This window comes from Tyto alba, unplaced genomic scaffold (genome assembly GCF_018691265.1).
Source record: "Tyto alba isolate M040663 unplaced genomic scaffold, T.alba_DEE_v4.0 Super-Scaffold_16, whole genome shotgun sequence".
In the NCBI taxonomy this organism is placed as follows: Eukaryota; Metazoa; Chordata; class Aves; order Strigiformes; family Tytonidae; genus Tyto; species Tyto alba.
This window is the reverse complement of record NW_024881278.1, coordinates 30983336-31055424: the sequence shown is the minus strand read 5'-3', so window position 1 is coordinate 31055424 and position 72089 is coordinate 30983336. Positions and strand designations below refer to the sequence as shown.

Genomic DNA, 72089 nt, shown 5'->3' with positions numbered 1-72089 from the left:
AATAAAATGAAACAAGGATGAATTCCCATAGAGGCGGGGAGAGGAAAAAAATCCAGTTTAGATAAATATTTAAATTAAGAAGGTTCCCCAGAGAATTACAAAGCAGGTCTTCTAGTGACATTATACTTGAACTGAAACCTTGTACAATAAAAATCCTATTCTTGCTAGCATTAAGACTAAGATACTTAGCATCTGTGCAGAGATGATGGCACACCGACAATACTGTCCTCTGTATCTCAAGGATAAGGTATTAATTTCCATGAAGTTATCAGAAGAGCCACAATTCAAAGCATTTGGCTGATAATGTATTCACTATACAGCACTGTTTCAAATATCTTCATGTCTTACCAAAAGCCAGGAAGATTTCTTTCTTATCTTCACAAGCTATCTCTTACCCCAATATAATACTTTTCTTCTGAGTAAATAGCTCTAGCCTGTTTCCAGAGTTAAGCGTGTTCGGTAGTTTTCATTTGGTATAAAACCACAAAACTCTACAGCAGTCCAAAAAGGTCAGCAGCCAACCACCCCACAGCCGCTCACCCACCCTCCCGCCTCAACCTGGGAATGGGGGAGGGAATCGGAGGGGTAAAGGGAGACTCACAGGTTGAGATAGAAACAGTTTAATAATGGTAATAAAATAAAGACAATGACAACAATAGAAAATAGAAACTGGCAATGCACAGTGCAATTGCTCACCACCCGCTGACCAATCCCCAGCCCGTTCCCAGCCAGCGATCCTGAAATACCAAGATCCCGCAATCACAATCCCAGAAGTGAGAGAGAGAGAGAGAGAGCTCCTTCCCCACCACCCCTCCTCTATACAGTGAGCATGACGTTCCATGATATGGAATATTTCACTGGCCAGTTTGGGTCTGGTGCTCTGGCCGTGCTCCCCCCCTGCTCCCTGTGCCCTTGCGCACGGGCAGGACACGGGGAGTCGGAGAGTCCTTGAAATCCCAGCAGCAGCTGAAAGCATCAGTGTGCTATCAGCATGCTTCCCATACCAAACCCCATGCTGAATCCAAAACACAGCACTATTCTAGTTACCAGAAAGAAACATTAACTCTATTGCAGCCCAAACCAGGACAAGCAGAACATAAACCTTTAGGGAAGTTCTTGGAGTAAATAGATGCTCCATCAATTGTCCGAACGGCTGAAATTGTGAAAGCAGAACAGATCCATAAGGATTGGATACTGAAGATAACTTTTGCTCTCAAGGGAGCAGATGCATTCTTCCAGGATTTATGAAAAGTCAGTTAATGAAGTGACAGGACCTCCTTAGCTCTCTTTATAGCCCCCAAACTGTATCCCAATTAGCCTGTAGCATTTTCCCAAGCAAAGATCCAGTTAGAAGGGCTTCCTGCATCTTTACATTCATGTACAGTCACAGTCTTAATGTAATTATGAACAAACTCCTCCCTGGTGATTTGCCATCTCTCTCTTTTCTTCAAATATTTCTATGAAATACACATAACTAACTGGCAAAAGAATTCTAGTCAGTTATTTCACTGAACTGAAGTCATATGTATTTATTTTTCTAAATAGGCACCTTCCTGCCTTTTGGGGAAATCTAGCAAGGTTTGATCATATGCTAACAGAAGCAGTAGCTCTTCAGGCTCAATAGCAAAGAAGATTCTGTATGTATGGAGGAATAAGTATAGGGAAAAGTGGGGCAGTTGAGAAGCGAGAAGGAGAAACATTAAATTAACAGGCCAGAGAAAACAGGAAGAAATATTTCGTGACATGGAGGAGAACGAAAATGAGGAAAAAGAATGTGAGCAGCTGCTAGTGCTAATTTGCCCGGTCCCCAGGGACCACAGGGTGTAACTGAGGAAGACACACACAGATCCCCACAGAGGTGCTCGCCTGCGGGAGCGGGGTAGGCTCGGGATGCTCCACGAGCTCTAACAAAGAGCCACGGGGACCAGTGTACACAGATATGACCTGTTGGTGAAAGTCCCCCACATCTTTCAAAGGTTTTAATCCTTTTAAAATTCTAAATGGCACCACAGTGTCTTTGAAGTAACAATTGAGCGTTACACATAGCAACCTTACCTACAGCAGAAACCGAAGTAGCCATGACATGGGTAGCGAACGGCGCCCTGTTTGCTCACTGAGGTTTAACACAGAAGTTGGTGTTTATTGTAATGGCCATCAGTCAGAGAGTCTAAGCTTTCCCCTCAGTATTTTAAAAATAAGCTCCTAGCAAAGTACTGTCATCTATTCTCACACGTTTCCAAGTATCAAGACAACAATGTTAAATGCACAGCATGTCCTCAGTCAGACTGTAGTCAGGATTTAAGAGTGGAAAAGTTTTAGAGCACTATGTTTGCAAACACCCAAAACCCTAATCTGGCCGTTACATTTCACTCCATATTTTTTTCATTTACTGCATACTGAAAATTAAATTTTAAAGACAGGAAACAAATTACAATTTATGTCAATCCAAATCCAGACAGGGGAATTCAGCCCACTGAACAGCACTTTAAGAACAACTAGAAATTAGAACTCTACCTTTTTCTTTCATGTTTGGCTGTGGGTTTGTTGTTTTGTGTTTGTTTGTTTGTTTGTTTTTTGTTGTTGTTTGTTGTCGTTGTTGGATTTTTTGGTTTGGTTTGGTTTCTTTCTCCATTTGCTCTCTCATCCTGACCAGTCAGATATTGGTCAAAATCATTTGCAGAAGGTTTGCCTTCCCAGTCTCCAGAAACATACTACTGAGTTAACAAAAAGAGGTATCAGCACTGTACTTCAGATTTTTTTAAAGGCTTTTTTCTATCCAATGCACAAACATATTAGTTTACAGATGTTCACCACTTTAATACAATAAAACAAGTTTAATTAAACTGGGTCACAGAAATTGCCTTCAAATTTATTAGGAGGTACAATATGTTTGCAGCTTAAATGCATGTGGCTTACTGCCTTTTTTAGTTTTGACTGCTAAATAGCAGTACTATTAGAAAAAGCAGACTTCAGTGAAATATGACTCTTGGGGAAATAGAGTTCAGAAGTAGCATCGGTTTACATAGCAGATATTAATAAGAAAAAAAGCCTAATGTTCTAGAACATTTCTTTTATTTTGTCTAGCTCTGGCCAGGCTAGATTTTTTCTATAATGCTTCTTTCAAGGGACTGGCCCTCAACCTGTGCTCAGTAACTAGCTCGCACTCCTGCAGAGGTCCTATGAAATTCTCCATCGAAACTTTAACTCTCAAGTCAGTTTGAGTCCATTCTTCACAAACGCACACAGACATGATTAAATAAAAAATTAGAGAGAATCACCACATCCCTATGCTGGTCTAAAAAATTAGACCACCCTCATTGTAATTCTGCACTTGCAGTTGTCAACTTTTGTCATAAAACTCCAGGTTCCTTTTATAGGCACTACCAGAAAACTTCTCTGCCAGTAGCCTGCAAGGCATGACAAAGCCACTTATTCTTCCCAGGAACAAACTAAAACATGGGGTTAAAGTTCATAATTAACTAAAGCTCCATTCAATGTCCAGTGGTCTTGATGAATATCAGTAAATTTCAGAGACTGTCAGGTCACATTCCTCTCCCAGACAAGCCAAAGGGCTTCCAGGAGACAAAAAGAGTTTGATCTCTGGCTCCATGCCCTCGAGAATTATTATTGTTTTTAATGAAACACATTGAGGGTCCATATTGCTGTCAGCTGTCTACAACTTGGTTTATTTTTAGCTTGTAATATAGTTACTAAAAGCCAGGTACAACCCTCATCCTGCTTTAGAAGCACATATTGGAAGCTGGACAGCTCTGCTAATGTCATCATAGAACGAGATTTTAAGATGCATCTAAAGAGCCATAAACCAAACTGTTCTTAATATGCCATAAAAGCATTGTTTATCCATGCACATGCATTGAAACAAATGATGTTGCACTTTCCCATTTACAGGGAAAGCCAGGCCTGTTCAGGGAGACCACACACTATGGCACATTTAGCACCTGTTAGGAAACTTTCAGCATGATTTTAATTATTTCCAAGCTCAGTAAATCCCCTCCTGCCTCTTGCTGGAAGGGTTTACATCAATTAAAATGGTGTACCATGTAAACTCTTTAAGCCTCTAGAAAGCTTCACTTTGCATCCTAGTTAGCAAATTCCTTCCCTTTCCACTCTCCAGCTACAGGCTTGACCATGACAAAATATAAAATGTAGTTTCATAGGCAGCATAGAAGCTAGAATTTAATCCAAAAGTCCCTGTATTGCTGTCAATACCTAGGATGAATTGCTTGCACGATCTATAGAGCCATCCTGTACTGATAGAGCAACCAAGCGAGAGAGGACAGGCCACTGCAGTGACACCAGACTCTAGGCTCTTTCAGCATTTGCATCTGAAGAATAAACACCTAGAAAAGCTGGGAACTCAAACCTGGTGTCTACGCCTGTGGCTGCAAATCTGCCGAGAACCTTGCACATCCAAAACCAAACAGCTTCATTCATCTCAGGGTACCATCTTCAGGAGCCAACAGTATCTGGGATCCTGCCCGCCTGAACCCTGAGGGAAGAGCACAGAGACAGGCGCAGAGACTACACGAGAGGGAGCACCAGCTTCTCTGGGAGCGATACGGGCATATCAGCCGCAAGAAAGGTCTCACACTTCAGCTTTGTCCACCTTGAGACACTGATATATCATACCCTTGTTAATCAAGGACCAAGGCACAGCTGAAATATTTCCCTTATGTCGGACTACCCATGACATTAGAGCCTACAGGCTCTTTTTTTTTTTTTTTTTTCTCAGAGCAGAAATATACAGCCAGATGAAAAGCAGTAAGCCTGTAGTCATGCTTGGGCTTTCAGGTTTAAGCAGCCCAGCATTAGAGGTTTCCACACGCAGTCACTCCTGCAGAGGGGAAAAAATCAAGTCACAAACAGCAGAAATAATTCCGCTGTTAAAAGCAAAGGTGGGGTTGGAGTCCAACAACGTGCACCTCACATCTTGATCAGGTAGGCACAGGGGAGAGCAAAAGGTAGGTACAGGAACATGTAAGAATTAGAGCCGCTTGGACTCCTTCAAAAGAGACCTCGGCATCTCCTAGCAAAGGGCATTCTTCACCTGCAGCCAGACATCTCCCCACTGGTCAATCTGGCCAGCAAGATGAAATCTGAGAGCTTAATCCAAGCACCAGTATGTGTTTGAGTAGTTAATACGAGCATTCCAAGGAGTAGCAAATTTTGTCTATATAAGATGACTAGGAGAAAAACCTTAAAGAACATTCTTGCATGTCATACCTCACAGCTGGGATGCCCACCTTTTCTGACAGAGCTTGTTATGGTGGCACAAGCTTTGTTCTTATCCATCCGTGAAAAAACAACAGGAATAATAAGATCACCACTATTCTTTTTTATATATATATTTTTTTTTGGGTCAGTAGTAAAAAAAAATAAGACCAGATTTATGGTTTATACTTCACTCCCATTTGGACCTTATTAAGATCTTATTAAGCAGCCTGCTGCTGCAGTGGAACTGAACAGTGCTCTCCCAGAACAAGCCACAAAGAGACTTTGATTCTACAGAAGAGAGTCATCTGAAGTTTCCTCAGTAGTGAATGTTTGCAGATAAGCCTAAGCTTTCTAGTAGAGGAAGGGTATTTGTTAGTAAGGAAGTCCAAGTGGTCCTTATGTTAACTGAAGATGGATTACATTAGCAGGACAAAACTTCAGGATTATGCCCAAGCACAACAAATATCAGATGCTTCCAGTATATTTCTGCTCCAACTCAGGGTGGAGTTCTCAACTTTTCCAGACCATATCCCCTAGAAGTCATTTAGGCACCTAACTCCCATGTACTCAAAAATCTGGATGTAAGTAACTTTGGACTTCCTCAGCACTTAAGGAAATAAAAAGAGAGAACAACCTGCCCATAATCCTTCTGTGAAAGTTTACATTTGAAAAGATACAAGTACCGTAGTTGTGTTTTGTATTTTTTCAGGAGGAAGGGGAAAGAATTTGGACATAGCCCTGGTAATGGCCATTCAACAATGAGGAATTATCCCAGAAAAACATTATATTGCCAAACATCTTTCACACAGATGCATGTTTACACTGTTCCTCCCTTACATTTCAGGAAACAGTAAATAATGCTGCGGCCAATACCCAAAAACAAGGTGATTTTCAGTGGACCACCTTGTTGGGGACCAACCCACAGTCACCAACAGTTAAATACAATCCCTTAAATTATACACTAATGGTAATGTCCAACAAAATGCAAACACGTAAACCAAGTCAGGATAGCACTCATACACCTAAGCCAAGGGCAACGGCAGGATTTAGGGTCAGGCAAGTCTCTTCATTCCCTAATGGTGGTTATAGCAGCTTCTCCAGTAAGTGGGCTCACTGCCAGGGTTAGAGCATGGACTGAGAAAAAGTAACATCACAGGATGAAGACACACACGCTATGTCGGGCGTTCTAACAGGGCAAGCTGCAGCCCCCTAGGAAAACCACACCTCGCTGCTACGCTGTGAGATGCCTTAATTCTCCCTGTCCATTGCAGGGGCTGAGATCCCAAGCAAACTCACAAATTTCACTCCCCAACCTAGAAACAGAATGGTTAATTGTGACAGCAGCACATCAATGCGGTCAAGACCCACCCCCAAAGCTCTTGCTGGGGACTCCTGTAACCATGAAACCTATGAGCACACTTCCAGGCACAGCTCTCGCAGTGAGCACCCCCCCTCCCTAGGGAAAGGCAGAGGTGTTAAGGAGCTGATCCTAGGAAAGTGCTTTGCTAATCCGACCGTCAGCTCCAGGAAAGCGTTCATGTCGCAGGGCAATCTTTTCATCAGAATTGGGTCTGAATCCCCAAAACGAAGGAAATGAAAAATGAGTAAATAGCAAATTAAAGTCCCATAGCATTTCGTGGTGGAATCAACAAAACGTGGTGTTCCTGGAGCAAATGCTGTGCCCCAGGCACCTCAGCAACTGCTGCCCAGCACCACTGAGACTTCTCAGCATCCCCCTGTCCCAGTCAAACGGCAGCTGGGAACCCCTGAGGGTCAAAGCAGGAATCCTGGCATACATCAGGGTTTCTCATTTCTTTTTTAGTGTTTGCATTTCTGTCTCCAACATGACTAACGAGAACTCCAGCAACAGAAACAACAGATGGGGCTTCCACAAAGCAGCATGTTGTCAGAGAGGGAACCGCATGGCTGGCAACTCAGCGGCAGCCCAGCGTCACTGTTTCCCCCACATGTGTCCTCACAGGGTTATCTGCTCATTAGGATAGAATTACAGGCTGCTGTGTGGTCTCTGTTTATGGGAAGAATAGTCAAGAACAGTGATGATGCATTTATATATATATATTTTTTTTTTAATTTAATTGATGGACATGCTTCCTTGCAAATTAATAACAGGGAACGTTAAAGCTATTTCAATGAAAAAAAAAAAGATGGATTAATAATAAAAATATAATTCAAAGTTAACATACAAAATTCATATTAAAAACAGATTAAGTTCTTTACAGAATTGTCACTCTGGTAACACTGCGGTTGAAACATACTGTTTTCTTTCCTATACCACAAAACCTGTTGGCTCCTCCTATTCCTTATGTTTACAGTCAGCTTTGAAATTGTGGCTTTTGTGACGCGCAGTGTTCTCTGAACACTTTCACTGTCTGGCTTTATTTCAGGTCATTAATCGGTTGTCACTTGGCATCCTTCCAGGCAGTGACCGAAACCCAGAAGATAATTACAGTTAACTTCACGGCACCCTACTCACTATCACACCTGAGAACACTCCACTTCAAACCAGCAGGAAAATCCCTGCTGGGGATCTCCAGGGCACCTGGATCCCTCTCCAGATCAGAGTTAGAGGCTGGGTTGAGGGCTCTGTTGTTTGTTTTTTGGTTTTAAACCTAGAAGAACATGGAAGATAAGGAATAGAGAGCAATTTGCAAGTGTCAACTGTAGGAGAAATGTCTTAAAAGACTTATGCAGTAGTTCTCAAAATAAGAGAGATCAGGTAAATACCGTGTCTAAAGATTGCTTCAAAGGCTCACGGCGTACACAGATTGGCATAAAGTGCTTTACATGAAGCAATCCTCAGAACAGAATCCTTTCATACCAGAAGTTTTCTGAACTAGTCTGCTCTCTATTCTGAACAGAGAATTCCACCTGTGCTGAAAAACCATGCACCTAAGGTGGCTCCAATGCCTGCAATATCAAGAATTACTCAACCTGTCTCTGAATACGAGATATCCTTTTGAAATCCATCAATAACAACTGGAAAATCTATTATGTCACAGTAAAAAAGAAAATGTGGACTCAGGCAAATGGGCTGCTTTGTATTCAAGTTTCCATGTCAGCTGTATTTTATCATCATTATATTGAGCAAAATACTACCTGACTGCAAAGTTTCACAGGTCTCCAGTGCAAGAAATACTTCTCAGTAGCCTTTAGAAGACTCAGAAAAAAGAGATGGTCCACTTAGTTGCAAAAGCTTATGTTAGAGATGAGAAGGGTCCCTGCCTGATAAAATAGGTGAGTAATTATAAGTAGTTTGACAAGATGATGATCGAGTAACTCAGTAAGTATGGCATTACCTCCCCTGAGCTGTACATACTGTATGCATTAAGCATTAAATATATTGGAGGTTGTACGTAGTAATGAGCAAAACAATGTGGAAAGCAAACACTGAACTAAGGCTCTGAACTTGTCCATTTCTGAATGTCATATGTCAGAAAAATTGGACTAAAAACATCAAAGCCAACTCCAGAGAGGAGGAGTCACAAAAAATCAACACTGAAAAGCAGAGTTTGCCAAAACCCTTGGAAACTGAAGTCCTGGAGATGTACACAGCTCTGTTGAGAATTTTTATAGGCACCTTCCCTTCTGGCCACAGGGCCCCAGTTGTCTCGGGTCAAACTTAGTGACAGGCCTGTGGTCCCTGCTGAATGCCCTGCCTGTCTCCTTGGCAGAAAAAGCACTCCACGGCCCCTGCAACACAGGCTCTAAAACTCACCGGTTTAAGGTTACATTTTGACTTCTCCTTACATGGAGTACAACTGAAAGCACCACTTGTTTTGGCAAGAAAACTGGAAGAGATTCAGTGTAATACGGGTGAGCAGATCAGCTATTAGCGTCTCAGTAGGAGCTGTTCAGGGATACGCTTCATTCTCCTCATATGTAATATCCAAGATTGCTTCAACCTTGCCTGAAATTTCTCTCTCCTTCCCACTCCCACAGGAGTTACTTTATATTTTGATGAATGATTATTGAGTTCAGGAAACCAAAGTCAGTCAAACATACCACGGATGTGTTTTAAGCAAGCCTCCTTGAGCATTTCTCTGCAAACCATAATCCTTACTTACAAAGAAGCACCTCAAAAGACAAAAGGCCACCTCCAGACACATAAGGCTTTCATCACTCCCCTTCAGCCACAGGCTCCCTAGAAGCAAATATGATGGTTTGGGGATACTAATTACAACCACCTCTGGTAAGAGACAGAGTTGATGGACTAGGACTTGTCTCCTATTGACTCAGTAAACCCTTTAGAGTTCACAAGCTCTCATTTCAAGAAGCCAAGGCACAGAAAGTTAGTATGTTTATTCACAGCACCTTCTACCTTTTTCTTCATCACCTACCTGCCCTGAGTTGAACATAAAAGGGGCTTCCAATAGGAACAGACAACTTTATACCAAGATGAATCTGCAGTCTGGAGTATGGTTATCACCAGCATTTCCTCTCCAGCATACAAGGGACCTAGCAATACTTTGTAGTCAACAGATATTTTTCCTGTCTTGCCTCTCAGAGGGAAGCCCAATTAAGTGCTGAACCACAGCAATTCCTTTCATGAAGCATTTTAAACTCTACTCCTAGAAATTAGGATATAAGATGATGTACAGGCAGAATCTTTCTCCCTCACTTACTAAGTTTTTACTTCATGTGTTGTCAACCTTTTGAAACGTCTGTCCATAAAGTAATCAAGTTGCCTTTCTTAGCTACAAAATGCAGCAAATCATATCTATTTTAACTCCTCTATTAAACTTACAGATATATATATTCACACATATTTTTATATGTATATACACACAAACACAGAAACTTTGGTCCCCATTCAATTTCTGCATGTGTAATTACAGTTTGATGTTCAAAATAAGACAGGATGAAATCCCAGATCCATAGCATTCCTATAAACAAATCAATCCAGTGCAACACACAAAAGTCAGCGTGTTGCAGTGCAGATTAACCTAATCAGCCTGTTTGCCTCTACTTGATACCACTGTAGATATACTGAACATTTGCTTCTGTTCTGCTGCTGTTTGACATAAGAAAAGCTCCTTCATTCAAGTTCCTTCTTTAGCCAAAATTTAAGGATTACGTTTTAACAAACCCCCAGCAATTTAAATAAAACACAACACCCTTTGGCTGCCAATTGATGAAACAGGTCTCAGCTGCAGGGAATCAGCATTAACTCTCCTTGCAGAGCGCTGCTGATGGAGCCAAGTGCATTTGCAGCAGCTGCTGACTGCCTCACACCCACCACGCGACTGTCACGCAGGTCCAACAGTGAGGATTTTAACTAAGTGCTGTAAACAATTGTGGAGGAAACAGAATAAAATATTGGCAATTAAAATATATCCCACAAAACTAAGCTACAGCAATGTTTTCATGCTAGTGCCCTAGCTTGCTTTTAGTACTTGTTTGCCTAACAGTAACAAGCTCTTCCCATAGTAAAACAGCAGTTGGTAGGTAATGCATTTGAAACGTCTTTTCTACCTCATACTTTTCCGTATCAATGTAAGTTGGAGAGCATGAACAAAAACCATTTTTTGAAGTAAAGAAAGAAGAAAAAAGCTTTTTCATTTCACTGTCACCTTCCACACACAGCAGTGCCCCAGAGGAGGACATGGTGGTGACAGAGGAAGGTTCTGGAGTGTCCCTCGAGGTCTTACTGCCAGGGAGTCAAAGCCCTGCACAGATAACTCTTGCATGTAGGTAGTGGCATGCTCAAAACTTCACACACCTCCTCGTCAGGAATTACCAAATCCTGTCTACCTTTGGTTAGCTGTCCTAGGGACAGCTTCCAGGTTCTCTTTTTTAATTAAAGGCTGGCAGGTGCCACGAGCAGACACGCAGGCTTGCGGAACACCCACCCTTACAGTACCCACCGCCTGTCGCACACGCTCTCTTTCTGATACAGATGCAGCCGTGTGAAGCTGGATACCCGGCAGAGCGCGTACTCACCCCTCCTTCACCCCCAGGCCAGCAGCAGCCGGAGGCCCGGCCTGTCTTCAGCAAAATCCTGCAGCAGCACAGCTCCCGAGCGACCAGCACAGACCCCCGGGAAGGCGGGAAGCAGCCAGAAGCACGGACCCAATGCCGTTCGCAAGCTCTCTGGGAAGATCGAGTCAGAGCACGTGCACCGAATTGCCAATTCTCCGCTGCCGGGGCCCACCTGAGCCCCAGCTCCAGGCTCCCTGGGCCGCTCTCCCCACAGCTCGGCCGGGTGTGCCCGCCCTCCCCACGGCCTCGCCAGGCTGCTGGCCCACAGCTGTGGGGAGGCCCGTTCCAGCCCCCCCCAGCCGCTCACCAGCTGGGGTGGCTGCTCGCAGCCCCACTTGCAAATACGTGTCTGCGGCTGGAGGTACGGCTGTGCCGCCTGTGGCTGTACCCACACGGGCCTTCTGTACGTTCCAGGAAACCGCCCTGGAAGCGCGGCGTAACTGCTTCCCAAGGCCTCGCCTTCCCTGTCGGCTCTGCAGGTGCTGATGGAAAAAGAGGCCTAAAAAGCGAAGCCAATTTTACTGCTTCCTGCTGCGTGTGTTCTCCAACCAGTTAACGCTTGGCTGAACCTTGGCTTGGCTCTACCAGCCGCTGAAAAACCGCAGGACAGCAGCCTTCCCGGTTTGCAGCGCCGGCCTGGCAAGGGGGGGGAGTTTCTGGCACCTTCGGTGGCGAGCGGGTGGTCCGTTCAAACGCTGCGATGGCCCCCACTGCGGAGAACCGGGCCTCGCTGCCTGACATGTTTTTCTTCAAACCATTCGCATGGGTGAAAGAAGGACTATCAGCCCCATTTTTTCAGATGGGAAAATAAGTCGGGGCGGAGGGGGGGAATAAATATTATAATGTAAAGGCTGGAGAAAAATTCTGTGGTGTGCAATAGGCTAGACTGATTATCAAACTGCCCCTCTGGAGAATAAACTAATGTCATTTACAAAAACTATGTCTGGTGGACAACTAATTAAAAGTATTGCTCAAATGGCCATACAAGTCCAGGTCCAATTGTTCTTTCCTTACCTCAATCTACTGTTCTGAATTTCTCCCACGACAGCTGAAAAGACGTGACTTCTCATCTCCTGAATCAACATGTTTGGTCACGTAGGAATGGCAGTAAAAGGGGCTGAAAGCAGCATGCCTCTGGAATGAGCCGAGCCAAGTATCAGGATGTACAGAAGAAAACGTCACACAAGGTCAAGCAGGTACTTTTAAAAATCTTACCCTGGCACAAAGCCTGGGTCTCAATGATGTATCACAGCTGTTTCGCCATGTTCTCAATGGCATCAAAATGTCACAGGTAGGTTTTTGTCGTTGTTTGAGTTTTGTAGGGACAAATCAAGTGAAACTACTCTTTAGTAAGACAAACACCCTAAAACAAAGAAGACGTCAAATGACCGTGGGGTCACACTCTCAATAATGGTCTTTTGTGCCAGCGTGCCTGGGTCATTCTTGCTCAGGGTTTCGTGATAAGTGCACCAGGAACACTGTTTTGATTAAAACTGCCAATACCCAGACACTGGTGGTATCAAAACCAGCACACAGCCTAGCAGTGCTTTTGTATGAACCCCTTGCTGCACCTAAAAGTGTTTCTGTAGAAGGTCTCTTATTTCTGCTTATTTCAAAAACCATAATTTTTATTACTGCTTTAAGACTTCATATATGATTTTATAGGGCACTCTATAAGCTGGCCTATCATTCTAAAAACCAGCAATCCTTAACCCAGAGCTGTGGCCAGGAGCTTTACAAATGACTTTTAATTTCTTCATAAATTATCCTCTTCCAAGAGTAGGAAAACATAAGTAAATCGCTGAATCAACTTTGCTGATTTGCCACATTTTTCTGAAAAACAAACAAGAACATTTCTCTCACCTGGGGGCTGAAATTTCATCAGCCATGCTGATTACCCTTGTCCATGAGTTAGAAACCTGAACTTAGATTGGTAGGTTAAAAAGTACATCCACATTCATGCTCATATCCTTAAGAAATGTTTAGGTTACAGTATTCTCAGTCGATATTGTGTGGTTGTTTTTTTGGCTCATATAGGTAGGCAATTCAAATCAGCTCATAATTAATTTTAATAAACAAAACATATGAAGAGTAGACAGACAGTGTTTGCGTGCATGTAAGTTGGGTACATAGCTAAGCAGCTTGCCCCGCAGTCACATCATGGGTCAGTAGAACTACCAAGCACAGAGCTCACATTGTTCATATTCAAGTTTACACTGGACATTGCTCCCACAGATACTTCTAGAATTACTGGTTGTTTATTTTAATAAAATGAGTAAAATATTTCCTCCAAAAAAAATTATGTTTCACATTCTTAGCTCTAGTGCTTCATTTACCAGTGTCACACATTCATGGGTTACACAAACATAGATGGGGCCAAAAAAGCTTACTTCTCTTCGTATTGTCAAGACAGTTTGATTTGTTTCTTCTCCAAGGAACTTGGGAGTCTGTAAGAAGAAAAAGTGCTGGAAAATAAGAACAAAAAAAAAAAGCAAACAATAATGTTGGCCCTTCAGTCAGAGTTACTCCTTCTTGAGTTTGTATTGGATGAATGCTGCAATACAATTTTAATTGTCACGTTATTGCAGGATTTTATGATTTGGAGTAGGTGTAATATAGCCATCATGACTATTGTGTCCACTGAAAGAAAACACCACAGAACTACCCTCCAGAGTGTCCAGGAACATTCCAGAAACCCTATGGACCTTGCTGGATTCCACAGTACCTCCCTGTAGTTCTAGGTACTTCAGGTGGAAGGTGTTCAGACGGTGATGGCTCAGGATAAGTAGATCAGGTAAGATGATATGTTTGGTTTGGACATCTCTGGTAGCCACTTTTTTTTTTTTTTTTTCCCCCTGATTTAAAAAAACAAACAAACAAACAAACAAAAAAAAAACAACACAAAAACTTCAGGCTTTTACTACTATAATAATGGGGTTGCAGGCATGGATTTAGGTGTTGGTGTTTGTTTTTTTATTTAATTGGACACAAGAATTGTCACTTCTCTTTCTAGATCGTCAGCTACTCACGACTGTTGGACAGCTTCCTAATTCATTCCAGAAGTCAGTGTATTGTATTACTACATAAAAATGAGTAAATCACCTTAAGACTCTGCAAAAGGAAAAACAGCAATTTAAACAAAGTAGTATGAGAGTGTATCACTGTTAACTGTTTCCACAATGTGCCACTGGCCAATTGCTACAAAAAATATATAAGCTATTTTGTGGTTACCTGCTGTTGTAGGGGGACAATCCCAAAGGGATCAGGATGCAATGACAAAGCCCTTAGATTCACCACGAGAAATAAAAATTATCTCCATTATCCAGAAAGGCAGAACCAGTAATTTTAACTGTAATGAAGCACAAGATTCCCAGTATCACATCAAGGCCCCCTGAACACACCTTTTGCAAACACCGAAGAGACAAATTACCCTGGAATATTTACAGTGTACGTACTGGAGCAGAGACCAAACAAGAGATGCCACGGCGGGGGAGCAGAAGGAGGCGGTGGGCAACACAGCCAAGGCCCTGGGGGTTCAGGCAGCCTGCAGCCCCCTCCGCTCCACACAGCTGAAAGGCCCGCAGGGGTTAATGCAGTTAACTTCTAGCTCCTCCACTGAGACAAAACCACGGAAGTGAATGTCTGCCTGTGGATATTTTAAACAAAAAAGAAAACATATGGCCCTCTGGAACTATGCTTGCTGTTTCTCCAGCTGATACGACACAGAGAACAGATAGCCTAGACCTAGAACTAAATGCAAAAGCTTTATTCCAAGCAGCCATTAGAGAAGAATTTAGGGAACATGCTTCAATTTTAAAAGTTCTCAGATTAGCAAAGCAGAAACACAGAAGAGTGGAGAATACTCATGTATACTAACTAGTAAAAAATTTTAAAAGCACAAAATATCTTAGCTGTATGAAACAGCAGTTTCTTACTCATGTGAGGAATTTTTCTATGAAATATGAAAGACAATTTAGAATGAATAATTAAACCTCCAAGATGTTATTTTGTGATTCTACACATAGACTAGTAAGGAGCAAAAATTAAAACAGAAGAATGGGTTTAATTCAGAAGTCTGAAAAGAAAGATCACTAATTTAATTTATAAAATCAGAAATTTCATTTAAAAAAAATGCAATCACGTGGATTAAATAGGTAGGTGTGATAAATAAATGGTCAAGGGCAGCCATGATGCACATCTCTCAATTCAAGTGCTGAAACATGCTGGTAAACGTTTCCCTGTACAAATTTATTAGGTAGTCTGGGCCCAAAGGCAGAGCCAGGGTGTGCAGAGACAATCCCACTGGCTGCAGAAACCCAGCAGGAGCGCCCACAGCCCGTACGGGGCTGGAGCTGTGCCCGCCCCAGGGACAGCGAGGCCGGGAGGGATCTTAAGAAGTCATCTAGTCCAACCTCTGCCAGAGGATGAACTGCGCCTTAAAGGTTGCCAATGGTTAAAGTATACTTTGTTTAACTTTAAAACTCGTGTAAATGATTTTATAATGTTCTCAGGAAATGTATTGCAGGGCTTTGCAAAGTTACCGTCAGGATTATTTTCTCCTAAACCCTAATCTAAAGGTAGGCAATTACTTCTTGTCCTAGGAACAGGGGATTTGGAGAAAAAGGTTTTGGGATTTTTTCTTTTTTTTGTTTTTTTTTTTTTTTACTGTCTTCTCTGCAATAGCTTTTTACAAATGTGAATACTCCTTTAGTCCTTGCTCCTGCAGACTAAACAAACTAAATTCTTTCAATTTTTATACACAAAATAATGTTGTGTAGCACTCTCATCTTTCTTGTCTCTCTTCACTGGACTCTTTCCAATTAGCCCCCAACCTCCTTCAAGTGTGGTGCCTGAAACTAGATATATTATTCCAACTCAGACCTCATTAGACCTTATTAGGTGTAATTAAAGGTTACTTCATGTGAATTTAATAGGGAACGCTTATTTATTCAGTCTAGTATGAAATATGCTTTTTTACAAAAACATGACATTATTGACCCATGATTAGCTTGCCACTCACTGGACTCTGCACATCCTTCTCCACAGAATTACCACAACTAGCCAGGTCTCCTCCATTCTCTAGCTGTTGCTTATTTCAATTCAATACTTTCTATTTACCCTTAATGAAGCAAATCCTATTTATGTCACCTCATTTCAGCAATTAATTTAAATAACTTATTGTTCTAATGTATTCTTCTGATACACTTTCAGCCTTTATCAGCAATAATTGTGTGTAAATTAAATATCTATTGCATAATCCAATCTATTTTATGAAGTATCTTGATTAGCATAAATTTGATTGCAGTAAAGGCCTCCTTATTACACTCTCCTAGGCGACAGTGAATTGCTAACAGCCGCCCTAAGTACAAATCACTCATGCAGATCCATTTAAACTATGCTTCCTGCACTGGCTATGAAAATGTCAAGAGCAGTCTTTACCAAAAGCCCCTTACCAATATCAAGATGCGTCACCTTTGTAGCTCCTCTGTTCACAAGTCAATTACTCTGTCACAGAAGGAACTATTTGAGAGGATTTATCTCATATGGTATTTCTGTTTTTCTCTGAAATTTTGTATGAAAAAAAGAGAACTCTGGAATTGAAAAAAGAGATACAGGAACTATTTTCCATCAGAATGAACAATAAAAACAACTGAAATACATATTTCAATTTGTGAAGATCTTCAGGATAATGACAACCATGAAGATAACAGTAAGAACTCAGAACCAGTTCTGAACTTTCAGATTTTGTTCAGAGTTATCTCACAGTAATGCTTGCATGTCTGGAAACATATTTTTAAAGAAAATGTTGGAAAAAATGGACCGCCCTACTTAATGAAATCTCTGTACTGTATGAGGAGTTGCGGAGTCAGGATAAATTCAAATGTAACTACACATTTGTCTTCCAGTCTACTGCATCCTGCTGTTGGTAGTTTAAGCTCCCTCTCACTCTTGCTATGAGATGGCTCAGTCGTAAGAATACACACTCTTTTATATCTGCCCAATTTTTAGATCTTTGTTGCAGTGACTGTAGTTCCTACTTGCTAATTTCACTGTTCCCCATCTGTCCAAAATGAAACCCCCAATCACTAGTTCAATATATTGGTGCCACATGAGTCTTTGTCTTAGCTGGTCCATGTTATCTTACATGTCAAATAGGTCAAGGGAACGTGCAGTTGTCTTTACCCAATTTTATTTCCTTTAACAGAAATGCTTACTTCTTCCAGATGCACTCTCTGCATCTAGATTAAGATCCTGAATGAAAAGCCAATGAAAACTGGCCTTCATTCTTCTACAGACTTCGGTGAATTCTGGATCAGGCTGTTGGTAAACAAAATTCTTTCCCTACCTGTTAGATTTTATTGAAAACAGTGCTGTCCTACACACTCAGACAGAAGTAGTAGGTCTTTAATTAGTCTGTTTTTAGGTACAGGTTATGTTATATAGATGATATAAAAGTTTAGTGAGGGTCACATGCTAGACTAGGTTCTCTGAAGACACACAGATGCCACCATGCTAGGCAAAGGTGCAAAGAGAAAGAGCCAGGATTCGCAAACTGGATGGAGGTCCTGTAACAAATCCATTAAACATCACAGCTGCAATAGATTACTCTAAAACACTTAACTTCATTGGTCTGATTTTTAATATTGTACTTGATATTACAAATAAAATATAACTTTAATATTTAATTTATAAAGTTTTCACATTTCCATGTAAAAACCAACAGTAGGTTTAAAGTAAAAAGAGCTTTGTGGAAGCAAGAGCTTTTTCTTTAACTTCAACAAGATTTTAACTTTATAATAATAGAGAAATGTGTAAACATGAACATTCATGATTTTCTTCTGTACACATCTGTGTAAATTGGTTGATACAAATATAATTTACTATAGAAACATCTGTTTGTTTGGTTTTGCTACACACAGTTTTATGCTGGCATCACATACTAGTTGATTAGTCTTTCAAAGAGTGAGATTTGTGCATTTTGCATTCCAATCCCCAGTATGTCCATTGCCAGCAGCGGACTTCATGTTCAGAGAATCAGACTCACAGTGTCAGCAATCTAAAATTAAACCAGTACAAGATTATAAATAATCAAAAATGAACACATCATTTTCATATCAGAATCGCCAGACGCTTAAAGGGCATGATCCAAGCCAACCAAAATCAATGACAGTTTTCCCATTGACTTAGTTGGAATTCACCCGTGGTTTCCAGTCACTATAGATTCTCATTTTAGTTTTGTGATTTTATCACAGTATGAAGAGTTAAAAAGTGCGTAGTATCACAGCTTCAGTGTGAGAAGTAAAGCCTCTAAGTCTTTCTGGGCTTCTTTATCCTGAAAGAAACAGACAATCATGCATCAATTTAGATAGGATAAATCCCTTTAATTGCTTAATACGTGCCTATCCACATTTCTTTACTAACAACAGACATAACACAACTGCAACAGCCACAGAATGTAAAGACTGCATAGTAAGTTAATTTATCAGTGAATGCAAAAATAAAGTTTGAAGTGAAAACAAGAGCCAGATGGCAGCCCTCCCTTTACAGCTCTGTTAAAGCACTTAAAATGTTAGCCACAAATAGCCTTCTCAGCAGACCAGTAAGCCTTTCAGCTTAGGCCATAACTTTTATTGGTGTACTTTGCATACCTTGCCTTACACTTTACATGATCTTGCAGCCCAACTGTGTGCAGTTTTTCTGGAGATATTTCTGTGATGTTTGCTAATGATTTATTATGCAATTATCAAGAAAACATTGGGAAATGTAATTAATGACACAGGTTAGACTGTGATTTCAGTGCACACAGCCATACCTACCTGTAATAACCACCACGGACTGACTACACCCTCGGTACCTTCCACACTGGTGTTGCTGGGATCTGCCTACACTACTGGGCTCAGAGCAGAGTGGAGCCAGTGGGGGAGCAAGAGGCAAGTAATTCTGCTACACTCAGAGCCAACACTATATTATACCTCCTAGAACAGAAGGGAAAGGCTCCTTTTAGGCTGATGTATAAGCACACAGTTTGCACGGAGCTTTAAACCAAACCCAGCCCACAGACTCTTTCACAGGTAACCAGTGACATATGTTTTGGCTATTCCATGTATAATCTGTTCTGAAAGGGGTATGTGCATATGAACGTGCAATCACAGCACAAAACCTCCATTACTCCACTGGTTTTTGAAATGTCTCCCTTCCTTCCTGTCCTTCCTCTGAAATATCATTCACTTGCTTTACATGCCACTGCAAAACATCTAGCTTGCAAAATGCACCTTGGTTTAAAACCACATTTCTAAAAAGTCTGCACCTCATACCTGCAGGTTGGTAAGGATCCAAACACCCAGCACAATGCACCCACGTGTACTTAGCACTGCAAGTGAAAAGCACTTGCACATCACAAATTTTGTGCAAGTATTTTTAATGACAGAGACCAGTATTTCTTTCCCAGATAATGCCACAGGCAATTCTGAAAGAAAATAATGTAGACAGACAGTGAAGTAATCACTGAATTTCAGGATCACTTCATTATCCAATCAACCAAAGAGCTGGAACAAAATACAGGACGTTTTAAAATACATTTTACGGGTGAAGAAATTCCTGCTTCTCTTTATTTTGGTTAGTTGTCTATAATGTCGTGGAGGAATAGAGAAGAATATTGAGATGATAGAAACCATATGCCAGACATGTCAAACTACATTATATTATTGGTCTGGATTAAGGCATTAATACATTAGCTGGACACTTCTCTTGGAGTCGCTGCCTTGCTCCCATTGGCAAGAATAGGCTAAACTATCTGCCTAATCATTTATCAGAGGCCTTAAAAGGCACAAGCTGCAAAGCCAGTAAGCTCTTGCCAAAATACTCTAACAGAAGGAAATGTCACAGTGAATTCAGCATCCCTTAAACTCCACATTACTACAGGCTGCCTGGAGCACCAGCCCATGGCTTTCCGTAAAAATTGGAAAACTCAAAATTTGTATCAATATATTGATTAATTCAGGGGAAATACACTCTTTTCTGTACTGACTTTGGTCAACTGGTGAAAATGATTGTAAACCCCATTAAACAAACAAACAAAAAAAGTCAGATATTGTGCCATGCTATTAAGAAAACGGAAAAGGTTTCATTGCATCTGGTCCTACCATTTTCAAACTTTTCTAAGATGAAAATGATAAAGATGCACGCTTTCTCACATCTGAATGGTGTTCAGCATCTCATGGATTGATAGAATTATTTACCCACTTTGCAGGATACATCATTTAAAAAATATATCTCCAAGCAACTTTGTATAATTGTCTCTCTCCTTAGAAGCAAAGGATTATATTGGGCAATGAGCTTTAATGAGTTGCAAAGGTCCCAAAAATTTTGGGCAAGCTTCCCTGAATCTTTCTCTGGGCTTAGGAAAAAGAATTAAACAAACCCATGATTGTTCTAAGAACCAGCTGGAGAAGAAACTGTAAACGTGCAAAGCGTCCTACCTCTGCGTTGCCAGTTCTAAACAAGACTACATCAGTAAAAGCAGAAATTATTATTGTTGCAAACTACTTAATAGGCTGTGTTAATTGAGCCAGTGGCTTCCAGTCTGTAACAACTCAGATGGCAAAAGCCCTGAAAAAAATCAGTAATGGCATTAAAAACAAAGCTGAGAATGGTCAGTGGAGGGAACTATTATGTCACCTTTGGATAGAGTCCTTCCAGACAAAGAGGTGTGTCATGCTAAAAGGAGAGAGAAACCTCAACTCTGTTCGATGTACCATTCTCCAGTTTTAAGGATGAAAACTTCATTAATGATCAAGGCTTGACTGTTAATGGGAAGACAAAGCGATAAATCCTGTATTTGGCCAACTCTTCCTCATTGATTTCTGGGTCTGTAGTTTGTTAAAAATGAACAATAAGGTCGGCTTTTTTGTTTTGTTTTGTTTTTAAGACGGACAGGCTTTGATCTCCCTTTAGGATGCAGGAGGGAGAAGAAGAGGTGCAAGTCGTTGGAGGATTGCAGTATATTTGTGTCAGTACCATTTGTTCACCCCAAGGCTTAGTTCAGTGCTGACTGAATACAAAGCCATTTTCAACCTTGACTTTCTACTGTCAAGGCTTACATTTATTAAACACTTCTCATATCGTTTTCAGAGTTGAATATGAGTTCAAAGTGTTCTGCAAACTGCTACACAAAAGGTATTCAAATTACAGGGTCAGTGACCGCATTTTCCGTTCTCCTAGTTAGTTGCTTTCCTTTTATGTTTCATCATCCATAGGGGATATGGACAGGAAAAAAAGACCTGGGAGGCCAGGGACTGAATAAGGGAAGAGAGGGAGTTGAAAACAAGAGCAAGACGGAAGAGAGAACTGGTGGGAAAAAGGGAATGTTGGCTTAACTGGAGGTAGTCTACATTCTGACAGTTAATTTCTCCTGAAAAATTTTACTGATAAACATATATACACACAGACATAAACATATAAATGTGCATGTAAAAATTAAGTGTCAATTAAAGCAGAGACAGAAAGATAATGATTTTACCTTCCTTCTCTGCTAATTATTTCCATATGCACTAAACACACTCAACCCAGGCACTGCACATGTGTGCACTTGTTGACAAAGTCCCAACTGTCAACAGAGAATGATACACCCCCATGAGCACAACCAAAACGGTTACACCAGCCAACTATAACATAATTGTTTGCAACCAGTGCCAAATCCCAAGCTGACATGCATCCTGTGGAGTTTCATTGAAGTCAGCGGGGATGCATGGTATATTAAATGAGCTGGGCTGCAAGGGTGGTCCAAAGCTGTACTCTGATACGCAGTTACAGCAATGAGGTGCTGAGAGCTGCTCCTGCTCGTGGGTACAGCTGTGTCATTCCTTTGCAGCTCCAGGAAAAATCCTGGACTGTGACAGAAGAGACTCCTGAACACGCACAAGGACTGTTAATTAGAGAGTAGCAGTTCTTGTGGACAATATAAATCATAAAAAGTTACACGCTATCCCTTCTCACTCTCATGACAGACTCTCAAGGATGGTGTGACTGTAATAGGCATTAATTTGCATACAATTGCATAATACTGGTTTTCCCCTTAGATATTTCAATAAACCAATGTAATCATCCACTTGCAATCTTCTATATGACTGATGTATGTCACAAGTTACGGCATTTTATGTTCTTTCATATTTTTAGTATCTTCCTCTGGGGATGAAACACAACTTCTCAAGGCTTTTGGGATCAAGGCAAAAATATCTTGAAAATACATAACTGACAATAATTCCACATTTTCTGATTATACTTCACGTAGAGGGAAAAACACCCCTTCACATGCAGAAGACTGTGAAGAAACAGTTCAGCTAGTTTGAGGACTGCTGTTGAAAAATTACAAAATGGCAGAATTCAATTTAGAATAATTAAAAGTCATGTCAAATTGTTATCTGCAAGTTGTTTTCTAACTTAAAAGACTAAGTTTCATCTTTTACTGTTGTACACAACATGAAGCTTTTGGTGTTCAAATATCTTCATCAGTTTTTGGAATTGGTTATGGAGGGGGAGAAAGAATCAGCAGACAATGCAAACAAACCTTTTGGCAAGAACTTCAAAAGCATGCAGACGGCAAATCAGTCTGATCACTAAGAGAGAAGAACAGGCTATATTCACTGAAGTGCAAAATAATGTAAAATATAGGAGGTCTCAAATTCTTTTAGCAGCTCTTTTACAAATGTCTAATTTTTGCCAGCATTTTACCGTTTGAGATCTGATCTCTTTATAATGAGTTTTTAGAAGGCCCATTCCCTAAGCTTGAAGCACTCATACTCAGCATAAATAGAATCACTAATTAAGAATATTTTTTTTTAAGTATATTCAAACGTTACTTTAATTTTGGGTTGGTGGTAGCTATTACAAAATTCTTGCCCAACTCCACAATCAGCATTACCATTAGAAAAACAATAGCCTAAAATTCAAACTGAACACAAATCTGAATACTTCCACTATTTTGTAACTGAAACACCATAGACTTTTGCTTGGCATTTGGAGAACAAATGTGCATAAAATCCGAAGGAGCGACTATCCTCTGAAAACAATGACATTTTGTATTGAGCTGATGATGTTGAGAAAATAAAATGTTCTGTCTGGTGAGAAAACAAAACCATTTTTTATAAGGCTAATCCAAATTATTCACAGAGTTTCAATAGGTAGTTTTTTCAAAATCAAGTCATAATTTGTACCCTCCACTTTAAAAGCAAATTACTTTTTTTTCCTACTTAGGAGGAGAGATTACCACAGCAGCTTCATATGAGATCTGTTGGAAATATCACAGCAAGGTCTGCTACATACGACCAATCTATGGTGGCTGGAGTTGGCATTTCTTGGAAAATCTGTTGTGGAAAATTCAGGAGATACAAGTGCTCTGTTGTAACAGGAACAACAGACGGGTGCTGAAGTTTATATTCTGATGTCTCTTCCATGCCTCTGTACCTCCCACTTTTTTCCTTACCGACAATATGAAAAATGTAAATTAATGAGCAGGGAGATCAATTATGATGATGTAAAAAAAATGTAAGAAAATTTCACAGGCGTGATTTCTCCTCAGCAGCTGCATTCCTGTGTAAACATTCAGCCGCTGTTCCTGCCCATTATGACATTCACCTCCTCCTCCACATGGGCTTTTCCAGAATCTCAAATATCACTGAGACTGAAGGCAGAGTCTTTAACAAGTCTCTGCTTCCTGCCATTCTACACCTGTAAGAAGTGAATGCCATAATGATAAATTTCTGTAATATCTAAATCTCTCTCACTTGTTAATTTCAACTCTGAATTGCCTTCATTTGTAATTGCTGGGAAGAAGGGAATGTTTTTGAAATCAAGATTGTTTTTTTTTAAATCACCAATAATTTTGTAAAACACATTCTCAGCTTCAGGGAAGTTTTTATCTGCATTTTAAGTAAGACTTGTTGCAACTCTCAGTGCAAATAAATTTGCTTTACATTCTTCCTGCTTTGCTGTCTTCAGCTCTTCCAAGATGACATTTTTTGTAATGTAACTGCTGCTTTTTAGATTAGTTCTCTAAAAGCGTCATATCGACCAGAACCTTGAAATTTTAATCTCTTTCTCTGATAGGCTGTTAATCCCTTTGTGGTGAGTTTACTGGTCCTACAAACACAGAGTTCATTCTCACACCCATGCTCATCTCCAGATACAAGAAAAAATAATTTACTACTATACTTTATAATCCTACATCAAGACTTTAATTTTCTACAAGTTCTAGACTTGAAAATAGCCAACAATCTTTGTTTATAAACAAGAAATTAGTGTCTTATTCCCCTTACATGCAAAGCACTATGTGTTTAATCAAGCACACTCACCCACCCACTCACTTTGTCTTTCTATATGCAAGACAAGCGCTCATGTTTTCACATTTAAATTTCATTTTTCTCCTGGAATTTAAAAAAGGAATTTTTTTTTTCCATCTCAGTAGTCCACCACATCTGGTTCCAACAGCCCTTCACGTAGTCACACTCACCAAGGCTTTGAGCACACTACAAAGCAATGAGTCTCAGTAAGGCTAATACAACATCTACTAGATAAACAGAGCAGCTGTTACGCACTTAACAGTAACCCATAACAGCCCCGAACATTAGGATCTCCTTTACTGAAGGGGTAAATGTTTCCCAGGACCCTGAAGTTATCCACCTGGACAGCAACCAGAGAAAAGCTGGACAATTTAATGTCCCGTGCACCTCCAGCAGTGAAGTACCACTCCACAGTATGACAGTATTTATGGCCAGGGAAGGACTGTATGAGTCATTGGAGGTTTTTGTTTAGAGTAGAGAGGATAAAGATAAAGGTCTTTAAAGTAGTACTGTAACGTCAATTTTGTTTTCCAGATGTAATTTGCACCAAATCTCCTGCATTTCCTTTTAAAATATAAAAATGCATAGAGTGATTAGTTAAAAATGTGTCAAACTGTTTTTAACAACTGGTATTACGACTTACAGGATTTATTCAATCAGAACTGGTATCTTCTTTTATTATTTCTTTGGTATCCTTTTTTTAGGTTCATAATAGTGTTGAAACTAGTCAGCTGATTATTTTTTTTTCTTCAACAAGAATTACCTCTGTTCAGAAGCCCCTCTACCCCTTGAATTAAAAACATATTCTGTAAGTGGTAGAACAGATGCACAGAAGGGATATTTGGATGGGATACAACATTCAAGACAAAAATCATCTCACTTAACTTGAAATGTTACATGAAATGAATCCTAGACAAAGCGTCAAAGAAGTGCCCTGAGTTAGACCAGCTGAGAATTTGATCTGAGGATTAAAATGAGCTATGGGCTATTCTACTGACGCTGAGCACCTCTGGTTCCCACTGAAGTCACTGGGAACTGTGGATGCTCAGATGCAATAAAAAGTAAACCATTGTCTACTATTATTTTTCATACTTATTCTGCAAGATGATTTGTATCATGAAATACTATACATTTCCACAATGTGGCACCTTTCCAACAACTTTGTCTCTCAGTCTGCTCCTGATTTTATGCCTTTATACATAGACATATTTCTCAGTAAAAGCCAACATTTCAAAACAATAAAGGAATTCCCCTGCCTGAAGAAAGAGAGAAAACTCACATGAGAAACTATGATTACACTTGGGAATGATGGGTTGTGCATGACTCTGACAACATACCACACCGCTGGCAACCTTGAGATCCTGTGCTGTGACAAACTGAAAGAAATCCTCAGACTGCTGGTGACCTGTGTTTTCTCTTTCAGACCATCAACCTGTTTTTACAGGGCTGCAGTCAATTCAGGCACTTGATCAGCATCCACTTATTACCGTCTCCCCAGCATCTCTTTAGTCTTATTACAATCTCTTCCCTCCCTTAAACCAACCTGACTAAATGTTAGTTCGATGTACAGCTCCAAGCCCTGAACCACTTCAGTTCCAACATGCTTCCCCAAAAAATCTGTAACAATCTTTCTCTAACACAATAACCAAAACAACACATAATATTCTAACTCAGATGGGACTTGAGGTAACAGCATCAGCAGAGTTTGTGTTCCAGAGCTCCATTTTATAGTAATTTCTTTCAGCTTGCACTTGATTTTACCTTGTGCTCACTGACTTTTTTTTTTTTTTTTTTTAAATTGAATTACACAGTATTGCCCCAATGCTATATTTTTCTGGACTTTTTTTTTCTAAACTTAACTCAAAACACATCACAAGTAAATAAGACAAAGCAGACAGATCTGTGATATCTATAGAAACAGTCAAAACAGAAGAGGACAAATCATCTTGTCCTCTTCAGATGGACAAAATATTTTGGGGGACTATTTGCCCCTTGCTCTTCTGTTCACAAACCAGTTTCATTCTTATTCTCACCACCACTCTGCTTGCCAGAATACACACACATCCCCCTCAGATTGTTCCCAATTTTCTGCTCCCACCTCAGGGTCCCCCCTTCCTTCTCAGGTCTGCTGGTACTTCAGAAATGTGATGGGACGTTCCTTTTACCAGGAACTAAGCCCCTCCCGGAGGCCCAGGATGCACTGAACTCCAGCTCATGTTTAGACTGATGACACTGGACTTTAGAGACAGGATTCATCTCTCATTAACTGCACAGTCTAGGAGTCAGGATCTCAGGTAGACATCTTATATGTATTTTTAAATCTAGTCTCTCTCTGCCATCAGGGGACAGAGAGAGGCAGGTTGAGGCACCTGGATGCATCTCTCTCTCCACTGAGCGTAGGAGGAGCCTCAGCAACTACTTCTGGTCACCAAAATTTTGTCCAGCTATTGTTATCAAAGATGAATCCCAATCTGTGCCATCTCTATACTTTTTCAAGGAGTCTTTACGAATATGTTGAAATAATTTCCAGTTTACTAAACACAGGCAGTCCAACTTCTGCCCACCAGAAGTTTCTGTGATATATGCCTGTTTGCAATTTTACTAGATAGCTTCAGAGCTCATTGCAAGATTACACAGCCTCTAGTATGTTGAATGCAAGAAAACCAAAAAATTCACCAGAACAGTCAGTGCAGATACATACAAAACAGGCTGAGCTCAAGCAATTTAATTTCTATGCTCTCTCCCTTACACTTTTGGTTCTACATTTTGTGCAGAGATGTAACGTACCAAATAACAGATAATTTATAGCAGCCTTTCCTACGTTCTGTAACATGCAAGCTGAAGGCACATTTCAACAGTAAGTAAAGAATAAGGCAGAGTAAAGAGATTGTTAATGTCATATCTGTATCAATATGTATTTAAAGAAACACTGAACTTAAGCAATGGTTGCTTAATTTATGGTTGGTACATACTATAACTTGGGCCAAAAATAAAGGCCACCCAGGAGCAGCTGCTGGTGAGGCATGCAGTGGTCTTTCCTCCCAGCAGGAACACTTGACATAAACATGTTAGTGCTACACACACAGCATTTATTGTCAATCAAGTTACAGAGCTATTTAGTGGTCTTTTTCCTTAACTTCAAAGAATTAAATGGGATAAGGCAAATTCATCTCTGGAATCACCTCTCTCCCTACCACATCTGCTGTGCTTAGAGGGGGTCCCTTAGGCTGACAAAGCTCAGGTTTGAACTTGTCATGCTCTAGGATGGTAAGACGTTTCCAGTCATAGGTCGTTAATTATGGAACTTGCTTCTACATGAGATCAGACAGAGTGAACCTTCTTGCCATGACTTGGTTTATATTTGAGAAATTAAATCACTTAAAATCTCTCAAATATCTGTAGAAATTTTGCGTCCACATACTAAAAATACTCTGAAGGGCCTAAAAAGGAATCTAATAAAATCTTAGAATAAACTATGTTCCAGCAGATGTAACTGGAAGAACATGCCCCTTAACTGCACTGTGGTTGAAGACAAAGGCAATCTTGAATAACTCATCTACCTCTGCTATAGCTAACACTGCCTTGGAGGCCTTGACAAGAATCACAAACCAGAGGCTTTCAGGTGCAGAGATAGAGACTGTGGGAAGAAAATACAGAGCACTTTCCACTGAGAAAAAGTAGGTCTGGGGCAAAATTTTAGCACAGCTGGAGTGACACGCTCAACTGCTTATGCTTAAAATAGTTTAATGAAATGGGTTGAACTACAAAGAGTGCAATTCAATTTCTGACTGCCTCTGACACAGACAAGTCCCCGACAGTTTCTCAAACAAAGATATTTTTAAAGCTGTTGATGCAGACAACTGTAATGAGCCAACCTAGAGTGGTGGAAAAAGGAAGGTTCTGTGTTCAGATGAAAAAGTGAAACACTATGTTATTACTGACAGTGTAATAATGGGCACCAAAGACAAGACAGCAGTCACAAGAGAACAAGTTATCACTTTCAATACCCACCTCATTAGTAACTGAGAGAATTGACAGCGCAGAATCACAGTACTTCAGTGCATTGTTTTTCTGGCCAAGATCTTTATAGCACTAAGAAGAAAAAACATTTTGTTTCCAATCAGACCACTGTAAGAATACCAGAGTCTACAAAACATTATTTTTAAAAGAAGCTGGTTACCTTTGCCAAATACACATAATTGCATTTGGAATATCCTGGACACATTTCTTCTGCCTAAATAATAAAAAACAGGAAAGAAAATAGACATAAAACTTGTGTGATGAGACTTACGTGGTCTGCATAACATTTTTAGTAATGCACTAAGCTTCCTCAAGCATCAGACTGAATCATCCCTACTGTGTGTACCACAATCTGTTTAGCATTTCAGAAAAACCTCAAAAAAATAAGAAAATGCAAAACTCAAACCCTAAACCAGGCACATGAGGTGCTGGTATTCAACACACAAAAATGTTCTGTACTGCTTGCTCTCTTCTGTCCCTAAGTGTTCTGTAAAGATATCGGATCATTCCCTTACACGGTGGGTTGGAAGACACTGCTCTCTCTAGTTTATTAATATTTATTTCCTCATCAAAGAAATAAACAAGCAACCAACCATTCACACTTTGTGTAATGAGTAATGAACTGTCTTCATCAACTTCATAATTATTTTTCTTTCACAGACCTGTATCTTCTAGCTCTGGGTTCACCTTTCTTTTCACATTACCATCTCCTGCAAAGTTCAGGTTGTTAAAAAAGTTCAAAATTGTCTTCCTTTTAAAACACATCAAGGATGTAGAAGCTTGAAAGATGAGTAAAAACCTTACCAGTTACCTACTAACCAAGAAGCAGCTTTAATCAACAAACAGCTTTCGGGGAAGAAAAATTACATCAGCAAAATTTATGGTCACTGTAATCCTTGGATCAAAACATTGTTGCTTTCATCAGAACTGTGTATTATCAAATAATTGAAAAAGAAACCCAAACAGTTGTCATTATGACAGCAATTTATTTTTTGTTGCAGAAGATGACTTAAAACCACAGTTACTCTGCAGCCCACCACAAAATGCCCTGAAGCTAAAGTGAACATTTCAAATTATTTCTACCACCTTTGGAGATTGACTTTAAAGATAAAATCTCTTCAACTGTGAAGATGGTAATGTATTGTGTTGTCCAAAATTCAGAAGATCATTCCATCTTTAAATAGACTAAAAGCGCAGAAAATAAGCACTTTTGATAGCGAAGAAAATATGCTTGTCCAATTAATTCCTTTGAGAAACTGTCTGAAAGTAATTGTAATGATGGAAGATTATGCTTTGAATTCAATCAAGTGAAAAATTTTTATTTTTCAGCTGCAAAAATAGAAATTATTCATCTAAAAGACAGTGGAAGACAGGTTTATTTTATTCATCTGTTTTTTTCTCATAACTGTCCGTTCAAGTAGAATGTCCAGTACTATGGACCTATATGACACAGCTTTCTTTTCTACTTCACTACAAAGGTAGTATCATCTCCACAAACCAGAAAGGCTTCTACTGAAATTCAGTGAAAGAGCTTCAGATCAGAAAAAGAGAAGTGTCACAATGTCAAAGTTTTCCTTGCCTGTATGTTAACCCTCTTGCAGAAACGGGCAAATCATCGGTTATCACTATGGTTAAACTGTTTCAATGGCATATATAACTAATCCATATCCGTCTCACATTAAATCAAGTAACTATTAACCATGGCAAGACATTGAAGAATTCCCTAAAACTAAAGAAAGAGAAGAAAGGCGCTAGCCACTTATCTCCAAACTGATTTTAAAATAGAAAAGAAAAACTATTTTAGTAGAGAGTTCTGTGGTATTTTGGACAGCCAAAAATCCAGATTTATAGCAACTGAACATAATCTGTTGAACAGACATCTTAACAACAGTCAATACAGCAAGCAGCTGGTAAACAGTCACACAGGAAAACCCTTGGCTAGGACTTACCTTAAGGAAGTTCTGCAATGCTTCTTCTACTGTTGAAGTTGGTGGAGTCCCAAAGAGAGCAGCAGCTACCTTCTTTTCAATCCAAGACAACTGAGCTACCTATAATAAAGGAAAAAAAAAAAAAGTAAAAAAATTCTTTAGGGTTGCTTCTCAGTTTTCAAGTAAACGCTGTCCTGTGCCACCGTACTACTTATACAACCTATTTTGCAAAAGAACCTGTAAAGGAATGTTTTATACTGTCAATTTGCCAGCTCAAAGCATAGTCTTTTGGATTTTAGATTCTTTTAACAGGAAAACGTACAGATTAAGAAATACATAACAGAACATCGATATCATTAAGATTATTCCAACGTACAAAGCTTAAAGTACAGTTTAGGTTTCATAAGACCTTGCATTTCTTAAAAACCTAAGGCTAGAAATAGTGCTCTAAGCCTGTTAAGGTTTTCATGAGACAGACAGCTTAGCATGATAGTCCATGTACTTGACTACTTTTCAACATTACAAAAAGCTGTTGTTGCAGTCAAAATGTGAGTGCTTTTGACGCTTGCAAAACAAGACCATTTATTACACAGAAGCTGGTGACAACCACTGTTAAGAAATAGGCTTAATTTCTTCCTCTTCAAATCTAACAAATAACACTTGCCAAAGATCTCCTCTCATTTCAGGAAGATGGGCTGCTATGAAAGGACTTTAGGGAACTGCCATATTGCCACACAATGTACATGACTTCTTGCCTTACATACACTGACACCTGACAGAAACTGCTCTGGTTACTGCCATAAGGTATTTGGCTCCACCAGCTAACCTGGTGAAGCACACTTCACATCTGTAATGAAGGATGGAGCTGCTAAGAAATGCAGTATGAGACTGAAGCCTGTTTAAATTAAGAAGTGAAACCACCCTCCTTTGGACAATTCCACTGTATCTGTAAAGGAAAGTCAGGCCTTCATTCCTTCACATCAGTATTTGAACCACAGCATTAATGGCTGCTGCTACAGCTGAGTTTAAAAATGGTGAAGAACAAAGTTCTGTGTTTTCCTAGTAATTTCTGGCCTGATCTGTGCAGAGGCAACACAGAGGATAGATACACACAGGCAAAGAAAGAGAGCTTCTTATCGGAGGCCTGGAGGTGAAATGTGAGTCACAGAGGGACATCTCTTTTTCAGAGGGTGCTGCAATTCAAATAACAAAGTTGAGACTTGAACTCAAGTCTGTCCTACTGCTGTAAAAATTAGAATGGTTTGGGACAGCTTTAGATTATTCCTGCCTCATTACCTGGCTTCCCAATCTCTTCAGGGCTACTGCTGTTCCCCCTGCCTTCTCCAGCTAAATCCAGCAACTATCCAGTAGGTGTCAGTTAATCATGATAAAATATAAGAATCTATCCACACATAACTATCCACAGCATCAACGTTCTCTTTTGAACAGATATCAAGCTCTATGTATTTCTTGTTGCAAACTGCCCTAAAAATATCATTGCAAGGAGTATAAATACAGGCCAGCACGCAACAGGTACGTGCATAGAGGACCATGTTTTCTCATCTGGCCCCAATGACTGTAGTTAGATAAGAGCAATGTTGCCTGGAGACAGAAGGCATCCTGGTCAAGTCTTGCTGGTTGTTTGGCAAGGTCCAGTGCCTTATTTGTTAAATGCTGTCAGTAAGTCTTTCACACAAAATCACTAAAAAATATATTCCAGAGAGAAACAATATTAAGAAAATAAAGTTTTTTTTTCATTTTGTCTCTCTCACATATCCCACTCTTGAAGTCTCTTCTAAGGGAATAAAGTGTTTTTTACAAAAGCTCTCCAGCAATTCCCAGAGTTCTTATTGAAGCAACAAGGTATTTCCCCCCAACACTGCAGAGCTTTCATACTATGTTATGAACTGCGGCATGCTGGTTAAAACTTCAGATTGTAGGTATGTATACAATTCCCTCACACGCTTCATATTCTGTGAGAGACATTAAAAGGATTTTTGCAGAACTGTTGTTTTCTTCACACCAATCTACTGCTGCAGTTTTCTTTATTCTTTTGGAAGAGGAAAGGGTTTTCTTTATTTCTGGGTTCATCACATCAAGATCGAAGTAGCTTACAGAGAGAGGAAGAGGGGAAAAAATAAAAGGCAAGGTATATGCTTACACTATTCTCTGCAAGACCACACAGCACCCTGGAGATACACATGCACTGCACAGCTACAATTACCCCACACGTGTCTGCTGTTATGAAACAGTGAGGAAACAAAATTGCAGTTTTTCCATGTGGAGCTATAATTACCTATTGAAAACACAAGTTCTTCCTGGCAGTTGTTTTATTTTCTTACAAGATTTAATCACAACTGATTTACTGAGGTTTTAGTTCTTATTTTGTCTGGCTTGGGTGCTGCCTTGAACTATCCAAACTTTAAAAAGCCCAAACATATATGAACTTGGCCATTTTTGTATTACAAATCCCACCAACCTAAAACAACTTTTAAAAGTGAAATGCAGGTATGCACAATTGTGAGTTTTCTTTAATGTGCAATGGCTTCAGCATTATACTTACTATTACACAGATAGTCTGAGAGTTCTGTAATGTTTTGAGCAGTCAGACTTATATGCCACTAGCTGGATGAATTCATTGCAGCTAACTCTAGCTATCCATAAATGAAGTGCCTAGTTTATGCAAGTTGTCCAGGTTCCTTGCATGGTCGGTACAGGGAGAGGCATTTCCATTGGGTAATTCCTCTTCACCTACATTAGACTGAGATGACCACTCCTCTCTTTCTCTTCTTTCTTTCCTTCAACTACAAAGGGAACATACACAATTATACCTTTTGGATGGCTGAAGACAGGTGAGGTCAATCCCATTACAACAGCATAACCACGCTCCACCTGAGTCAGTCTGAACACCTCTATCACTGGGGTGGGACAAATGGAAAAGACCTGTTTTATGCAAGACACAAAATTGTGTCCTGGAGCAATAATGATGAAGAGGAAATTATACCCTTCCCCTAAACACACACAAGCACAGTCTTTAATTTGAAATAACTTTATTAGAGTAAATCTTATGCCGTGTTCAGTGAAATGGAAACATCATTCCTACTACACCAACTTTATTAAGCATTCCCTGTGCATGAGCAAGCGCAGCCAACAGAAATGCTGGTGTAGCATGCTCTAGTGCAGTGCAAATTTGACTTCTACAGTCAAGGTTATTCCAAATAGTGCAAAGCATATCTGGAGGTCCAAAGAAAATCAAAGAGACTGTAACTGTCATCAACTTCAGCAGAACCATGATTTCACTTCATGCATGTTCCAAGAACAGTATAAGAGAGCAGAAAGTAATAAGAAAAACAGCTACTACAGCAAGTAATAGGTACAACAACAACAAAATTAAAGAATGAAGATTGCCTTTGTCCTACAGATGATTTCCAAACCTTATGTGAGTTTTGTTTTTTTTAGATCTCCCAAGCCCTTACATCAGTCCCCCCAGCAACCTGAAAATTCACAAGAGCACTGCAAGGAACATTGTGTTTCCACAGAAGATCAGGTTTTAATGCATTGGGTCACTCGAGGAACATCGAGTGCATTGGGTCACTCGAGGAACAGCTCCCCAGCTGCCCCCCACAGTCCCACTCAAGAGCAGAAGAGCAAGGGCCTGAGTGACCATCAGCCAATTCCGGGACTTGCCGAGGGCTGGAGGGGAGTGGGCCACCACGACAGCCTCGCCTGTGCCAAGGAGAGGAGGTCACTCTTCAGTATCCCAAAGCTAACAGAGATGCTCATCTCAAACAATCTCTCCTATAGATCTGTCAAACAGCCAGATCTTATCCATTTATTCTACCCAAATCTCTACCAATACCAGAGATGGAAGAAAGTCACCCACAGAGTCAAACTGCAGCTAACTGGAAAGTTTGTACCCAGCACGCTCCTATCATGCCTCTTGGTCCTCTCAAGTCCCAGGCTGAAAATGTGGTTCTCCCCTAAATACTGGGAAAAGAGATTTCTTAATATCCCTTTTTCTTCCTTAGCCTAGGTTCAGCAAAAATCACATATGAACTAAAACACTGACTGGAGTTTGGTTTTTTGTTTTTGTCTTCTGTTTGTTTTTGAGGAGATGCAAACCCTGCCCATCAACAGCTCTCTTCAAATTCCAGGATGTTGGTACAAGGAAACTAACCCACTTGGATTTAAAATTCAGCCAGGATTGACTTGCAGCCCTAAAGGATTTCTTCCTCCGATATTTCCTTGCTAATAGCTCACTGAAGATGATCACAAGATTGTCTTCCATATAGGAAAATCATCCCATTGATCCAGCTTCAGTAAAATATTAATGGCACCTATTTAGATATCCCCCAAGAGTTTATTTTTCTTTTTTATTATAATATATTACCGCAAAATTATATTAAATAATTTTGCAATGTTTTGACTTCTGGAAGAGATTAAATAACTGGATAGCAGATTTAAAATACTGGCTTCCAACACAAATATTCTATTTCTTGCCAGCTAAGGAACCAGGACAGTCTGCACAGGCATTTAGGCATTTATCCAACTTGAATTCCCTGGGCTTTTCACTTTCCAGTAAGGGGAGCAGACTTACAGAGCACACAGACAAAAGAACTGGGTCGATCTGCCCCCTGATGTAACCCAAACAGATACTGGGTTACACCAGAGATGAATCCAACACATGGCATGTAACCTGCAAAGAGAAAATCCCAAGACATCTAATTTTTAACACGCCACTTGCATTCACCAGAGGCTCTGATCCAGTTTCACAAATACATGCTAACTGTTCTGTATCAGTCCTGTAATGACAAGTAGCCGTAAGTCTTAACTACATATGGACTCTGTTTTAAAAGCTATTCTAAATATTTAAACACTAAAAATCCCCCCAAACACAAATTTATAAAGGATTATCAGATAACTACATCCAAAACGCTAAGGGAAAAAACCTAATTTCTACACACCATGCACCACAGATCAATTCACCTCCAATAAATGTTTCCTGCTGAGCTAAAGAGCAAAGTAGTTTTCACTTTCCCTTAACAAAAACAAAGCTGAAACTTGAAAGGTTCAAAACACTACTTTTAAATCATATGAACTAACCCAAGTATATATTTAAAACATTAAATCTTCCCTAAAAGATACATACTTAACAAAGCCTGCTTTTGTCACAGAAGGCTGAGAACAAAAAGTTCTGTCCACCACCAAAGACATCTTAAATTTTTTGCAGCACTTGTTTTTCTCTGGAATAATAACATCACTTTTACATACTAAACAGTGGTTTGCTTTGCTTACTAGGTATTTTAAAGTATCTTCATTACAGTTATATGGTAATTATCTTTTCCTAACATTATCACTAAAGCTACCCTGGAAAAAATTACCACTATGTAAAAGTTCATATCACTCTAGAAAAGGGAATATTAAAATAACATTTTGTAGGGTTCTGCAGTTATCCATTACTAGTGGTGTTCAATTATGTTTGCTCAATGCATAAATAAATAGTGGGTTTTCTTCCCATTGTAACCTCTGCAAAACAAAACAAAACCCATTACAGCTATAGGTGGCTTCTTGTATACACAGCAGATCTCACAGGCAAAATTCTGCCCACCATGACATTTACGAAATGATTGCTGAAAATCTTGTCTACCTGACTATGATACCAAAAGTAATTTTCTAACAAAGCTGAGATGATACACACATCAAAACAGAATATTCTTTTTTTTGTATAGCTCTACTGGATTTATAATGGTAAGAGAAATAAGAAACAGCAAAAATTTATTTTTAGACAAGGTGACACACAACTGTCACTGGCTCTGTATCAGACACAAACCCCCACTGCTATGAGGCAGTGAAAAATCCAGCTCATCCCTCCTGCTGGAAGGTGCTATGACACTCTGCATCAGCTTCAAAACTGGCCCAGCAAGAATAACCGCCAAGAAACTTGGCACTGCAGCACCATCGCTCTTTGCAAAGGACTGTGTTACACTGAGGGTGAGAAATGGCAGTCAGAGCCAAATTCTAGCAAAACTCCAAAAATCCAATAGCTTTTACTAGTACAGCATACAGCTTCTGCATATAGGTTTCAGTTTTCAATACATCTTCTCTGTTTGCCTACACTATACATTTTACCTAAAAGTCCGTTCAGCTGATTGTCATTTGTGAAAATAAACTGGAACCCTAAGTTACCACACTTAAAGCATCACCTTTTACAGTCTCTTATGCTATACCTACTTTTTCCTGTTTGCCAGCCCAAAAAACTGTGCTAGAAGATGGTAATAAGATCACCCAACACTGAATGAGGAGTGAATGAGAAATATCTGACTATACTAAGTACATCAGGTTTCTCAAAAGTGTTACCAAAGCCTAGAAAGTATCAAACGCTAGTCATCATTTTTAAATACAGTGCTTCATTAAAAGAATATGTGACTAGAACTATATAATAACACCCCTGGAAGCAACACTTATGAAAGAACAAATATTGTGGGCAATCCTAACTTGACCTCAAAGTCAGCTAGGCTAAATGTAAAAACTAACCTTCTTTCCTCAGTCATCCCTTTTGGTACTTTAATTTCCTCATATTGGACAACACAGCTTCAACCTCAGAGAGGCTAAAACAAAAGAAACAGGGAGTCTGAGAGGAGCATTATCTCTCCATCTACAGGTACTGGTATAGCTAAGAAGTGATAAATTAATTTTTCAAGCACTCTATCATAATCCCTGCCCTGAAGAAGTATTTGGAACCAATGCCACAGCCAACAGTCCCTTGTGGGGTAATTACCACAGCATGAACCACCAGTTACAGAACAGGACCAAGGAATTTGCCACAGTTTCCACCAGCTCCTACGACTTTCTACATCACATGAGTGGCCAAAACCTTTGTTACTGGATCAGCACAGAAACCTACTCATACTGTCTGCTAAAACTACTGAGGATATCACCAACTTCACTGGGCTAGGATGAAGATCTAGCTTCCACAGTAGAGCCTCAAATCTAATGTTTTCAAATGATGGCCTCATCCTGCTACTGAAAGTGTGCAAATTACAATAAGTTTTTAAGAGCAGACAGCCCCAGAAGTTAAAACAAAATGTTATTCAGTCCTATACTTGCATTTATTTGTACTATGAAAATCTGTTCTAAGTGTTTCAGGTTACTATTTTGTCATGGCAGTCACAGAAAACAAGGAAAAAAAAAAAAAAAAAAAAAGAAGAAGAAATCAATTTTTAAGCATTTCAGTGGGTACATCTGTTTAGGTGGATTTCTTCACTTAATGAAATGCTGGTCAGGTCATACCCTAAAGCAAATGCTAATCTGTGACTTTAATGTTCAGTAAGGAAGTCCTGTACAGATCCTGCAAGTGTGGAACATGAGTTTATAACGATATAGTGCAATAAACCACATGTATCAGTCAGGAAGTGGTGATTGTCACTAAAATGAAACAAGAGTAAAAAAAGAAAAACAGTGCAATAAGAACAAAGTGAGGTATACTGAAATTACATGTAAAGTTTCCAAAAGCGATAGCTCAACTGAGAAATAAGCCACCAAAAACCTCTGGGAGTGCTTGACATAAATGGAAGCTGCAGTCAACTGTTGCACACAGCACAGTATAAAAGTGCTTGAGGAATGAGTGGCGCAAGAGATGCTCTTCAAAGGCAGGAGAGCAAGCATACTATAGGACAATCCTCAGCAACTCACTTTTGCATAGCTAATGCTGATATTCAGGAATACAGTGTGATGAAAAATAAAATGAAAAGCTCTTTCAAAAGTCGGTGTCATTCCTTATTCAAATCAACTGAGAAAAAATGCAGCTGCTTGAAAGCTCTTTCAAAGTTAAATCTATGATCTGAAAAAACTGCTGAAAGATTACTTTGCACAAAGTTAAAGGCTGCGATGTATCACCGCAACTCCTTCTTTCCAGTTTGCAGGCACTTCATAGTGACTAGCACTGGAAGTAGCTGGAGGAGTAAGGCAGGGCTGGAATTCACTGTGCATTAGCAGTTGTTACTCTGAGAAGCCTCCCAGTGATCTTTTACAGCACAGACTATGCAAGAACAGAAAGATTCCTCACAGCACTAAAGATGAAGTAATAAGGATAGCCATCTAAGCCATTCAAAGAAGTGGGCTTAAGAATAAGACAACTCTCATATTCCAAGCACAAGCACCATTTTTCTAAAAAAAAAAAAAAAAAAAAAAAATTATAAACTTAATCAACAGCTAAGATTGTAAAACAATTATTTTAATTTTTCATATGAGTACTTATCACTATGTCATTAACACAGTATTTAAAAGCACTTGTTGTGTTGGCATAACATAAATCGTATCTCTTGCAAAACTTTTTTTGTGTATGACAGATTTTTATGCCTGCATCTTTGTTGTGACATTCTCCTGGAATTTATCGAGCCAGTACGGTAGCCTTCCTGCCACCGACATAATCCCACAGCATGTAAGTGCATTTAACTTCAACTATGGATGAGAAATAAAGTTGCCAAAAGGCTATGTTACCAGCCCAAGGTCACCCAGAAAGTTTGTGGCAGAATAAAGAACTGAAATCACGGCTTACAATACCAGAGATCACCCTTCCTTCAAAACATCAATTACTTTTCATTCATACAGTCAGTTAAGAAACCTAAACACAGCAATGAGGGACATACATGCACAGCTTGCTTAAGGTACATGACAGGAAGGGTCAGCAGTTAACATCACACATTTGGAAGTTAATTCAGGAAATGTAAATGTATTGCTTCATTTAGCTTAAAACATCTACTTCAATAAACACCTACTTTGCCTTAAGCCCCACTATTTAGTTTCAAACAAGTTGTCACTTTTCACTATACTCAATTCATACACTAGATAAAAAAACAACTTACTGAATAGCACCATCTTCCATGTAGGTAATATAAAAAAGGATCTTGAGGCTTAAGTTCAATTGCTTTGTCTAGGTGCTCCTATTAGAAAGAAAATCAGTGTCATTTCAGATGTTAGTTTGGCAAGTGTGTTTACATTCTAAGAAGTTTGCTGTAAATCATAAACAAATTCAGAAATCCTCTTCTGCTGAATTGTGTTTCTAACATCCTAAAAATATTAACAAACCCCTCCCTCATGGAGGGAAACCATAAACAAAATTATTTAGCAACTCTGTACACAATGCAAGAAGGCATGATGTATTTAGGACATGACTACGCAGCTCTAAAGTTCAATCAAAGAACTCAAGAACTTTTGTCTTAAAAAGGTGACAACTTCAATTAAATTGATTTTATTTACAGCTAGTATTAGGAAAAGGTCACACACCAAATTGGTGAGAAAGCAACCACTCTCTTTGATAGATCGTACATGCTAGCATCCATCACTGGAGCACAGTCTCTTCCACCCTGGAATATGACTGCCCCAGTGAAATGGTACCCGACACAAAAAATTGTTACAATAATGGGAAATTCAGAAAATAAAATGGTTCTGTTTATAGTGAACCATAAAACCTATAAAGTATCTAATGAAGTCTTTCTTCCATACCATTTTCATTACAGGTCATGACTGTGTTTCTTTCTCTCTATAATTTATTAAAGAAAAGGTATGTTATTTTGCCCCTAAATACCTTTCAGAATAAATTTGACTTCTAAGGTTTCTTTTTTTTTTTTTTTTCCCCTCCAAACATCTCTGGTTTTCTAATCATGCCAGTCACTAAAATACCTGAGCTATACAGATCCAAGAGCCTTTTACTGTATCATTTTGTCCACAAACTATTCAGATAGGAGCTGTTTCCATGCTATTGTTTTCTCAAATCCTTAACCTTTCCAAATGATACACAGAGATTTCAGTAATTACTCATGAAGAGGAAAACCTCCCTGAAAACACTACTGCTAACACTGCAGGCTCTTATAAACTCCATCCTTGCCGCACTTGTGTTATTTGTTATTTTCCCTTCGCTCCCAGCTTGTCCCAGTGCTTGGGGCTTAGCTCACTTGGCACAGCTCAGATGTAATTAAGGCTCTCTCATAGGAAAGCGCCACGACACTCCAAGCCCTAACACGGACACGATGTGATAGAGACACTGGGAAGTGGAACACGTCTGCTGCCTCTCACTGACACCCAGAGAGGGGGGACACAGGCTCGCAGGGCAAGGGAGGGAAAGCGCCTAAGCAATGCCGAGGACAAGGAAGGGGAGAGTAACACATGTAACACAAACCACTAACTCTAAAAAACACGAGTAACTTTGAAAGGACAGTGCTAAAACAAATATTACTTCTCAAGGGTGGCATGAAGGATGATTGAAGAACTGTGTTAGTTTATCACTTAGGATTTGATTTTATTTTCTAAAGAAAATTGTTACTCCCTTTTCCTCCCCGCTTTGACTACAAAATAAAACTGAAATCCCAGAATCCTATCTCAGTTCTTAAATTCTGTAACCATATCATCTATTTGCATACATAAAAATAACTTTTTCACTTTAACACTGGCACCAAAATAGACCTGTGAGGCTGAATTACTTTACTGGAAAAATTTGTCTTAGACACTATATAAGAAAATAATTTAAAGGAATAGCTTAAAAAAAAACCCCAAACCCTACAAAAACATACCTTAAAGAGATAACCATTCCTGATTTTGTTTTGTACACTTTCAAACTGAGACATATAGCCACACATAATTGCAAACCTGAGAGGGGAAAAGAAAAACACACACACATACTTTTCATGATTTAAATAAACCTTGGAATCAAATTACAAAATATTTCAATACCTAATCCACAGATTAACACCTGTTTTTCTTTCATCTTGATGGCTGGACAGAAGTTTGGCATGAGCTGTACATATTCAGGAGCAGACAAAAAACTAAACCAAAACAAAACAATAATGGAAACAAGAAGTTTAAATGGCACTGTTTGGGCTGTCGGTGAAGTGAAAAGATAGGGATTTCTCCTCCAAAATTTCTACCGTTTAGATCAGAGTGTGATACTTCCAGACTCGCTCCCGCCCTGACAGCAGCTTAACCGGAGGCTCTGAGCTCGGCGCTGCAATGCCCTGGGAACGTGAACACCCTCAGCCGCGGTACCTCGCCCAGGAAGGCAAATCCTTAGGGCGTGCTCAGCAGGAAGCTGTGCAGACCTCAAAAATCGTTCTCAGCTGTTTTCTACCCTTCTCAGGCATCTCTGTGTATTCCTGCACCTCTAGCATTTTCTTAGTATCTTTAAAATTATTTAAAAACATACACACACATTCTGCTCTAGCAGGATTAGTACTGCTATTACTAGCTGCCACTTACTAAGACTATTATTATTACTATTGTTATTATAAATTGGAGACACTGACAGTGATAAAAGAAATGTGAGATAATTTCTATTAAAATTTTGTATTGCTAAGCAGGTACAAAAAAAAAATATGTTCAGAGGTCCTTACCTGTAAAGATTCAGATTTCCTAAGCAACACTTCCCTGATTGACACTCCACCTAAACTTCTGTTCCTTTTTCCTTGTTATTTCAACAGCTATAGAACCTACTATGCATAAGGAATCTCTTACAGCAATGTCAACTGTACTTTCCTTGGACCTATCTTCACTGGTATTAAGACAATTTTGCATTTCTGTATAAAACTAACAGAAGTGCCAAAGATATAACCGAACAACATAAACTAATGCAGATTACTTCTCTAAATTTTTCAGAACTTTGCTTTTGTATTAAAGATTTTACAATGCAATATCAAATTACAACAAAAATTAATCCTAAGGGGGGGGGAGGGGGGAAATAAAGTTGAAGTCCAGAGGAAAACATGAAAGTAATGCAAGAAACTTACTGAGTTAATTACAGTAACAGACCAGCAATGCATATGGCACAGACAGTTTTAAGCATTAATAAACCTCAGCTTTCTTTAATTTCTTTATCTAATGTAATTATTCAAGCTCCAGTAAACCCTCATTAAAATGTCACTGCTAACATAACTAAAGAAATTATTTTATTGCTTACAGTTATACCTATGGTTTTAGGTTAGAAATACTCATGCTACAGGTTGTTACATTTTTAGTCAGTACGTGTTCCCTGGTAAGGCGTGTGAGCCAGCATAACAACCAGCTGAATTCGTAAGAGCTCCAGACAAACCCTGTTGAGCAGGATGTATGTTGTGACCAGTGTGCACAGAACAAAATCCGGCTAATGGCACCACTGCTTCTGACAGTTAAAGCTGTAGGGGGAGTGTATTTCATACGGGAACGAGCTGCAATTGAGGGAAAAAGAAGGGGTGGGGGGTCAGGAAAGTTCAGGTATTTAGAAAGCGGGGGAAGGTACTGAAAACTTTATTAGGCTTAAGTAACTCAGGCAACATTTCCCCTATTCCCTTCACTCATTAAGTGCTAATCAGATAAACTCAGCATACCATAGCTAAACGGATTGCTGCTACAAAAGAAAACAATGAAAAGCGAACAAGCTAATCCAGCATCTTGCAGTATTTCCCTGTCTGTGCGTGACAAGAAAGAGGGCCTTAGCTTAAACTAGTTCAAAGAAAAATTTCTACTTACAGCTAAAATCTCTAGGGAGGGAAATCCGAATAAAATTTTTAACAAATTAAAAATAAGCTAACCTACTAACTTTAAATACATTTTATTTTTTTAAGGGAAAAAGAACGTCTTTCATGAATTAGCTTTTTTTTTCTTGTTCTATTTTATACTTTTGAACTAGGCGAGGCAGGCAACTGACATAAATCGTTTAATTTTTTGAGTTCTATGGCATTTCAGATATTCATTTCATTTCTTTAAAAAAAAAAAAAAAAAAAGGTAATTTTGTCCAGAAAAATAACTTTTAGGCGCTTTAAATAATTTCCATAGAGTTTAAAAAACAAAGCAAACTTTGTTTTCACTGATGCAGCGGGTAACGGGAAGACGACGATCGGCGAAAGCGAGGAAAGAACCAACTAGAAGCGATTCCATCCGGTTCTGGCTGCTCAACCCCCTCAGCACCTTTCCAGCGGCGCGCGCGCCGCCCCGCAGCGCCCCCGCGCGGTCACACCCGCACGCAGCAGCCAGCCGCGGGGCGCGCGGTGGGGGTGTGGGGGTGTGGGTGGGTGTGGGTGTGTAGGGGGTGTGTGGGGGGGGTGTGTGTGTGGGGTTGTGTGTGGGGTGCTCCGGGTTTTGTGTGTGTGTGGGGGGGGGGGGGGGGAGGGGGGTGTGCACGCGCCGGGTTTTGTGTGTGTGTGTGTGTGTGTGTGCGCGCGCAGGTGGGTGGAGAGGGAAGGATCAATTAAAAAAAAAAAAAAAATCGCACAATAATGTGCAAATATCCTATGAAATGGGTAAGACGTACGTATCTTTTCTGAGAGCAAGTGATACCGGTTTTCCTCACAACCACTGCCCGCCTGACGCCCTTAGAACACCAACGGTAAAATACCGCTCACAGTAGCTTCACAGAGAAAAATAAAGAGAAAATTGTACCAACTAAGTGCTGTAAGAAAGTGACCCAGCTGCTGAGCTAATGCTACTCCTGGATAACGTAAAAAAAACCAGCCACAGACATGTCTGAATAAACACAATGATCATAACCCTGCTGAAACAGGTGCACTACTTCCATTAAGATAGAAAAATGTTGTTTCCAGGCAGAAGAAAAGTTGCTGAAAACAGTGTAGAAGCATAGAGATTAATTATCCACAATTAATACTCTTTTTCTAAGCACAATCAAACTAACTCAGTAGTAAGTCAGCACCACATCCCTTTGCTACAAACGATGTCACTGAAACTCAGGCTCACGAGCAGCCGCAGTTGGCCGAGCTGGACGCCCAGTGCCCACATGGCCTCACACAGAGGGTCCAGATCAAGGTGAATTAACATTGTCCCTTCTGGTGTTCCAGAATTTCTACATGTACTCAGACAAGATAGAACTGTAAGGCACGTACTTACTTGCTGCAAGAGGAAGAACAGCAGGTTGATCCAGTGAGTTTTATCAGGCATGTTCACAAGCAATCTGAATTCTAATATCAAAAATGCAGAGGGATGCTACCAACACTCAGACTCTTGCAACGACAGTTTATCCCAAGAGAGACAGATTTACAGAAAAGATTTAAAGTCTCAAATCAAGATTAAGCCACATTAAGACACTCAAATACAGGCAGTTTACCTTTTCCCTGACAAATTTCACAGGGCCAAAATCAGAAATAATATGCATCTTCCCAGGCTCATTCCTCCCTCTTCTATATCCCCTTCTATGGATCCTAACTCCAAAAAGACCTCTTATTTCATGTAGACTTTGGAAATGTGTGGGTACAGGGCTTACATTTAAAAGTCTAGGTCTCCCTCTTAGCAGCCTAGCATCAGCAGGAAAGTTTTTCTTAATTGTCACTGGTATGACTTGGTGAACAGCAGGCAAGTTGGCCATACTTACTAACACCAAAGAATTTAATTCACCTGTTTCACACTGACATTTCAGCCCCTCCTCTTCACCCAAGAGACATTTGACGTGTAAGGTAGTAAAGTAAAGGCTAATGTGTGGGTAACACAGGAGAGGCCCTGTGGAAAGTTCATCTTATTTCTTAGCCATTGATTGCCTCATTCACCAGTTTCATGCACTTATGTGTTCTGACAATCTCTGCAATGCAGCCAGACCCTCAGGCTTTCTTTTTAATCTCACTTCAATTTGCTAGCAATTCCTACGCAGGGAGATTTTGCAACTTGTGTTACTGTTTACAACCCCTGTTGCATTACAATTCCAGAGATCACAGCTTTGCATACTTAAAAGCGTATCACTTTCTTACCACGGTATTTCATCTATAAAAAAGTTCCCGTGGAAGAATAAAGTTATCAGTTTGATATCACCTTCCTCATGATGGTATGGAAGCAGTGGCTAAGAATGTGAAAGACTATCAATATACAAAGTAAAATGCACCAAGGTGCAAAGTGAACTATTTAGGTGGGGGTTTGTTATTTTTTTTTCCTTTGGTTTGGGTTTTTTTTTTTTTTTTTCCTTCTTTGTGAAATACACCTGAGTCTTTGTATTAAAAATTCACCAGAGCACTGAAGCTGAGCTCCAGTGAAACATCAAATGTAGCACACGCTTGCGTAGGTGATGCTTGCAAAAACATGGGAAACAAACCCATATTTTGGTTAAAAAAAACCCCCAAACCTAGGGACATTTAAGAACTCTGGCTTAATAATTTATTGCAACACATACAATACACCAAAACAAGGAAAAACGTTGCATATTCACAGAAGTTCACCAGTAGAACATGTGGATGCAACATTCTGCATTTCTGAGGCTGTGGAACACACAACTCTGTTTTATTTCTGTCTTCCAGTAGTTTAACTTTCATTTTTATAACAGACGTTTTTAGATGTTGTAGGTGCAAATATAATCTTGAAGAAATTAGCAGGATACTGTCTTCACAAACGTGGAAACAGAGTGAAATAATAACTTTCACAGAGAGTAACACAACAATTCTCCTTGACAGAAATGTAATAGGGATCCCTAGGTTGTCAGTATTATTTCCTCTGCGACCGTCTGGAAAAACCTTGCAGTAAATAGATCTTTTCACATTTCAAACCTACCTCCTTTGCACTTGGATGAGGATGCCGCGGTGTTTCACCAATGCACTGCTATTTCAAGAACCTCTTCCCAGGGGATAAATCATACTCCTCCTCACGCTGGACTACAGACCTGAGCTCAGTCCCCTGCGAAGGACCACTGTCATGCAGGTGCCAACATCTGCTACCTCCCTTCAGCGAGGAGGGAAACGCGCACCGAGAAGAAGGGTCAGCAGCTGCAGAGTTTGGAGAAGAGACCGCAAATGCCCTGAGGCATTGCAACAACATTTCTGAACTGAAATAAATACTCAGCTTACCTGCCCTATGGAAAAGAAAAAGAAATAACAAACCAAACTCCTAGTAGATCGTGATTTTTTTTTTTTTTTCGCACACAAACTGATTTTTATCAGATCTAATTGCTAACCCCAGCAACCACAAAGTCCTAATGCATGACCTTCCACTATTTTCTCATTTAAACGCTCTAACCAGAATTATAAAAGAAGCTACGCATCCCACTGATCCACTCACTACAGAACAAATTACAGCATTTCAGAAATGGCTTCTGAATTGTCTTTCTGTATTTGAAATTTTAAATTATTTTTAGCAAATTAAGTAACTTAAAGATTATTGACTAAACTTAAGCATAATTAACAACCAAGATTGCTGTAAAGCCTTTTTTTGTCTTCCCATGAATCAAATACAGGGCAAATAACTATGAACCTGAAACTCCGTGATACCAAGGTTTGGCTAAAAGCGTTTCTGCACAAGGCACCACCTTGTGAAAAATAAGACTTTATGATAGAAACAGATGCTTGCAGCTTCTAAGTTATCTGTCTCTTCTAAGATTAAATAAAGGATAATTAAGGGCAGAAGGTTACAAGTATTTAGTTAGAAAAATTCTATGGATTTAATTGTAAAAGTTGTCAGTAGTATGGTAATATCATACAACATATTCTATCATTTTGAAGAGGTTTGTTTCACTAGAGAATTATTTTTATGCCATTGCAGGCTGCAAATCTGACAAATTATCTGTTACAATTCTGTTATTACGAACACATGACATGTTCACTTCTTTTGTGGGAAGTTCGTGTAAGACCCCTTTGAATGTATGTGCCACCTAATATAAAAGTTCTTCCTCCGTAAGAACTATGTTTTTCCTGCTTCTGCATTGCTCCTCACATTTCTGCAAAATAACCAAGCTATATGGGTTTAAGAACTTGACATTTTCATGCTGGGTAGTAATATCTCTTAATCTTAAAAGTTAACCCATTGATGGAATTCCAGGAGAAACTTCATTCCAGTTGGGTCCAAATAGTAGTAGACTTTCTCAGGAACCATCTTCAGAGTTCTTTATCCTATTATGAGTGAGTTTACCATCTTTTGTTCACAAGACATACAAGTTAAAAGTTTCTACATTTCTGACTACTTTGTACCTCTCAAGTAATACAAAACACCTTCTTGCTAGATACTCCACTGTTACATACAAGTCTCTCAGTATCGTTGCAATCTCTAGACTTCCTCACTGATGTATGTTCTATCTGGGGCTATCACTTCTTTAATTTTTTGTATACCAATTGGTATACAAAAAATGGTATACAGTTTTTTGTATATTTGTATACAAAGTACAGCAAGTATAAGTCATACTATCAGAAGTACCTAGCAGTATAAGTCATACTATCAAATCAAAGGTTCCCTCAGCATCAGTTCTAGCCCAGGCACAAGCTTAGCACAAAATTACATGTGAACATAAGGGTCAACATTTTGAATTAGTCTTGTAAATGAATAACAAATCTCTACAACTCACAAAAGCTAATACGATTTCTATGATTATACCCTTCTCTGTTCTTCGGCTTACTAATACAGGACAGCCAAAACATCCAAGTAAGTAGATCCAAGATTGGCTAAATGAAGGCAATCCAGTCTCTTCCACTGCGTTTTCTCTCAGTGAGAGACCATCGGCTCTGTAACCCACTTCCATGGACAACCCTGGGCTTGTGAAATTTGTTCCTGTGCTTCCGAGTAACCCACATACACACAACAGAGAAAAGTCTTGGGGGCAGCTGTGGTTTAGGGTGAGTCTTCACTTTAAAACTACTAGGTATTGACTCAATAACTTCACTGCAATTTAAATGACATATGTCCTATATGACTCTTATCAGCAGATAAGTTCTATAGAGTAACCCAAACTTAATGGCAGCACTATGTTTGTGGCAAACAAACCAGAGCTCAGTGCAATAACAATCTTTGTAAGTAAATGTCGTGAACACTGGCCACGTGTAGTAACCTTTCTGTTCTTTGCAAAGCCTGTAACAAGTCCTCCTCCGCAAAAAAGGAGGTGCAGGGTTCTAGGCAACAGCACAGAAGCCTTCTGGATCTCTTCCAAACTTTTGAAGAAAAAACAGCAACAAACATAAAAACTCACTTATTTTGCAAAAGAAATTTAAAGTGATTGTTCAGTTTTAAATAAAAGCACTATTAACATGCCTCTACCTTTTGTTTTCTGTAACTAAAGTTGTAAAGCAGTGCCATCCGAAGCAACTATAGTATGGAATTGTTCACATAGCAATTCCATGCTGATAAGGAAGATGAAGGTGCTTCATGGTCCGAGATGAGCTATCATTTGGGAATTACTGACCCACACAAAGATCTTGTTTAAGGCTTGGGAAAAACAAGACAACCTGACACTGGCTGATTCCAACTTTTTAATGCGAGTTCCTTCACAACTTGAATAACTGACACTGGCTGAACAAAGCAACAATTCACTTAGAATATTTACTCTGCCTCTCTTTAAGGTGGTCATACAAATAATAAAAGGTTACAGCTACGCTTTTCCTTTCCAGTGTTTCCATTTACTTTAGTTTTTTTAGAGGCCACCATTCAAAAAACCTGAAGGTTTTTTGATCTCATTGGCAACTACAACATTAACTATGATCTAATGTTTTCAAAAATCTGGACTCAGATATGAAAATTATTTGCAGCTGCAAAAGTTCATTACCAAAACCAACTGACTACTTCAAGATATTTTGCTCTGTTCTTTCTGCATATATTTTATCAAATCTAATTTGACGATGAATATTGGTTACTTGTCAGTATTCTAATCAGGAAGTTGGCCAGTTTTACTGTTGATATATTTTATGATACAGTTTTATAAAAAAAAATATAGGTAATCTACTAAGAAGATAGATGGCATTTTTTTGTTCTTAACCGAAGTAAATACGAAAAGGCAAGACAGCTGAACTCTAGGCCTGCATTAGCAAGAGCTTGCTCATGAGACCGTTCCACTAAATCCTCCTGGTGGAGACAAAAGATACAGTCTATTTCCCAGACAGTTTATAGCAATTCCACAAAACAGGAAAAACCCTGCTCTGGGAAAGGGATGTTTCTGCCAGTATACCTCTATCTACACTAGTGCTTTACTGGAACAGTTATGTCAGTCAGTATGACAAAAACATATTTATGCAGTAAACAGAGCTTTCAAGCAGCAGGGATGAACGGCCAGAAGAAACTTTCCAAGAGGTCTATAGTCCTAATCCTTGTTGACAGGCACAGTGTATATTTCTAATGAAGAAAACTAAACCATAAAAAAGTGCCATGTTATAGAAAGTTCTATAGAAGAATTATTAAGAGGCAATATTCAAAAGCACAGCAGGAAACGACTCTTTTTCATGCAGAGGAAAGGCAGGAAATAGTTTAAAAGACTCATGCAGCTCCACAGAGGTATCCTCTATTGACTTAAAAATCCCAAAGTAATTGACCCTAAAAGTGAAAATAAGAGTACACAGCTAAGCTAGGGATATTGGACCGGTGTTAAATATATATATATATATAATATATATATATATCAGAACTGAATGGCTTATTTGAAGATACATATATCAGAAATGCTAAATACAGACTGAATTGACACTCACAAGACACATGAGGCAATAAGAAGAGGTTCTATAAATACAGCAGAAAGAAAAGAAACATAAGTGAAAGTACAGAACAATTAGCAATAAGGAAATAATGACAAAAGATAACCAACAAAGGTGAATTCAATTTCTTCTTTGCTTATATCCCACCTACCCCAAAGGGTTAACTGTAAGTAGAGAGCAAGGAATAGGACCAGGAAAAGAATAGGCCTATCATTTAATCCTCGTTCATTTAGTAAGCCATAATATATTAAACAGTTTAAGAGAAGATTAGAAATAATGCATGAGTGGACAATACAGATAGCAACTATACCAAATATGAGTTAAAACCTCAGTTGTGGTTACAGGAAATAGAAAAAACCCTCAGAAATAAGAAAGAATAGATTAGTAAGAAATCAACCATAACTTTCCTTAGTAAAGGTCAGAAAACCATCTTGCTCATCAGTAGCTAAAACAGACTGAGATAACCTTACATGAAAAATGAGAAAACTGTCTAACAGACATTTAGGCATCAATCCACAGTTGGTACTGCCCTTGATCTCTAAACTTAGGTAAAACTGCTATGCCATTCTTCTTCAAGTGACCACCTGCTACTGAACCTAGTATTTTTGTGTAAATATTTGGTTTTGGTTTTGTTTTAAGTTTTGTTTTCTCTCTTCTTATCCTCTTCAACTATGTATTTCATATTATTTTCACATATTATTTCTTCATGCCTTAACTGTATTGCACTATTTTCTGTTCACACACAGTCTTATTTATCTACGATTTTAGGCACAATTCTGTTCGCATACAACTGAGAGCACAGTCTCTACAGGGAAGATTCCCTGAAGACTTATTTCCTGTTCATGGAGATTAACATGTAAAATAATGTTTAGATAAACTGGATAAATCTGCATTAGCCAGACTCAAACAATCCAGATCTGACATGTAGCTGACTACCAAAATCTCCTGGGTAATGCACAAAGTCCCAACAGAAAGGAAAAAGGCAAACATAACTGCCACCTACAAAAAAGGAAAGTATGAGAGCTACAGACAAATCAGCCTAACCTTAAAACATTCCAGGATACATTATTCTGTAAGTGCAGAAGCATACAAAACAGTTAACACAAGTTTGTCATGAACAAACAGTATCAAACAAAAATATTTTTATTTTCTGATAAGATTAACAACCTGAAATATCAGAGGAATGCAACAAATGGGATATAGCTTGACCTTTATGTGGCCTTTGACTTTGTCCTACCTGATGTTCCTCAAAATCTAACCATAGATATATCGTTTAGACTAAATCACCTGTAGAGATGGTTGCAGAACCAGGTTCATGTGAACCAGTTTTTTGCTGGGTCCATTATCTTCCAGTAATTTCATTAATGAAGTCAATGATTTCAAAAAAGCCACAAAACAACAAAACACTTTTAAAATAAAATTGTAATCCGGGAGGGGATGCAAGTATTTACAAACCTAAGTAGCCTCAATAAACCTGTGAAATGGTCTGAAATCAACATGAAATCAATGAAATGTGTGTAAAGCACTCCACTGAGGAAGAACAAAGAAATGTACAGTTACAAAACAAGTCCATCTGGTTAAGCAGCAGCACAGAAGAAAAGGATCTACTGGGATCACAAACTCAGCAACAGTTGGCAGGTTAGACAAAAACATACAAATGTCTGTCTAGAGCATGGAAGTCCATTCTGCCCAGTATTCAGAGCCTCAGTTAGAGCAGCATGACCAGTATGGACACTTTAAAAATTATGCATCAAGTCAGAAAGACTTCTGAATGGAAAGACAAGCAGATGAATTATTCAGAAAAGAAGTATTATAGCAAATTATTCAAATCTGTGGTGTCCATCTACACCACTAGAAAGACACCAGTTCAACAGCAACTGATAAAACCCTCACATTTACTTGCAAGCTAGATACAAAAAGGATGAAAACTAAACCATACAGAAATCCATTACCTGTTACACGAAGCAGTAGCTTACAAAACATAGGGTTTTCCTCTTAAACTGCTCAAATAGGCTTTCTGAGCTAACCTCTGGAACACATCTCCTTACACTCGTAATTCTTCCCTTGCTAGATGTGCCTGCCAGTACAGGATCTCACATCTGAAGTCCAGCAGACCACCTACATCTCCCTGAACAACATGTAAGCTTTTATCAGCGTAATTTCTGCCAGTGAAGTTGTATTTATTGTAGGAGATTTTGTCAGTCTCGTGGGCTGGGGAGGGAGAGAAGGGCAGTGCAGGACTTGGGCTTGCATGTGATTTTGTGGTTGTTTATACAGATATCTCTAGCTGAGAGGGGTACACCAGCATTACCCTGAAGAAGCAACCATGACTGTGGTCAGGCAAACAGCAGAAATGGCTGTAAATTGCTCTCAGCAGGTGTTCAAGCTATGGGCTTCACATCACCTTGCCCTGAGGGGCGGTGCCCTGATGATCCTCTTCTGTTAATTTTGCTGCCACTGAGACAACCTCCAGCTGATAGGAATTAACAAACAGCTGGGTAAGGCCAAAAGCAAAGGCTCCTGTCTTAAACTGCCACATCATAGCCACTGGGGGCCGAGGCTTCACTTCCAGGCAGGCAGCATCATTACTTCCAAGAGAAGGGAAAGAGAAAACGCAAATCTGTCTGTGACAGTGAAGCCTAGTCAAGATTCCCACATCATACCACCGCCAGCACCCCATTGTTACACAGTGGGTGTTTGGATCACTAGCTGTTATAAGCAGAAGGAAAAAAAGAATTATAGAAATATGGCAACGCTCACAGAAACACAGTGTGGAACAATAACATAACCATCTTTGAAGTTTAGGAGAAAGAGACCAAGCCAGAGAGTCACCCAATTAAATGAAAACATCTGTGTCTAATCAAGTATCTAAACCTGAGACAGCTGCTCTGTGCTCCTTTTATTGGCAATGGAGATGTTGTCAGCTGAACCTCAGGAGAACTTCATCTCACCCTAATGCAGATGGGCAAAATGGACTCAGATGAACTGTGATCCAGAAGTAGTTACTTCTTTTTCAATTGTGAAGGGAGCATGGGATAAAAAGATTTGGTTTAGAAGAAAATTAAGTGAAATCTCACCCTACATGCGTAATAACAAAATCAATGAAGAACACAGAAACCAAATAGAAAGGAAAAGCTAACAATATTAGAAAAGAAATCAGGAGCTCAATAAAATTGGTTAATAAAAGAGTAAGGTGAGGAACTATCAGCTAGAACTCAGCAGAATTATTCTTTACCTTATAATGTTGATTTGATAAAAAATATTTACATTTGCAAAGAGTTTATTAGTCCTGGCAAGGTCTACAAAATTAATCCATGTGCCAAGCTCAGAGGAAAATGATATGATAGAACAAAAATTGAGAAGCTAACTGAAACTTCCATAGTCCTCTCACTGTCTATTTTTAATTATTAGAATTCAGATTACTACAAGTAAAAGAAATGATAAAATACGAGGTCAAATGACGTTATTCTGCAAAGTGTTGAAAGAGAAGGTAAGTGGAAAACCATAGCTTCTCTGAGAAATAATATACTGGTTTAAGCAAGTATTCCCTCCCACATTTCATGGTATGTACTGAAGTACGGGTACTGAGTTGTTTCACATGCTATAGTAAATGCTTCACAGAACACCTCAATGTAATTTTTAGGTGCAACTGATGATAATTGAGTTCCATAAAACTATGAAAAGATATTAATAAAAAATTTATGAAATTGATATCAAACTGTAGCATGATAAATGTAACTTGCCATGGACATTATTTAGAGCCAAAGACAGCTGGGGTTTTTTCTTGGATTTGATAAATACATGTAAGTTTACAAAAATGCACATTTTGTCAAACTTACCACTGGTGACTCTCAGCACTCCTGGCATCCAGCTGAACAGCCTTTTCAGCTTTAATCTTTCCTGTAAATTGAATAAAATATATTAAAGGATTTATTGTACTCTTCCACATTTTAGGCAACTCCCAAGAATGAAGCAACCTGATACACTCTAGCTGCCAAGAATAAATTGCTTCCTGCTCTTATAAACATTTAGATGGACAATGTACCATCCTAGCTTGACATCATTTACATATCCATACATACTTTTTATAATATGTTCATATATATGTAGGAGTGAAATTTTAGTATTTTCTCTTAAAATCCAATTCAGATGCAGCTAAATCAGGGAAGGACTGGACTGCCAAAGGAGGCTGCGTTGTCTGTAAGACTCAAAAACCTTCAAAGCAGGTTAGAGATGCACCTGTCAGAAGAACTAGCAAAGCTGTTTCCTGCCTTGGGTACAGGAATGAACTAGTTGAAGTTCCCTTCCAGCACAAAGACTTCCACTAAGTTCCACTTTTAACTGAATAAAGATGACAGCAGGTGATTTGATCAAACCCATGTTCCCAGTAAGAAGTTCAGATGAGATGCTTGCTGTTTGCAAAGTCTCAGCTGCAACCAATTAAGCTACACTGACATTTCTGTATTGCAAGTTAACTTCATAAAAACAAAGAACAATATATACAGTCCTGCAACCCAGTGGAAGGAAAAAAAATCCATGAAACTCCTGCCAGCTCCCCCGCAGTCTCAATCCCTCTGCACCACTTCCAAAATCTGAGATGAAAAAGGCTGCCGCCACCCACCACTTCATGAGAATGAGCCAAACGAGCCTGGTTACTCAATACCTAAGACCCAATTTCATTCCATCATTCTTTATCTCTCCCTGTCTTTTGCTGTGCCATTATCTTTCATCAGCTGACAAAAGCAAAGGATCCAACAATAGAGTTTGCTGTTGTATATTTAGTTTGTGTCATAATGCTCATTGCACTGTGTGATTTCCATACAAAGAAACCAAGTTGCTACTAAAGCAAAGACAGTATCAATTAAGTAACTAAAACAGTAAGTATTTAGATGACAAAAGGATAGGGACAAGGACCTTGGACAAGTTGAAGTTGGCTATGGAATATGTAATGACACCACAGAGGCATGACACTACCATTTAAGAATGACAAAGGGCAGCCAAAACTGCTTTGTCAGTGATGTTGTCATTGCTGACAGAATAAAAAGCACAAAACAGGAAAAGACTCACAAAAGACAAAATAAACTGAACTTGGAATACACTTAGAAAACCTGAATTTGGTGCAGCAAAACAGGGAAGAGTAATGGAGAAACAAAGGAGAGAGAGAGAAGTATTCCCTGATTCAGGCAAAAAGGATTATTGTAAGAACAGTGTGTTGACTGGAAGAGAGTGACACAGGTAGAAAAGATGTAGGTTTTATTGTAATAAAGAGAAGAAGGCTCAAAACAAAAAGGGAAATGTAAACTGTACCTCTAGCCAATATGCATCCAGATAGTGAAAGGAAGAGCAATGCTTTTAAAAGCAACAAAGAAAAAGTACCGTGAAGAAGAAAATCAGAACCTTGTTGAGGTTAAGCTGTCAACCAGGACACAAGGGGAGAGATGCCTGGAAGCGACCTCAATTGTCACACATGACTTCTCTTTCTGGTCAACAGTTTTTACAGATGCACAGTTTCATCCCCAGCATCACCACAAAAGAGGCTGCTGATATGCAGGAGTGCTCCTTTGCCACAGGAAAACAGCAAAACAAACCTTGACTTTGCCTTGGCGTTTATTTATTCCTCTTGCTCTCCCAAAGATGTAATTAAGAAACTGTGCTGACAGCATCTGTCTTTTTTCACATTCTGTATCCATCTGATTCTCAAGAAAATACAGGATTTTAAGGCACCATCCAGAGCCAACAGTCTTCAGACTCACAATACTTCTTCAGTGATTCTGGACCTCTCCGGTGAGGAAAGAATGGACTGAAGTCGTATACTGTGGCAGTTTATTGCACAAAACATTATTACTACAGTACAAATGCTCCCATTTATTGGATTGGAAATTCCTTGGGAAATTTGATAAAAGTTCAAAGCATGTTTCACTACATTCAGATGGCATTCTACATAAACTTTTTTCCTCTGCTTACCATCAGTAACATATTTCCTTTTCTCTTCAGCATCAGTAGTCATCTCAAACAGATCTCCATAAGCGCGTGCAAGTCTCCAAAGGAAGTCCACACAGTTTTCATACTGAAAGTAGAGGACAGCTGAGTAATTAAACTGATCAGAATGTGATTTAAACAGTTTCCTTTCATAATGCTTAAAGCAGGTTATTGGAACATGGCATAAATAAATCTTTGGTTATTTTTCATCCTTGTATACTACTTTTAGTTTATGTGAGAACCAGATGACCAGTTTTTTACTACCAAAGAAGAATACAGCTTTTGGAAATACCCTGGGCTGTCTAAAGAGGTTTTATTTTATAAATCAGTTTTAAAGTTCTTTTAATATAAAAAATAAAAAGGTAACCCAGTAAAGCACAACAGATCCCTGAATGATGTGATGTGTATTTTTATTAGGGATGCTGTAAGTACCACACTCACTCACAATTAGCATCTCATCTACCTTCCTGTGTATTTCAATAGGTAAATGACAATACAATCAGAACTAATGTTTGACAAATCAGAAGAAACTGATATACTGCACATCAAACCTCTTCAAAATTTTATCTGGAGTTACATATGTGCACAATAAAGTCAAAGGAAAAATTCACCTGAAGTATACCAGAAAGGTGTAAGTGGACTACAGGCTCATCGTTTGATTTCTTGAGAAGGCTTGATCTGATTACTACTTAATTCTGCAGGACATTCTCACATAGACCATTCTACAACCAGCAAAAGTAAGTATCATTTATGTAAAAAAAAAAAGCCCATGATCTTTCTTTGTTGCATGGAAGAATACATACATCAAACAAAACCTCAAAGTTATTGAGCCTGGATGGGATATAAAATAATAAAACTTCTGTGCCTGCTCAACGTGAATATTAACATCACCTTGAAATATTTCTTTTTCACTGCATTTTAAAAATATACTGAATTTCATCTTCCAATCCTCTGTGCATTTTAAATGCTTGTATTAAGGAAGTTCTCAAAAGCAGTGCGAAGCGTAGGTTAATAACACCATAATATTAAGTGTACTCATTAATACCTTGTTGTCATTCTCAAGCAGCAGTCTGAAGCCTTCCTTTTTATCATCCTCTGAACCTTTGTGCAAATTGTCCGCCTGCTGTAAAAGATTAAATAACTCTTCTTCTTCTGATTTTACAATGGCATCGGGTGATTTCATACATCCTTTTTCTTCCTCAGAGTCTCCTTCAGAATCGGTATGAGCTGTAAGATAACTAAAATCACAGAAAATAATAACCATCTTTTCTAAAAATATTGGTAAAGCATTGTTAGATTCAAATGCAAAAATTTCAGAGCACAATTTCATCCAGTTTTCCAACCTTACAGGGGTTTTTATTCATGGTACCAAGTTTGTTATTATTATTAAACCTTTATCTTCAAAGGGACTGCACAATCATATTCCAAACATAACAGGCAAATAATCACACTGTCTCGCTGCCTAATACTGCACTAAAATAAATGGAGATACATATTAGAAACACATGTATCCTTGTGTTTCAAATGCAGAACACTTTAAATTATTAACGTGTATTAAGACATGCTCTGTAACCTTGAATAGGCCTCTTCAACTCTTCACCTCAGTTTCCCTATTTTTTGAAATAGGAATGAGCATACTAACCAAAACATAAGTGCTATAAGAATTACTTATACAATGTTTTCTTAAACACTTGTAAGATCTAAATATAAGCAATAATACCACTGTTACCAATTCTTTTACTTATTTCTTTTCAACATTGTGAAGGTCAGAATATCTGAAACTGAAAAAGAGCTTATATTAATTCACTATGCTTAGTGCACAAGTACTCAGCAAAACTCAGTCAAGGACAAGGAAATATTTACAAAAGCCATAAATACCATGCAGAGACAAGCAGGTGGTCTTACTGTCCAAAGTGCTGAGCATACATTAGGGTACTCCAATTTCATACAGGATCAGCTGAATGGCATTATTTTTAAGTAGTAGCGTTTTGCTTATGTACTAAAAATGGATGGAAAAGCCTAATCTGCATTTCCGCTTTTCAAAATATTGTTCTACTGAGAAATAATAATGTAAAAGTATTAGCTGCCAGGCCCAGAGATTTTTTAAATGGTAACTATGAGCAGACAAAGCATTAAATGTACTATACAGATTAAGCAACCAAATAATCAAACTAGGCCATGACAGTCAAAATACATAAAATCTATTTTTTTTTCCAGAAATATATCCAGTGCAGAATGTTAGCAATATAAATGGAAGATAATAATCATGGCTTTTAAATAATCTGTTTTCAATACATTGCTTTCAGAAGTGACCAAAACCAAACCACAAGCAGATACACCTACAGTCAGTAAATGAGCAAGTACAACTGCTTATCAAGCTACAGAAGTGCTAGATGTGGCATTAGAGTTTCGCTGCAAAAGTAACCTGGCAGTATGGGAAAGAGGAGTCAAAAATACATTTGGATAAAACAATACGTATATAAACCATGTGTACATGTCCAAACTGAAAAAACAACATGAAGCTGAGCAGAGATGAGAAACTTCATAAATTCCTACAGATTTGTTTTATATAATCTTGATGATGCTGAAGTTGATGACACATCATATGTTGTCTCCTGCACAGTCTTTATTTGTAAGCCACTGAACATTTATTTTGGTTTTCTGAAGTCTTTCAAAACACAACATCTTGTTCTTCCATAGCTATTTTGAAGTGGGTGCAGAGTTACATCATACATAGGCTGCATTTGTAAGAGCACTAAATGGACAAGAAAAGTGCAAGGGATTTGGTGGGAGGAGTGCAGTCTCTTAAAACCAATACATAATCCTATGATGTGAAGTATGTTTGGAAAGTACCTTTCCTCACAAGGTTTGGATGTCCCACCCCCCACTAATTAAAAGATAAATGCACTGAGGGTTTGTGCCAATCAGTACTAACACAAACAGAAGTGCAGATTCTATTTAACACAGTTTAAAAACTCCGAGAGTCTAAGGCCTGATGACAGTAATGGAAAAAGTGAAATTAACAAAAAATGAGGAAGAGTCATTATGGTTTGTTTTACAAATATTTCATATAACAACCCTGACATCTGCAATTTTACCTGGTATTTTCCTGCAAGAGGTTTTATCAGGTGATAAATAAAAAAGTGAGTATTTACATGTGATAAACACATTGACCAATATTTGAGAAAATGGAAGAACTTTAAAAAATGTCCTTGTCAGAGCCGATTTGTTTTCACCTTTATTACCAATAGATTTTATTTAAAAGACAAAAACAGTGGTAAGAATGTGAGGAGCAATGATCAACCAACAGGACTCAGTTGGATCACAAAGGACTGTTCAAAGTTCAAAGAACGAATAGAAACTGTGCTAGAGACTGTGGTTAAGCTGTTCAGTAAACCCAGGTACCTAGTACTAGATTAAAAAAAAAACCTGAGCTACACAGTGTAAAACACCACTGTGGTATAAACTCACTTTGCTCGTTCAAAACGTGTGTTGGATTGTCTGTAAATTGGCAGACACTGGGCCTAACCAGGTATCGTCTGTTCACAACAGTTCAGCTTTTAGACAGATCAAATATCATCTGTTGTCTCCCTGCCAACTTAAAAAAAATCACAAGCTGACACAAACACTGTCTCATCCACTCCAGGTAACTTAACAGAAAGGTGATTACATGTCACAGACTGATCTGGATCAAATTTTCACTGTATGGCCCAGCAGAGTGCATATCCACCGGTAATAATAAGTGGCCTACAAGGAAAAGTTTCGCAAACCAAATTCTTCGGTCAACTGAGGGTTGCACTGAAAACAAATGGTCAGCAAAAATAAATGAAAAAATTGTAAGTGAAGTGATACTCAGAAGTAGGCAAGGGAAATGTTTCTTCCCGATGAATATTTAAACTATTTAAAGGAAAAAGCATAAATAAAACATCTGTAGGAAAAGGATTTACTGTGGAGAATCTTTCTGGCAACTGATGCGAACTGTAATGTGAAAACCCTGGGTGCCAGGCCAGCTGAAGACTAGTGCCAACCATGACACTGATGTCAATGGTTCTTCACTGCTGTATCAGAGAGGAAACAGCTTTAACAATCACAAAGAGGAGAATTAGGTGACACCCTCCCCATCCCAGGTGATCATCTAGACACAATTTATTGTATTTGTAAATGAATGAGTGCTTGTTACACATTCTGAAATGATTGAGGTTTTCACTAGATGGAAATTGAAACAAACTATTAAGAATAAAATACAGAAAAGCATATATTAGAAACCATAGGCTCTCTAGCATTCAGTCAATATCCCATCCATTCAGTGCACCTTCCACTCATATAATTATTATGATAATACTTATTATGTAAAAACATATCTCATCTATTAAAAAGCATGTTACGTTTTACTACTTACAGAAATGCATAATTTTTGAAAGGCAAAACAGAAAGCTTCTCTTCCCAAGGTGTTGAATACCAACAGTGACACAGAGTATGACAAGAGTCACAGCGAGGACCATATCAGAGACCATCAGATTCAAATATTTTATGGAAAAAGACAGGTAGTATTAAAAGCTTTTCTGGAAGAAGTTTACAAATCTGAAAGCAATGTAGTTATCCAGCACAAGTCCGTAAAGCTCTGAAGTTTACTTCATTTGTCGATTCCCAGCATCCACCCATGTAAAACCAGAAGTGCTTAACACAAGCAAAATACTATCTTCTAGATCACGAAAATACTGCTGAGGCAGTGAAACATGTTGCATGTAGTTTAGATAGAATACGGAAAGGGAAAAATGTTTAATCTGTAACAAAGAGGAAAAAACATTTCTTCAGTGCACGAACTAGCAACTGAATGTATTATTGTGTGTGGAATTCACCACAGAACAGTATAAAACAATGCACATGGTGCTATACCTGCAGCACATGAAGTGGTGATGCACATTAACTGGAAAAAAAATGGGTGTTGTTAGTGTCTCATGGCAAAATCTTGCAGTACATGCATGTCCTGGGTTGAGTGAATGGTGTTTTTTTTGGTGGCAGGGGAGGGGGTTATCGGGGCGGCCCCCTGTGAGAAGCTTCTCGAAGCTCCCCCAGCTCCACGTCAGCTCCACTTCTGTTTGGGAAATTGAGCCAATCGGCTGCGCCTCTGCGATAACGTGTTTAAGAAGGGACGTGGTGACGGGCAGTTGGACTTGTGAGGAGGAGTTGCTGCAGCTGCATGAACACCAAGGTCAGTGGAGGAACGGAGGAAGAAAGGAGGGGGGAGGTGTGCCGGAGCAGAGACCCCCCTGTATCCTGTGGGGAGACGGCAGGGCGGCCCCCCCCTGCCACCCATGAAGATCTGCAGTGGAGCAGACATTGACTTATGGCCTGTGGCTCCTGGTCGGATAATCAAGGTGCTGTGACCGAAGAAGGCCGGGGTCTCATGGGAAAAGGCAGCCCCGCTGCTGTAATTCAGCGCTGGGAGGATTGCAGCATGCGGGGGAGTCCCACGCTGGAGCAGCTCGGGAAGGGCTGCAGCCGTGGGAGGGAATCCAGTCGGAGGAAGTTAGTGACCCATGACGGAGCAGTGTGGGGAACGCTGCGGCCCATGGGAGGAATTCAAGTCAGAGAAAGTTTGTGGAGGACTGTCTCCTGTGAGAGGGGGACCACGATGGAGCAGGAGGAACAAGTTCCGGACACTCCCCTCACCGAAGATGAAGAAAGTGGCAGCACTGACTGCACCCCCCATTCCCTGCCCCTGCGCCACTGGGGGAGGAGGTAGAGATATCGGGAGCAGAGCTGAGCCCGGGAAGAAGGGAGGGGTGGGGGGAAGGTGTTCTCAAGATGTGGCAATGCGTCTCACTGTCCTACTCTGTTAGGTGTTGTTAGTGTCTGTAATAAATGTATGTTCTTTTTTTTTCTTCCCCTAACAATTCTGCCTCTTGCTCGTGATCATAAAGGGGAAATTTTTCCCCATCCCAGTCCTATCTCGAACCCCAAGCCTGGCTCTCTGTCCCTTCTCATTGCCGAAGGGGAAGGGAGAGAGAGGTGCTGCATTGTGGTTGGCTGCCAACCAGGCCCAAACCACGACAATGCATCACTGTCATTAAAGTTACGGTGGACCTCAGAAAAAGCTACATACATTGCAAACATACACACATTAGGATTAGCAACCTCATTTGCAAAAGGAAGAAAAAAAATACAAAAATAATATTACATAAAGAAAATAAAATTATCTTAAATTTAGAGAAGATATGCAAAACAAGCACATCAAGTACAAGGTGTTAGCAGGAAAAAAACACCTCTTTTCAAAAAGGATTAAAAAATAGCATTGAAAAAGCACATACTCAAATGACTAACACCAGCTATAACCTTGAATTATCTTCCTTCCTTCTGACTGTACACAAATACTTGTCAGAGAAGGCCTCTCTTAAGGACACATTCAGAGCTCTTGCAGACTGTAATCACATGTATTTGATCATCTAGTCAGCTTCTTCGTCACACAGAGGAACCTGAACAGGCAAGTTTCCTTGGCTAGTTCTCAAACAACAGCACACCTCTCATGACCAGAAAATGGGATCTTCTCAAAAGCTGTGTGGAATAACCCCTATACTGCATCTGCGAACCTGAATATTCATAAACTGGTCCTTTAGCCTTATCTACATCTCCAAATATTTTATGCATAACATAGAAGTCTCTGCAAAGCAACTAATCGATAAAACAGTCTGAGAAACTCATAGAACTCAAATGTTTCTACATGTCTTTGAATATCCCTGCCAGTATCAAATATTTAAAATAAAGAACTGGTTCTCAATAGAACTGACAGGTCTCAAAATATGGTATCAGAATGTAAGACTTGTGAAACATGTGGGCTCGGATGTAACACAACAAGAAATTCTGCCCACGGGAACTGAAAATAAATTTGGATAAAATCATAAAAAGAATTCTATTTATTATTATATGCAGCATGTTGCTGTCTTCAGAACATCACAGTTAATTAATATACCTTTAAAGAAAAAAAAAAAAGTGTCTTAAGCAATTTACAGACATAGTGCTGCCTACACAGGTATGTATAACACACTGAGGAGATGGTTCAAAAATTCAGTTGCTTTAAACATACCCTTACTAAATTGCATATAAGTATCTAATCTGATTATATCAAAACAATATTGCAATTACAGGAGTAATGTCATCACCATTTTTACATTACTAATGGACTGTGTATTCCGTAACATGAAAAGACAAAAATATAGTCCCTCTCCTAGACTCCAGGTACATCTGATCCTTCAGCACGTTACATGTATAAAAGATCCCATTAACCACAATAGGACTACAAGATGCGATCAAAACTATGAACTTTCTGCCTTACTGAATCAATACCCTAAGTTCCTCATGATTACTTTTTAAGCCACTAGAAAGTGTATACAACAGCAAATATACATAAACATACTGCCATTTGTACACGTGTTGCATTTGGACAGCTTTCATAGCACGTAATACCTTTAGGCAGAACATTGTAATAACTCATCTTTAAGGCTCACAGAAGACAATTATCACAAAAAGCACAAAACCATTCATACAATTTAAACAAACTCTGTCAGAGACATGAGACAAGACTACTTTCTTACTAGAAGCACTTTTAAAATTACACCATTATTCTGAACTTTGCCTCTAATTGCACAGCTATGTAGCAATACTGCATCAGGCTGTTACCAAATGCGCCCTTAAAAATTTGTATTATGCTTGGCATTAAACCAACTTCAGCTGTAGAGCAGATCCTGAGGTGGTCACCCAGAGTTTTCTCTGATCTAAAAATTACTAATCTGAATTTTTGTGGGTTTTTTTTCCCCTTAATATAGAAAAATGTAAAATATACAGAAAACTTTAAAAGGGCTCCTGTTTACAATACGAAGTTTCACATAGGTAAATACAAAACATTATTGACTCACCCTCCTTCACTTTCTGCCTCCTCAGAGCTGGTAGTTTCTGTTGCACCAGAAGCTGTCTCAGCTTTTCTCCGCTTCGTTGCTCTGTGTGATGGGCTAACCCTCTGAACATCTCCCTTCCCTTGAAGCTCATTTCGGACAACCTCTTCAAGCTTTGGAATAGCTTCTTTCAGAAATTTCACCTCTCTCTTCAGCTCATCCACACTTACTAGCAAGCCATTCAATTTTTCTAGTATCTGCAGCTGCCTTCCGTGTAAAACCATTACTGCTCCTTGCTCATCAGGAGCTTCATTTTGCAAGCCCACAGAATTAAGCCTGTTACCCACATGCAGGAACGCAGGTATACGCATAGCTGCACCAGGTTTTCGGATCTTACGGTACCAAATCAGCATCAGGCTTATTCCAGCAGTCCCTGCCATTATGCCCAGTATTAGTCCTTTATTTTCAAAGGGAGACATTTCTGCACTCTCCTAAAATTGTGAGACAACAATAAACAAAGTTAAAGATGTTCTTTCCACTCTACCCAAACGACTTACTTTGCTTTGAAGTCACAGAAGCGTAAGGCTAGAATAACTGGTGCGTGCTGCAGGCAAAGTTACAAGACAACTCCGGCAGATTCTGCGCTAAAAGGCTATGTGCTATGACAGCAAAACCAAGCTGACTGTGGGTTTGGGGGCGGGGGGAGCTGAGGGGCACACACACATTTCTGCATCGGCACGTGCGCAGGACCGCAGCCTTCACTTTCAACCTTCTCCGCATCTTGGGATTTGTTTTACTGCAAGAAACTCCTATTTTCCGCAACTGCGGAGCGGCGGAAGCCCTGCTGTCAGGCCCCGGCGCAGCCCGCAGGGGTGTCCCGCCGCGCCGCCCGGCTGCCGGTGCCCCGCCGCCACCTCCCCGCGGGGGCCCGCCCGCCCGCCCCGCAACCCCGGCAGGGACCGGGACCGGGATCGGGACCGGGACCGCCACCGCCGGCGGCAGCAGCGCCAGCCCCGGGCCCGGCACCGCCCCCGTTACGTACCGGCGGGCCGGTCCGGCGGCGAGTCCGGCCCAGGCGCGGCGCGGCCCCGCAGCTCTCCCGCCGCGGCACAGGGGGTGGGGGCGGCGGCGGGGCCGCCCCGGGGCGGCGATACCCGGATCGAGGGGGACGGGCCTCCGCCGCAGCCGCCAGCCGGGCCGCCCCGGCGCCGGGGGCTGCCGTGTGGAGGCGGGCGGCGCGCCGGGCCGGGCCGGGCCGGGCCCGCCCTGGGGTCCTACCGCCCCCCGAGCCGGTGGGCGCGGGCAGCTGTGGCCTGGCCGGGGCTTCCGGCTCGGAGCCCGGGTAGGCCGCGGCCTTGGGAGTCCCGCCGGGCGCTGATGCTGCACCTGCTTCAGACATTGCTCGAATACGCTGTCAAAGTGCAAACTTACTTGTGTACGTGTCTCCTTCCAGTCTGTTGGCCACTTGTTTCCGCTAACTTAACCTTTACTCCTTCTAGGCCCTAGAGAAACTGTATTTTCACTGCATTAGTGGAGACCTTAAGCTGCAAAATTACAGAGAACGCCTGCCCAGCTGCCAGGAAGATGAGCAGTCCTGGCAGAAAAGCTTCATTGCAATTTTAGCCATCCAAGGGCCCAAAACTGATTTCACCAAAGTCAATTACAGATTGCCCGAAGTCATGGAGAATCTTGGGTTTAACAGTGCAGGAGGTACTTACTGCTCCTGCATCCCACCTGAGACATCACTTGTATTGGTGATGCTCGCAAGACCCTTCTTTCTCCTTTATGACAGTATTTATTTCTGCCTCCTGTTTCTGGCCTTGAACAGAAAAAGGATCTATCACAGACAACCTGCTGTGTCTGTTCATCTTCCTGAAGGCTTCTGGAGGGTGCCCGTAGACATCCTGCCAGAATTTAAAAGCATAAAACTCATGTTCTTCTGTGTGAGGGCTCAAGGAAACCATTATGGAACCCATTCTACCTGCTCTTCAATAGTTGGAATTTTCCTCAGCCATATCACTCAGAAAGAAAGGATCACTATGTAGTTCTTAAAAGGCATACCAATTACCTTTAAAAAGTGAATGAAGTGCCGTTAAAAAAAAAAAAAAAAAAGAAGGTACCTTAAACAGGTACCAAGAACTCCAGAATTTTCAGTCTTAGTAACAATTAGCAAATGTACATCAGTCTAATGTCTACTTATCTTCAAACAAAGACTTCCTTTCAAATAATTACAGCTGCTAACTAATTCTCCATTAAGAACCTGAAGATGAAACTAGCCTCAGATGAGATCAAACCACAATCCAAAAGGTAGAATTTGTTAAGGTGGAAAAATGAATGCTGTTTCAGTATTCTACAGTTTTCCTAGTTTAAAAAAAAAAAAAAAACAAAAACAAGTATAACCTGTTCATATGTATGTAATTTGAGATTTTTAAACGATAGATGGAAATCTCTTAAATTTTATGGAAACTTTACTGAAATAAAATTATTTTAAAGAACAAATTTCACTATAAGTAACTGGTTTAAGTTACATAACCCATCAGTGTTTTAAAATGGAACAGGACTACATGAATCTCCATGCTGATGGTATTTCAAATGTTCAAGAACAGTCATAAAAATTTTTTGGAGAACCTTTATTTTTATTTTCTCTTTTCAATACTATCTGCCAAAAATCTTTGTGTAAGCCAATTAAAACATGAAAGAATTTTTAAAAGAGACTTAATTGGAGGGCAAACACAACACAAAGCTGAAACAAAAGACTGTGGATGCAAAAACCTAAGTGAGTTTTTTCAAAGATTTATCCAAAGTGGCTGTCTTAGTCTGCTGGCCTTAGACAAGTGGGCCTGTTCTCAAAAATAATGCCCCAGGAAAACTGCCGTCTACAGCTGCCTGGATGCGTAGCAACTGTGAAAATCAGGTCACCTGTCTGGTCTCAAACTCCTTATTTCCTTTTCACCCACAGCCATTTTACCCAGGCAAAGCCATGCAGAAGCACAGAAGTTATTGCACGTGGTAGAAACCTGCCAGAACAGAATGGCTTTCCCCAATGCAGAACTAAACATGGATTTACCTACGCAACTGAATTGGCCTAAATCTGACATATTTTCTGAGGAACTGAAAGGAACTGTTTTTAGAAAAGTGCTGCTGTTCTGCATGTGGATTTTTTCCTAGTTCAAAAGAAATTTTGTACCAAAGTCCTAAAAAAATACACAAGTCCAGACCACCACCTGTTATAAAATGGTTAGTCCCATGTATTTTTAGTATTTGTAGTGTATTTTAAGCCTTACTTCCTAAGAAGACAAAGCTTATGTCTCCATGTTGTCTGTGTGCTGTCCTGTCAGGTAATACCATGACACTTTCTCGACCCAGTCGCTCCTGAACCCATAGCTTAATTTTAGCCAATTTTGACAGAAGAAGGATGTCAAGATACTTAAGTTTCATGAAGGTCAGCATCTCCGGGGTGGTAAGACCCTGTGAACATCCTGCCTCCTCTCCCCTGGCCCCAGGCAGATGTTCAGGGATGAGCTCAGCACACCAGAGCTGCAACCCTGGCACACATGCACAGGACACCAGCCTTCTTACAGCACTGTTTGTGCAAACCAGGCCATGTAGTTTAACTGGTCAATTGGGAAAGTTTGGACTTGGACAGTATTTTTGTGTTGTATTAGAAAAGTTAGCTTATTATTGAGCAATTGTGTTCAATGGGTGACAAACATTACATTGTAAGTAACTGATGCATGCTGTTTCCAGCCAAGATGTAGCCTAATCTACTGTTTTTTCCATTTCTCTATGGAAAGCATTTGTATTTTACAATTTACATAAAATTATTTAGCTGTAATTCTTCTGTAAATTTTCTTTTGTGCTATGCTCTTATGCTTTTATGTTCTTTCTGAAATGTGCTCCCAACTAGAGATTAATCTACTGTTTGTAAAGAATACAGAAAATTTTAATGTGTTTGTAATGCTTCATACTTTTTACTTCAGCAGTTGTCTTGTAAGTGTAAAATCAGTCCTTGTTAATAAATCACCAAATATTGTGCAAGTTTAATTACCTTTGACCAGACTTGCAACCAGCCTGCCAGAAATCCTACTGTTCTGTCAAGTTGTATTGAATTCTCCTGAACCTTTTGGTATGAAAATAAGCAAAATCATATCTTACCTCAAAGGGAAGGGAAGCATTCACTGTCAGACTTGTCAATATTCTCTGCTGCTCTTCCCCTGAACAATTGTCCAATGCCCTTAATGAAAAATTAATAAATTGGAGTTAAAAGGAGATGAGTAATAGCACGCTGATGTTTTCTGTTTTCTTCAAATAAAGATATACTGCTTAGCATAGTTCCCAGAGGAGATAAGTTATTGTAACTACTGCTGTCTTTATGTCTGTGTGTGTGCAAGTATAACTGTACCTCTGCATCCTCTCTGGTATTTTTGAATCTTAGGCCAAGCTCAGTCAAATTCATCAGAGAAATCAACCTCTGACAAGTTTCTTTGAATTAGTTGATCTTATAAAGGAGAAAGCACTGAATTAGTGCCCCCACTGTGGAGCAGATTGCTCACCCCTTCTTGAACAACTGAGAATCCACACAGGAGAAAAGCATTTGCAAGGACAGGAAGAACTAAAGCAGAGCTTACATTTCATTAGATGTGAGGGAATTGAACTACAAGATATAACCTGATAGGAAACCTGGCTTCATTAGTTTGACTGCACATGCAACCATCTGTTTATTTATTTATTGTGTTGAGAGGATCCAGTGCTGCAATTTCAGCTAAGTACAAATGCTCATTGATGCCATGGCATTTAAAAAAAAAAAAAAAAGATGTACATGCTGTTCCTACTTCTTTGTGTCTCACCAGGAAGCTCAAGGACATTATAAAAATATATTTATGCAAGCTGTATTAATTTTTTTTAGGCCAAGGTACATGATTCAATTTCCTTGATGTAAGAGATGAGAGTTGGCATCCCAAAAGAGTTCGCGTATGTTGTGTTGACAACGACAGGAATAAATACTCAAGGCTACATTAGACGTAATTCCACAGTGCTGCCTGATTCCTTCACAAAGAAAAATGGTCCTGGGAGTGCCTGGGTATACTCTGAAGAGGAAAACTATATGGTCATAAAAACCATAAGAGTATGCGTGTATAAATCTAAATTTTACACATATATGTATATATTCCTTGGGAGTCAAAACTCAAGAAGAGTCAAACTCTTTACAAATATGTGTGTGTGTGTGTGTGTACACGTGTATTCCACATCACTCAATGTATTTTATTCTATTTAATAAGTGTGTTTTGGTGTTTTTTTTCAGCTTCCCTATCAATATGCTATTTCAGAGTATATTATTTTAATGAGTTTTACTGTTTCCACCAGCAAATGGCAGAGTGCTCCTTCCTGAACTCCACAGATCAGACAATTCAGTAACTATCACCTAATACATGATGGCCCTAGAATGTCTGCAATTTCACATTAAAAAAACCCTTCATCCGGGTGATGTGGTGTGCTCTTCCACCATTTCTGCTCCTGTTCTGTACTAGCACGTTGTGAGCTTATCAAAAATTTCCCTCCTGATTTTAACTTTCCATCTAGTCTGCTAAGGCTACATGTACATGAGCAAGCAGTGGGGACCAACAGGAGTGTGTCTGTGGGCAGAACAGTTGGTGCTGAGGCCACGACATCCATGCTGTGCCCCAGGTTAACTTTCGAGTGGCTCCAGCCTGGTGGCAGGGGCTGCGTGCCCGTTTGTGGCTGCGGTGCCTTGGGCGTGCTTCTGCAGTGGATCTTCCCAAAGTGCAACTCGTGTGCCCCAAGCCTGGTCCACGGGGTGAAGCAAAGCTTGCCACGCTGGGATGATCGGGAGATTTACCTCAGAAGTGCACACCTAACCCAACGCAAATCATTACTCTATACATACATGTTTACACTAGGAGGTTTTGGTGTGGGTTACGCAATTATTCAGGCAGGACAGAGTGACTGCAGGACAGGAGGTCACCGCCCCCTGGCAGTTACTGTGTGCTGGCAAAAGGGTTCCTCCTTCACTGTAGGATCATTTTTTGACAGTGAGAATTGATAAGTGCAGCAAGAAGCATGAGGAAAAGTGGTGAAACCAGGAGACTAAGGGGAACCAGAAATAAATTCCTAACCAGTTACAAGATTTTTACTATATACCATAACAAGACAGGATTTCTACTATATTCAATGCACACACACGCACAAATATATTTATATACACAGCATTTTAGTTCTGCAGATTGCTTCAAGTCCCCTGATGTGCTTTTTCATCATGAGATGGGTCTGTTAAAGTAAAATGTAAACATGGATTTTATTATTTGAATTACTGTTTGCACCCAGTCCTGACATTTAAGATGCTTTTCCTCTGATTCTGAGCCGTGGATTCCTTCAGACTAGACAGTAAATAATCCAGGCAGCCTTACTGAATTTTGGCGAGATGGGTTCGCAAGACTCTTGCTTATTCATAGTTCTAGTGCTGCTACCTTGTGGGGTAAAAAGGCTGCAGCAACTTTAACACCAAGTTAGCCTTCTTGTAAAAGAAGGCATTAAGATCATTTGTCAAGAATGGTAATGATGGCCTTTAAAACGTTTGCGTGTTTGCGTTGTGGTTTGGTTTGTTTTTACTTTAGAAATATTTCACCCAGCCTGTGTGAGTGTGATTAACCCGGTGGGTGATATGGGGAATCATTATTCAGTGTGGTTCAGATTGAGATTTGGGTTCTTTGCCTAGAATTTTGTCCTGCATTTTAGCAGAAGTAACAAAATCCCTCCCAGTCCATTCTGGAATATAAGCAGTACTGCTGTCTGTGAAAGCAGTGAAAATGTTTCTTCTATTGCCACTTCCTGTAGATGCTATTTAAAGCTACTGCATCGTTACTCAATATGTAGTTTTGAAAATCCAAATCTAATGAACAGCTAGAAAAGCATCTCAGGCAACATTACACTATTTCTCTCAAACAGGCAGATTTTTGGTCAGAGTAGTTGTTTTAAAAGCATTTTCCTTGGCATGTATTTTTATATTCCAGCTGAAATACCAGTCATTTCTGAGAACAACAGAGTAAGATTCCAGCTTTAAGAAAAAATTCTATCAACAATTGAAATGGGTTTTTCTATTTTCTTGTTTTGTTTTACAGTTTTCAAATGCACGAGCAAATACAGATTTGTATGTCAACAGGCACATAAAATACTTGATAAACTTCTATTGCATACTGATATAATCTACTTTAGCAAGTTACTAAGCAGTTTTTAAAGATCATCCATGTTCATGAAGGAGGTACTTTGTGATTACTCAGTAGCCTTGGATTGAGAAAGTGGGACTTAAGCAAGCAAAACACCTAGAAAAGTCAAGACAGAAATGGAAGAGCCTTCCCACAGCTGGCAAAATTAAAAATAATATCAAAGGAATTTGACACTGTTGTATTCATTTCAATGGAATCATGTCTGTCACATTTTAAATATAATGGTGGTCTAAAGGTTGGTTTGGGCTTACAATTATTTCAAAGGCAATAAAACAATTTCCAGGAGTATTATAATGGCAAAATGTGGCATATCTTCCAGATGCAAAACAATTCTTTTTGACACTGATATTTTTAAAAAATATTTTTAAAATGTAAATGCTTTAAGGGAGTCTGTAGATCCTCATTCCTCACACAAATGAAAGGCCTACTGAGCAAGAAGTTTGAAGCAAGCGTACACTCTGAACAAGTCTGATACAAATTAGAAGTTAGTCTGAAGACCCATCAGTGTGTGAGGCAGCAAATGATGTAGATAAGTTACCAATTTCACTATTTTGCATCAGATCCTGTTTGAAAAATGCAGAAAGAATGCTAAAAAATGTGCTTATTTTTTAACTTACTGCAGTGGTGTCCCAAATGAGAGTGCAAATAAAAGTTGTAAATGTACAGAATAGGAAATGTTTGATCTCAGGGTACTCTCTACTCACATTTGTTGTTAGGTTTGCAGCCCAACACATTTGTGTTAGGCTGCAAACTAATGTTGGGCAATAACATTTAAATCTTCCTTGATATTTTTATCAGAACCAACATCATGCCAGTATTAAGTGTCATGATGTAATTACGCCTTTGGGCCATGTTTGGAACTGCTGATGTGGGCTTGCAAGTGGGAGTTGGGAGGACAGAGTGGGGCTGTGCAGCAAGGAGCAGCACGAGGCTGGGAAGGTCAGGACACAAGTCAGGTACTGGTTGTCTCCAAGGCAAGGTATGAATCATATGCCTCGCCATAACCAGCCTTGGGTCCCTCCGTCCCTGGCAGCGAACCTTTTGCAGGGGTAGTTTGAGGCAC

At 39.6% G+C, this 72089-nt stretch overlaps 1 protein-coding gene across 1 annotated transcript; it reads right to left on the bottom strand.

Annotated features, from left to right (window-relative positions):
• Positions 1–17834: 17834 nt before the first annotated feature.
• RMDN2 (regulator of microtubule dynamics 2) lies at positions 17835–64921 on the bottom strand. Its single transcript, XM_033011091.2, has 11 exons — positions 64828–64921; positions 63810–64276; positions 56942–57134; positions 55882–55984; positions 53757–53817; positions 41089–41164; positions 39385–39462; positions 30542–30640; positions 28753–28806; positions 28584–28664; positions 17835–18568 (listed from the first exon to the last, which is right to left on the bottom strand). The coding sequence occupies exons 2-11, from the start codon at positions 64262–64264 to the stop codon at positions 18515–18517; spliced, it is 1254 nt and encodes a 417-aa protein (XP_032866982.1). The 5' UTR covers positions 64265–64276; positions 64828–64921; the 3' UTR covers positions 17835–18514.
• Between the last annotated feature and the right edge of the window lie 7168 nt (positions 64922–72089).

What these genes read in the sequence shown, in the direction of transcription:
- RMDN2 (XM_033011091.2), bottom strand. Translation starts at nt 64,264, where the DNA reads ATGTCTCCCTTTGAAAATAAAGGACTAATACTGGGCATAATGGCAGGG. An exon ending in AGTGCTGAGAGTCACCAGTG is followed by an intron (nt 41,165 to 53,756) that starts GTAAGTTTGACA and finishes TTCCCCTCTCAG; the next exon opens with GTTTGCAATTATGTGTGGCT. An exon ending in CATTGCAGAACTTCCTTAAG is followed by an intron (nt 28,807 to 30,541) that starts GTAAGTCCTAGC and finishes TTTATTATTTAG; the next exon opens with GCAGAAGAAATGTGTCCAGG.